Raw genomic sequence first — 72,089 nt, 5'->3', positions numbered from 1 at the left:
TGTGGTTCATAGCAAACAGGGCCTCTGCCTGTTTACTAGTAGTATTAAAATATGTTTTATGATACATGTCACTGAAGTCCAAGACTTATAATAAAAAGGATCAGAAACATTTGAAGATCCGGGAAATAATGTGAGTGGAACTAGAGAAACATGAACTAATATATCCAGGGAAAAGAAGTATTCAAGTATTAATGCTGGAAAATTGCTAGCTGCTACAGTGGGGATGAAAATATAGGAAAGTGATGGCATTTTCTCAAAGAACAGGAGGTAATAGTCTCTTTCCTTGTTGAGAATACTGCTGGAAAACACAGAACGCCATTTCAATTAGATATGGTATTCCTCTTCAGCTCTCAGACTGTTGGCTAGATTTTCTATTATATAGCATCTGTCTCTATCTATCCTTTATTTTTCATTCCTTGTCTATCTCCATAGTGTCTACATGCCTAAGCAGACATAGATAAATGCTTGTGTATCTGGTAGTTTATACACCGATGCTCAAGTATTTTTGAAACTTGATTAACTTTTGTTGGTTGTCTATGTTTTAGTTTAGTACTGAAGAGCAGACTAGAGATAAATGCTGGGTTGGGAATATAGGGCAGATTTTCTCTCTTAAAAGGAGATAATAATACTCATAAACTTAAGAACACAGAATTTTTATCACTGTTAATAATAGTGTTATTGTTATATACTGAAATCTTAAAAATATCAGTAGCAGTGAGGCCAATGATGCAAAGAGCTGTGGTCGTAATTAAGGTGATGGGGGCAGGCTTATGAAGAAAGATGAAGAGAAGCACCAAATGCACAGCTTGGCTAAGTGGTGATAATGATGATGGGGGATGCGATGACCATCTAAAACATATCTGACATCTGTAAATGTGGAATAGGGAATAGTTGTGTTCAGTTGGTCATAGCATTACAATTAGAGTTAATGAGGAAAACTGAGCAAAAGAAAACACAGAACATTTTTTTGCTGTTCAGCCCAATGGTAGATCACATTAAATGCTAGAATGGTATCTTCAAAGGATCCCCTGTTGCACCAGCAGAAGTCCAATTGCTTAAATAATGTGAAAATAAATTGAGCAAGATGCTCAGGAGTGTTCAGAGGGAAACATTTTGAAACTGGAAAAGGACTGGGCAACATGACCTCTTCAGCTTCTAATTTCCAATACTCTATTAGAAAGAGTTGGCAGAGATGCCCTATTTCTAGTTTGCAGACATTTCTCGAGTTTTTATTTGTAACGTGAGCCCAGTTTTTACTCAACATTATCCAAAACTTTCAAGATTGGAAATTCAGGTAGCTGAACTGAGGGTTCAGAGCATTAGGGTAGTTTCTCTGGTGGGGCTCACCTGGAGCTGCACACCCCACAGGATGGCAGTTAAATCTGAGCTATCTGAAGCAAAACATTTGAGGTTTAATAAAATGGTGGTTTTCCAACTGGCTCAAAAGCAGACAAAGCTGGACATGCATCAGGACAAGACTAAGAAGAATGGTGGGAAGGAGAACCATTTGTATGCAGTGCTGCAATTAGCATGGCATCTGCAGCACATTTAACTAGCTGCTTTTCCTTAGGAAGTTGCAGTACAAACATAAGGACGCATGTATATATCTCTTCTTTTTTTGCATGGTTGCCTTGAAATATGTTATTTGGTTTATTTAGGAATAGAAGTTTACTTTTTTAATGTAAAATGGCTCCTTTATGATCATAAGAGACAGTTTAAGTAATTTCCAATTCCTTTCTCTGTCTGGACTGCAGCTTTCAGGGTAATTTCCCCTTTTTTATGAAGATATGAGTATCTCATAAGGTTTCTTGGCTGTAGTACTATATAAGAAAGAAACTGTAAATAATTAGCTAAAAGTAATTCAGTTATATGAATTATAACCCGCCCTGAGACACAGGGATTTTATCTTGAATTGAAATTTATTGATGTGTGCCAATGAAACATCAGTGTTTTTCACCAAAAAGGTTTTAGCTAAAAAAAAAAAGAAAAAAGTGTTTAAAAAGCAATGTTCAATTAAGAAAACTGATTCCAAATTCTCAGAGATAGTATTTGGATGAATACTGATCATTACCAAGGTAAACAAGAGAGAGAAAAATAGATGCATTTTCTGCATGGCCTCTTTGGTTCAGCTAACTGCAGAGCTCCAAGCACACTGCTACTGTTTAGCTAATAAAAAATAAATTAATATGAATTTCAAGGCAATGCTGTAATGTATCACACATTGCTTTCAAAGCAGGAAATTATTTGCTCACTAGACTTCATGTATTTCCACTCAAGTATGCAGCCCTTTTTATTCACATTGTAAGGGAACAGAGTGAACTGAATTGCACATGTATTCAAAGAAGCAGTACAAATCTGAACAGGAGCCAGATGATCAATTATTAGGAGGTAGTACTGCATTGTGTTGTTCACCAGGAGCTTCAAGAGAGACGAGAAAGAAATTGTCAAAGAGAGAAACATTCAATGCAGATACAAAAAAAGGTAAAAAAGAGAGAGAGAGAGGGGAACCAGAATAAATCATTAGAATTGTGTGCTGAGAGCTGGAGCAGAAAGAGCAAATCAAGGTGACAAGAAATAAAACATTGTTCATCAGCAGAAACAGGGAGGAGAGAGACATCAAAACATGGAGACTCATGCTAAAAAAAAAGGCAGCTCAGAATAGTGACTATGGGAAAATGTAAGGGAAAAGAGGTCTCGGGAATGTTTAAAGTCATTTGGAAAAGGAGAAAATCAGGCAGACTTGCTTTGTTTGAGATGAATGCCAACAAAACAACACAAAAAGAATAAAATAAAAGGAACCAAAAGTTAATGAAATAAAATATTGGCATTCTCTTCTCACTTAAAATTTTGGTGAGGATGAGGCAACCACCCTTCCACTAAGGCTTCCCATAGGAGTGGCCACAACGAAGAGTTAAATTTTGAGAATGGTAAGGTCTGAATCTCACGTCATCCTCTGCTTCCCTCCCTCTTACTCAGATGTAGTTCGATCCTGGCCAGTAGAAAAACAGCTTAATCATGCTTAGGTCTGGATGAAATAGATTATTTTGAGACAGAATTTTTTTAACTCGTTTAACCACAGTGTAGTAGTCTGAAAATTAAAATATTGCTGTTCACATATCCAGTCTGTAACATTTACTGGAGTGTTTGACTGTGCTTGAAGCTAAATAAGATTCAGTAATGAGTGTGCTATAAATTCCTTAGGCTGGAGACTACCAGGTTCTTCTGCTACAGATAATATATGCGGTGTGAAACGCTTTCCATGCAAAAATAGCTGATTACTTCTGTTCCTTCAGTCCCATCCTCTGTTGTTCTATACTATTGTACAGTCAGTTCCTGGCATAGGTATCATTTCCTACTCAAGTGTAAGACCAGCTGCTGGTAGTCATGGTGTGAATGACTCTAGGAATATATGGGGTGGGATAATGTGTGCACTTGTCCACTGAAAAATGAGGAATGTTTGCTTGACATTGCATAGCTGCAGCAGAGTATACAATTTACTGCTGCTGCTCGTGACACAGCACCTGTACGGTGACATTTTCATTACATATGCTGTAACTCATAGTCCTTTGTTTTCCTTTTTGTGGATTTTATAACACGTGGTCAACCCCATTTATGAAAATGTTACTGCCTCTATAGCAAGACAATTCATCTGTAATAGGTCCCATTCAAAACATCTTCACTTTGATCCCACCCTAACATCTCAGTTTTATACATTGGCCAAATTTCTTTAGTCCCGTTCCTCCTTGTTATTTTATTTATTGCCATTCTTTGGAAGATTAATGCAGCTTCTGCACTGGGTATAATTCTCTATATCAGTCTGTCTATAGTATCTTCCAGCTCTTCATCACTGTACATTCTTTATGGATCACATTACTTTCACCACCCCTTATCTAACTACTTCATAAAAACCACCTCACACATTTATAAAGCATGACAAGAGCATTACCATAAACTGTGTTACTCTGCTCAGTAAACACATCATAGACTCTCCATAGGCTAATCACCTTAGTGGATAAAATTATCTGGGGATGAATTTATCTGCACCAATCGTATCAACAGACAAACTGTACAGATCAGCATTGGTCTGCTTTTCCATGAGAGTTTGATCCCTGCATCATTTAGTCTTGACTGAAAGCCTGTCTGAATTTTAAAGGTGGTTATTGCTGATCTTCTTTGTAATTGGTAGGTTTATTTATGAATATTTAACAGAAATTCTAAAAGTGTGAGGTTTTCCTGTATCTTATGAAACAATAAAGGATGTGTTATGAGTGTAATAAGCAATTTTGGGTCTCTTTTGAGGTTGATGAGAAAAGTCATATAGTTTCCCAATTTGGAGAGTAGGCTGAAGATAAAGGCATTTAATAAAAGGATTAGGCAGTTTTAGAGATCTGGAAACACCAAGGTGCTTGGGGAAACCCTGTTGGGAGAGAGCAAGACTCTGGCAGGACAAACAGTGCTCGCATGGTTGACATAGAATAATTTCTAAATCCTTTCTTAGCGTCTCATCAGAAGCTGTGCCTGAATAACATATTTATTATCAGCCTAATTATTCCATCTGAAAAGAAAGTTATCCTATCTTTTTTTTTTGTTGTGTGCCTTTTCTAGGACTCATTTAACTTAACATCCATTCTTTGGATGCCTTTTGCTGGCAGCAGTTAGAAGAACATCATTTTGAGGCTCCAAGAACAATATCTGTGGTTCACCCAAATTTTGTTGTTAGGATATTCCACTTTGGATTTTCACGGTGCTCTGGCATTAAACTGGAAATGCCAATATTGGAAATGTTGATTTCTGTTCAGCAGCAACAGCAATGTTCATTTCTCCACATCTTTGTTATCTAGAATATTTGTTCTGGGGAAGAACTGTGCAGCTGCAGAACAATGATCAGAATAGCATAGTAGGTCTTTTTAATCTCCAGTTTTATACTGCTGCCTGCAGTTTAAGTTATAGGAGGAGCACTGCTTCAGTGCAGACATATTACATCTATTTTGTCCAAACTTTTTTGTTTGATTTTTTGGGGTTTTTTTTAATCTTCTCTGAGAAATCAAGTATTAAATTTTCCAAACCACCCAACTGACTAAGGGCAAGATTTTTTTGAAAGATACTTGCAGATTTTATGCTCAGCCTTACTAGACCTGCATCATTTAGACCAAGAAATCCCATTTACAGATGATATAGACCTTTTGGAGTGTCATATCTCACTGAAAGTCAATGAAATTTAGAGTCATAATGCCTATTACTTTTTGATATGGAACTTAAGTTATTTCTTAAAAATAATGTTCTTCTCTTTCTGAATTTTCAAAGTCCTGCCTCTTCATATACATCTCTTAATGGCATTCCAGAGCCATAAATCCCACCAAAGCTTCTATTTTCTAACCTCCATTTCTCAAAGTTGCTGTAAGTTAATCTCCCTTTGAGGTAAAAAAAAATCTCATTAAAAGATTGAAGATCCCCACTAAGAGAACATTGGATTCTTGGCTGCCTCGTGAGTTACATATCTACTTTTTGTAGTTCATCAATACAAGAATGCTAACAATACCTGTTGCAATTCACTTTCAATACTCTCTGTGACAAAAAAGCAATCAAGCAGATGAGGTGTGTAAGTGGTCCTCTGCAGACAGCTCTGCCCAGTTGCTTTCACTCTGCTGTCTATCAGGGACAGCACACATACACAAAATAGGTGGGATTTTCTCAGAAACTCTGTCATTTTTGTGTATGTGTATACAAAATGCATGCAAAATCATAATTCAAACTACCCATAACTCTGTTTCAATAACAGCTAGAAGCAAATTGCTCATCAGCATTCCTCTGCAGCCACTCTTGCCCTGTTGTCCTCTTGAATACTTCAGATGACGCTGGCTATTGCGTTGCCATTTGAGATGCAACGTGCCAGAGGCAGTAGCTGCTAGAAGACTCTTGTTTTTCTGGATACCATTTTTCCTTTGATTCATCTTTAAGAGATTTCTTTTTTTAAATATGCATAAGAATAAGGTCCTGTGCAAATTTCTCAGGAGATCAATTTGCAAGGCTCTTTAGTAGAAAGACCTATTCTCTAGTGTGTATATTAGTTTGATATGGAAATCCATAAGCCTGCCCTAGATCCACCCACATCTCATACACTGGTGTGCTCTGAGGTTTTTTTGTGAATTCAAGAGTAGAATCCATACCATTTCTCCTTTACAAAAAATACTTATTTTTAATTTCTGTGAATAAACTACTTCTTGAGAATCAGTCTGTTCTGAGTGTAAGCACAAGAATCTGTAAATCTCTTAGATAAAAAGCCTCCTGTGGCTGATGGCAGAAAGCATTAGTAGAAAATTGTAAAAGACTACAAATCCATGTGCTAATTAGAGCTTTGTATATCCCTACTTCCCCTATTACACTGAGTGGGAAATAAAATACAAATGAATAAAAAAAAAGAGTTAGTGTTGAAATGAAATATTAACATTCTGCTGAACAAAATATTTTAAAGATATGATCTTCCTCTAGAAATTCTTTCGTTATGGATTTTTGTGACAAAATTTGATTTCATGGAAATGGCCTTTTCTGTCGAAACCGCTCTTAGAAAATTAGCTCATAGCACTGTCAATAACCAGAGATGCTTGTTCTGAATGCACATTGCCCCTCATAGCTTTTGAATTCTGATGCCAGAATCCATCAAAACTTTGGCTTAGTATAAAACTAATTTCCATGTGTAGCTGACCTGCTTTGTCCAGCAGTTCTTCTCCAGACTTAAACCATCTGTGTAATGAGTCAACATGAACCAAGACAATACATTTCTGGTCTTATTAGAAACAAGGTGGTTGTATCAAGGACACAGAAATTGGGGCCTGAACTGAACAGGAACATTGCACCACCCACCAAGAGAGAGGCCTATGGGCTCCTGTCTGTGACCTCTTTTAAGTGACCTAGACATTGGAAGAAGCTCAACAGAAGTTTGAAATGAACCACAAGGTGCAAATCTACAGGAAACTGAATTTTGCTAGCCACACTCCTCATGGAACTACTTGTTCTGGTCTTTTGTAAACAAATAGTGTTTTCTTTAGAGGAGGTATCCTGTGTCTCCAGAACCCTTTCATAGCAACAACAGTCGAGAAAATAATACCTCAACCTAAAACTTAATGACCCACAGCGGGAATCGCTTATGTTGCTGCAGTTGCACAGAGCCTTTCCAAACTGAAAATAATATATATCCCACATAATGAACAATGAAAATACTGAATATTAATGAAAATATAAACATAAATTTCAGCAACATACCACTGCATTCTGTCCTGATCTACTGGGCAAAAAAAAAATCCAGTATATAACCAGGATGCTTGCGGAGCATGTGCGGTGCATTACAAATTCCCATGGTTACTCTAACTCCATTATATAATGACTAGCCCATGAATCTATTTGTATCAGTTATCATAATGGGAAAGAATTAAATATGGCTTAATGCTAAATTTTTATGCTTGCTTCCATTTTTTGATGGTACCTTTGTGCTACTTAAAGTTCACGGGCCAAATTCAACTGTTTTGTAACTTCACGGGAACTGATGGCACGCTGGCAGCTGAGGTGCAGTTAGCCTCAACCTTATAAAAATGAGTAAAAATCCTGAGCCCTGTCTGATTGCTCTGCAGCCATTGCCACTCTCCACATGCAGAAATGCATCCTGCAAGCTTGATCCTATTCCTTCTGGAGCAGATACAGAGTGTCAGTGGATTCTGTGTAAAACAAAAATTGGAGTGTAATTGCACTGTGGCTATGAGGAGTCTTTTATTTGTTCACTTATGAAGTGGCTCATGGAGTAGCATGGGACTTTGTTTTTCCATCTATTACATATTCTCATCAGAAGCAAAAACATTATTTTTTAAGTAACGTAGTAGTGGCTTATTATTTCTTAAAGTAAAGTAGTATTTTCCCCTAAGCACAGTGTAGTGTGTAGTTCTGGCACATTACTTGGCATAAACATTTTGATTAAAGCTTATGAATGTATTAATTACACCTGGGAAGTTTCCAAAGCTTATTCAAGCTGCAAACTCTTCAAACTGTAGCCCCCAAATCTGAATTCTTTTTAGCAAATGTAAAAATGACTATCACAGGGTTGCCATTTCTCTCTAGGATGTTTGTATAATGACATGAGGTGGCAGGGGTGCAAGTTTTTTTACCTGTCAGTTTCTGTAGGCACTTTTTCAGAAAGTCTTCAAGTGTCTGAAGAATTTTTACTGTCATGTTAAATATTTGCTTGAAGCCTAAAGATTCAACTCTGTTTAAAGTTTTCTCTGATCTCTTAGGTCTAGCAACATGTGCATATACTTAAGCATTTAGCAGAATAACATGACTGAGTATATGACCCCAAACAGGATGACAACACTGGAACATATACAGAATCACAGAATTGCCTCAATTGGAAAAGACCTTTAAGATCATCAATTCCAATCATTAACCCAACACTGACAAGTCCCCGACTAACCCATGTCCCTCAGCACTATGTCTACATGACTCTTCGACCCCTCCAGGGATGGGGACTCCACCACTCCCCTGGGCAACCCCTTCCAGTGCCTGAGAACACTTTCAGCAAAGAAATTCTTCCTCACATCCAATCTCAACTGCCCTTGGTGAAACTTGAGGCCATTTCCTCTTGTCCTGTCACTTGTTCCTTGGTTGAACAGACCCACCCCCACCTCTCTCCACCCTCCTTTCAGGGAGTTGTAGAAAGTGGGAAGATCTCCCCTCAGCCTCCTTTTCTCCAGGCTACAACTAGACTGTCTAGCTGAGGCTGTACGAATAAACAGAGCTAGGAAAACCAGTAATAGTTCTAACAAACTGTCTGGAAATGTTGAGAGAATTTGTCTATATTATTTCCTTTGCTTGTATTCCCATGGTGGGTTGCTTATGGTGGAACAGAGGGCAGACTCTGACCAGCAAAGCCTGTAAAGTTGTTTGGCTATCACTGTATTTTTGAGAGTAAACACGAACAAGTCCTTACATAACCTTCAACAGCATCAGGTTGCCTGGTGCATTGGCGATGAGATAGAAGCAAATGTAACAGAGGATCTGAATTCTAAAATCACTGGGTGTATGACCCCAAAAAGAAAGGCATATCTTATCTATCAACCGTCTGTGCCTCCGCCAAACAACCCAAGAATTCTCACCTAAGCGCTGCTTTGCTCATGCATTCATGCACACATGCATTCATTATGACTGACCTGCCCTAGGAAGGTCCATTAAGTGGAACTCATTTCAAGCACAGATGGTCCCGAATAGCTTAATGGCTGCCTGGTGGCCAGAATAAGTGAATTTTTGATGGCCTTAGACTTCTGATCACATACATGCAGCCAAGGAGGAAATGAAAACATGTTTATCATTTTGATAAACAACCTCTCTCATTGCTGCAGGATGCTCCATGTAACTCAGCGGAGTCAAATACTATTAAATTGTCATCACTGTCAAAGAGAGAACATATAAGTTGTGCTACCTGAGTCATAGTTAATGACTTCCACAATGTATAACACAAATCAGTACTGCTGTTTGCCTTTTTTATGTTTGTTTACTGATAAGTTCAGGCTTGGCTGGAATACAGAGACGAGTTATAATTTTGAAGTGCAAAATATGCTTTTATTATTACCTCTCAACTAGAGGTATAAAAAACAGAGATGACTAGAGAATGGCTTTTTGGCTTCTGCCAGGCATGCACTCAGACCCTATAGATGATTAGATATTTTAAATCATAGCCACCCACAATAGGTTTTTACTTATGATAAAATATTTCACTCTGCAGTATGTAAACTCAAGGTGGCTTTATATTAGAAAAAAAACCCGAATGTGTTTTCAGGAATTTAGTGTCCTCCAATTAGAATTAAACTATGTACAAGATAAAAAAGTTTTCTCTGTTTTACAGTAAGAATGATGGATAATTTCTACCGTTTCATATTTTACTGTGCAGAACAGTGACTTTTGAAAAGCTAGAAAATATGAGCAGAGTCGTAATGCCACAGATAGTTGCCATCTTCAACAGCCCAGAATCCTTCCCTGCAGCCAGTTCTATCCCTCTTCTTTTGGTAGGCATCTCGTTTCTTTCATGCAAAGTTTGGGGTATTCTGTGAACTGAGCACTCAGAAAGGATCAGCTGTTCTTACTATGAAGTCCTGTTAATGTTTGATGTGAAGAGGATATAAGACATGTTAGGACTTTTGCTTTCATGTTTGAAGCTTCTTGAAGAAAGAGCAAAGATATTCCTGATTTGCAAGTTCCATTTCTAATCTTTTTCTGATTTTCTTGGGGCAGGAGGGAATTAAAAAGCCATGAGCTATTTTTCTTGCCAGGTTGCTAAAGCAGCCACTTCATGAAATGTAACTGTCAACAAAATATTCAGCAGACACTTACTTAGAGGATTTTAGGGCCCTTTCCTCTCCTTTTAATATCAATGACAAATCCTCTGTTGACTTGAATGAGTTGGATGAGGCTATTATTGTGGAAACAAAGCCAGAAGCTACCTTAGCTCAATAGACCATAAAATTCCCAAAAAAATCCTTGTGTCAAGGATTTAAACTTCTGCTGCACTCCCAGACTATCAGGTCAGTAATTCACATTTTTTCAGAGCTCCCATTGCTTTAACATCTCACCAGTTCTTCACATGATCTAGAAGAACCACTGATATAAAATCACTCTTGGGAGCAGAAGTCCTCAGTATTACAGCATTTCTTGGTGCTCTGCCCCACCCCCCCAAAAAAAAGTTGGAAATAAAAATTAAAAATCACAGAATAAAAAGGTACTTCACATATACATCTGAACATGTTAATTTTTTTTCAGTGGAAACTGAAGACTGATTCATATTTCTCTCCCTGCTCTAACTTGTTTCCTCATTTGTACAGCTGAAATAGCAATTTAAGTTGAACCTCTCCACACAATATATTTGTGGCATATATTTTTTTTGTAAATAATATAATCAAGAGTGTGCTTTTTCAGTGAGGTTTATTTTCCTAGTCTCATTGTGTCCATTTGTATTTGTCTGGGTGCTTCTATCTATTCCTTTTTTCTATATGGCTTTTAAAAAGTCTAACATGTATATGCATGGTTGGTAAAATATATACGAGTAAAAGACATTGCATGCAGTGCTATCCAGTAGTAATTCATAGGCTAAACGTGCTTTAAGGGAAAAATCTGATCCCATATAACAAATTTTCTGGGAAAACCTGTAGCATGCAGAACTTTCTCCATGTGAGATGGATTTTTTCTCCTTTGTCAGCACTGGAAAAGGCCTTTATATTATTGTTATTATTATTATTTGCATTACAGTTATAGTCCATGCCGATAAAAGTTCCGATTAATGTACTTAACTGTCTAGTGGTAAAAAAAGTTATTTTTCATTGCTTTTATAGTTTCGTTATATTTTGGCACTCCTAAACAGCTATACACTTTGAGTTAAATTCTTTATTGCTGCAGCAACTTGAGCTTCCACAGAACAATTAAAGGTGTTATAAAGCTCATCCACCACAACGCATTATTTTTAATAGAAAACCAAATAAGGAAGACTAGCTCATGTGGTTATTAGGACTCATACAGCACATTAATAGAGAAAATTAAGCATTTAGCTTATTCACAAATATTTACCACACAGTCTATGTAGTCTAAAATTAGAAATGCTTATTACTGCATACATTATCTTTATTGTTGGGCTTGCAATCAATAAAATCACAAATCTTTCTTCTCTTAGGGCATGACTACAAGATGAATTAAACCGATGAGAATCTTTTCATTGCTTTTAATGTGATTTGGATGGGGGAACAGGGAGCTTATCTGAAGAATTACTTCATAGAAAAATACAAGCATTTGGGACTGAGTTGATTGTCACAATTCCTCTTACTCGTAAGAGACACTTAAAAGACTGTTTGTCAGATCATGGCTTTCTGAATTGTTGGGAATCTCTCTTCTGGGGCATCTATTGCCTTTCAAAAAGCTTGTGTCAGCAGGCCAAACGCACCTAATAACTAATACATGAAGCAGCATTTCTCTCCAGATGAGTTAAATATTTACTGCAGAGTTAGTCGTGTCTCATGCTTGCAAACTCATCAGTGCTTAACCCCATGACCACGCAACCTAAGCTCGTTTACCCTAACGATCTTCCACAGGCTTTCATCTACTGACTTACCCTGGAAGGCCAGTGGTTTGAAAATTTAATATTATAAAACATTTCAACAGTTTATGGAATCCCTGTTCATTGGTAGTTGTTGTACCACTTAATACTGTGGGTATACCTTATGGCACACCACCATATGATCTTAACAACATATAGTCAAGAGATAATTTTTCCCTTCCCACCTACCCCAGTGCTTCACTACTGAAATGTCACATTTGTAGAATCATCAGGACTCGCTCCTGAGCAGAAAGATGCCACCAGTCTCCCAAACCTCTTCAAAATCCCTTGTTCACAGCCAGATATGGATCAGCATCTCCACACTGCTTATTCTCCTACCTGGCTGCAGGGTTGCTATAGAGTTCAAAAGCTCTCAAAGTTGTTTTGAAAAGAGTCAAAACCAAAGACAGGAATAATGCTTTTTATGCTATAGTGAAAGCAGTGTGCAGTTAGCATTTCACGGTAGCATCAAGAAATAATGTTTTTTCTAGAAAACCTTCATACACATCCTGCTCTTGAGTAGGCTGTGCATGATGTTTTGTACTAAGTTTAAACAAATCCTGCCAAATTTATGCCACAGTTTCATAAAGTAGCCAAATATCTGTGGGGAACAGACTGACTCTATTAAATACTGGGTGATTATGAGCTAAATACAATCCAAACTGAGAAATTACTTGGGCAGTGCGTTCGCCCACTGTGGTGTCTCGTCTCCTTGCACCGCACTGCTAAGGTGAACGGGAATAATACACTTCACACTTCATTTCTGTGCGTAGCATATGCCACAGACACCAAGTATTCATAAACCCTAAGCCACTGTCTATCCGTCTGTCACTCCTTTGTGTTCTCCACCTGATCAAATTATTGCAAATGTTCATAAAGAACAATTAGGCAGAAGACAAATTAAACCTGGTGATCTTGCACACAATGGGAATGTTTTCTGCCTTAAAACTGTCAATTTAGTGAGAGGGGGAGCAAAGGGAAGGGCTGTTGGACCATCTTGTAATGTGGAGAGGCTGATTGTCATTCCTTAAGGGCTGACTACTGGCATAGAATCAAATGTTTGGATAAAAAAGCTTATTTCTAGATGAATTCCCTTAGCCCCTGTCCTTGTACGAGAGAATATTTGGGGAAAGAGGCCTCCAATATTACAAGCATAAAATTAGCCAACAGTTGTTGCACATTTACTGTAGTGTGTTACTTTCACCCCCAGAGCTTGCCACAGTCATTTTTAGGATAAAAATTCTGCTGATGTTAGAGAAGCTAATATAAGGCAAGCTATATCTACCATAGAGGGATATTCATTTACATTTCCTATTAAAACTGAAGTATACCAGCACCTGGCTTGTTCAGGAGCACGCACAATGGGAGAAATAACGTTGTAATCCCACCTGTATAGAAGCTGTGCAGACACACAGACAGGAGCACACCTGGGTGCTTTGATTATCCACTGCTGCTCTTTCTAATCAGAGTGTCAATATTCTCTTTTTCTTTTTTTTTCTTTTTTTGTTTTTTCCCTTTTTTTTTTCTTTTCTTTTTTTTTTTTTTTTGCCAGAAGGAGGAACGTGTGAAGTTATAGCAGCACACAGATGCTGTAATAAGAATCGAATTGAGGAAAGATCACAAACAGTAAAATGCTCCTGTCTACCTGGGAAAGTGGCCGGGACTACAAGAAACAGACCTTCCTGTGTTGATGGCAAGTAGCTCCTCCTGCATATACATGTCTCTGTTTGTATACCATCCAGTAAATAGTTTTAAGTCTATAGATTATGCATAGGAACTTTCTTGTGTTCTCTATTTAATGAAACAGAAAAGTCTATAAGTATAATCATGCATTTACACCACCTTGCCTGCTGCTTTAGCGTATGGTTCTGTGCATACGTGTCACATTAAGATTTACTCACAAAACCAAGAGTATAGCATTCAATACAGGTACTTAGAGAAGTATAACAGATTCTGTGGCAGGATCAAGCCTTTAATAAATAAATGGACAAAATTATCCCTTGTGTCACTTCACAGGGCCCTCCTGCTGCCACATTAGTTTTGTTTCATAAGTATTTTGAAGGATAACAGCCGTTCGTTTTGATTTAATTAGCCATTTGAAAAGTCAGTCACACAAAAAAAGATAAATAAATGAATCCTGTGGTCTCACCCTGTAATAAACACTACAGAAAGCTGGGAAAAAAAAAATCTTTGTCTTTTGAAATCACTGGTGTTCTTTCTAGTCATGGGGATTTTTTTGCTGAAGGAAAAACACCATGCTATTTGTGTCTGGATTTCATATCAGGTCTAGCTCCACAGGATGTATTCCTCTCTGAGGCTCCCCTGCCACCGCTGCAGGGTGAAACCGTGCAACAATTGGGAAGAGAGCCGTGGCTTGGAAGTGCTTAACAAAATATAAATCGCATAAGAAGACGGGGAGTAAGTGGTACTAATCCCATTAGTTACCCTTCCCAAACAAACCGCTCTGTGCTGCAGAATCCCTCTGTGCAGCAGCTTTGTGAAATAGAATATCTCGTAAAAATTCCTTGCTGTTCTTTCTGGTAAATATCTGGTGCCATTGTTTATACCACCACACAGCCTAAAGGTGCTCCAGGGGAGGTACAGATTGGATGTCAAAAAGTACTTCACTGAAAGGGTTCTCAGGCACTGGAATTGGCTGCATAGGGAGGTGGTTGAGTCACCATCCCTGGAGGTGCTTAAAAGATGGAGAGATGGGGTGCTCAGGGAGATGGTTTAGTAGTGGACAGGTACGGTTGGACTCAATGATCTCAGAGGTCTTTTCCAACTAGGAGATTCTATGATTCTATGCTTCAAAGAGCAAGGAGTTGTTTCAGTTAGAGTTGAGGTGGGCTTTGTCCTGGGATCTCCTCATGCTTCCCATGTCCAGACTTCCAGGACTGGTGGTGTAGCTGGAGGTTTTGGAAGCACCCCACATTTTCTCTTTGGATCTATCGTTTGGCACACAGCTCCTCAAGTGAGTGACAGAGAGGAGCTGTACAAGCAAACGGTGAGAACGTTGGTTTCTTCTGGGTACCTTTGCTCAATCACATGCTGCAGAGGCACTAGTAAGGAGCAGGGGCTGAGCCAGTTGTAACCCAAAGTTAGTCTGGAGTATTGGTGGGTGTTGTGAACAGGAAGATTGTATAGACAAAGCTCTGAAGCTTGCACATTCAATACCAAAAAACGAGAGATTGGGAGTACCTGGGAGGGGTGAGAACCTCATGTTTTTCTCAGGCAGTATTTGTGGTGTATATGTATCCAGCTTATAAAGTAAAGATAGAAAGAAAATGTTTTATTATTTCAAAAACATTTTCAAATTATTAAATTATGAGGCAGTGGTTCATAGCTTGTAACACTGGGAATGTGATTCAGCTTCTGAACTCATGACTAAAAACACACTATGAATGCACCTGTGAATGATTATGCTTTAATCCACATTCTGACATTCTGTTATTGCCTAATTACCCTGATAAAAAGAAGCTTTTCCTTTTCTGTTAAGCACAGCCATAAAACTGTAGGTGAAACCTACAGCTGGTCTTAACCAAAGATCAGCTGTACAAGCCTTGAAGAATTTCATGTTCTTCAGCAGGTCATGAAAAACAGAGGCACTGGATAGAGCAGTGAGACACCATTAATTCAGATCTCATAATTCTGTTCAGAGAAAAGTAGCTCAAAGAACACTGTGTTAAGAAAAAAAGCTGGGTGCAGGTGTGGACTGGAGCCTAATTGCTCTGTCAGGATTTCAATAAAAAGAACTGTTATTGTCTGGAATTTTGAAAGGAATAAGGATAAAACAATGGCTAATATAAAAGTGCAAAGCTAGTCCCATTGAAGTCACTGGTAAGACTCTCAGTGACTTCAAAGCCAGCAAACGTGAACTACAAAGGAACGTCTTCCCCTTTCAAGTTTGGTTGTTGTAGTCAGCCCATAGCTTCTTTTGTAGATGGCTGGTGAACGGTTCAAAAGCCCAATATGCTGCTCATAAAAATTAATAGAAGGGGCATTTTCTTTGGCCTTTGTTTTATCCCAGACTTTGCTCTGTCACTTTTGACATAGTGACCTGTTTTAAGTCAAAACTTTGACCTATTTAGTGGTTCTGTTCTTGCTAAGGCTAACTCCTAGAACTTCCCATGGGAGTCCCATTGACATTAGTACTTCAACTCACACAAAGATTTGGGATTTGCTCTTTCTTTTGTACATGGGGACATTTCAAAAGGTCATCTACAACTTTTTACCTTCTTTACCTACCATACTGAAAGGATTGAGACCATTTAATCTCACTCTGAGTTTTACACTGTATACAACTTCAAACCATAATCTGTCGGTAAGAAAGGTTGCTTGGGTCCATTAATTAAAAATCCATGGGTGTTGAGGTACAGTAGCATCCTGATACCTGAACAGACTGGTCATCTTTGAGAAGTGACAAGGACTGGGACATCCCATGTTAGCAGTTTGACTCCCATCTGTGGTTGGTCATTGCCTCAAACCATCTCCACCTGATGGCTATTTAGCAGTGTTTATAAAACAAGCTGAACCTCAGTCTTGGCCTGTTTATACCATTGGCCAAACTGTGACTTAATGGGATCAGAATCAGGCTTTTGGTGTTTATTGGTCCAATTTAATCTGAAAACACCTCATCAAGGCTGATGCTTTGACAGTTTGAGTTCATGTTACAGAGGAGAAATCACATTGTCTTCCTCTTACCAGCCATTGCTCCAGGACCTGACTGAGCTGCGTGGGTGGGACTGTGTGGAGAGCTAGCTTTGTTTTCTGTTTAGGAGAGAATGCAATTATACGTAGGAGTCAACTTAACCTTTTTAATAAGTATCAGGGGTGATGAATGGTCCTTTTGTCCTCTTGCTGTGAGATCATGAGTAGCACACCATCATAATACATAGAACCCATGTATGCAGTCCATCTCTTGACAGAGCTGAAATTCAGGCTGAGTACATGTTGTTTGTACTATGAAGGACAGGAAGGTGCTGTGTATTCCCAAGCATCGCTTCCTGCCAAGTCCAGTGAACTTTTTCTTTGGGGCCTCATCTTAAAAAAGTATAGTGAGGCCAGGCTGTGGCAGCCTCAGAAGTTATAAATTATTTCTTGCCACTCATTCAGTAGACACTGTCCTAAAACCTGCCTCAGTCACCGATGAATTATGTAGTAGCGACAGTGAGAGCAAAACAAAAGCCAAATCTTGTCATGAAACAGTGATGCCTGTTCCTGTTTCTTTGCCTCTTCTGTTGCATACTTACTTTCATGATTCCCTTCACTGCTTCAAGTCCTTTATTTTTATTTTTTTTTTAAGGATGGTTTTGAATGCTCCCTTCCCTCCCTACAATTTATCTTGTATGCCACTTGACAATAGCACACACCATGGGCGTCTGTTCAGCTCTCTGTCATGGCTGTTATTATTTCGTCTATTTGCCCAAATACCTCTCAAGAGCAAGTCCCAAATAAATTCACTTAATTTGTGTTACAGCAGCTTGAGAAGGTCCCTTTTTCTGGGGAAAGCATGTCCAGGGGGTCCCCAGTCCTCTGCCTCCAGAGCACAGGGGACCTGTGCAGCTGAGAATGTTACTAACCTACTTCGCAGTGATGCTGTTGGACACAGTGTGTCCACTGGATGTCTGAAGGTACCAGAGAAACTTCTGATCTACTGTCCTGCCCACACACTTCAGAGATGGCCAGGGCCAGCAAATGGCTTGAGTTTGCAGCTCAGACTAGTGTGCAGACCCCTCTAGCTTCACACTTTGATGGACGCTCTCTCTCATTTTACTGTTACTGCAGGCACCTTTTCTATACTCTAGATGTAGGTATGTGAAAATTCTCCTATTTGGAAGTTTTTCATTCCCTGTAAGGGTACACACTTTTGCTTTCCACTGCACTTTGCAGCAGCTACCCACATTCTTTCCAGGATATCATTAAACAGGACTGGTCACAAAGAGCCAGTGTGAAGGAGGTGGGAACAGAGGCCAAGTGAGCCCATGAGGTTACTGAGTAAATATTAACGGAAAAGCTCTGATAATATTCTCTCAGTTCTAATACTTCATATGGTTGCTATAAAAATGTAATAGGAATATAAGATATTTGTAATTTTAATACTGTCACTTTTATACTGTGAATAATGTGCTTTGTACCTTATAATTTCCAGTGGCATTGATCCATTCTGTACAGTCAGTAGGTGGTTATGTCTGTGTGTTCTTCAAGGACTTTGAATAATATATAATTTGTTCATCTATACTGAAGTTTACTGTGTTACAGTCAATGATGCTCTCAGACATACATTTTCTTAATGCTTGAATTTTTGTTCCCTTTTCTTCAATCTTCTTGCAGTCTTTTTTAAACTCTTTCAAGAGGCAACCTCAATATTCCTTGCACAATTATCTGTGAAATTTGTTGGACCACAGAGTTTGGATTAACAGAAAAGCACCTGCACTAGCTTTTGAAATCAGCCACAAAGGGACATTCATGCAGGTTGTACATGTTGCCAGTGCTTTTAGGAAATGAGGTGGTTTTATACTGGTCAAAAACAATGAGGAAAAAGGAAGGTCCTACTAAAATGCTGTGCAGTATCTCTCCCTCTAAATTATTCCTGTAAGAAAGGTCTCTGCAGAGATCTGAGATGATCCGATTCTATGTTGTCTGCAACACAGGATTTGAAGCATAAGCTCTCAGGTGGCAGGACTAGTCTTTTAACCCTCCGTAGTCTGCTGTTGTCCTATTTTATACCAGTCATGCATCAGGGGAAAGGGAAATCACTCACTGATACAGAACAATAAAATGGAATTAATCCAGTATTTCCCTTTCTCCCAGATTGGCTTTGGATCACATCAATTTTCAAATCATTCAGTAATATGTGAAATATTAACATGAGCCTACATACTTCAGATTTCCATTAGTTTGAGGATTATCCATCACTAACCAGCATGTGGCCCTGTGAATTTACATCAGACTTGGTCAGGACAGTATTAACAAACCACACACAAGTCTTTGGGAACACTGTGACTTTTAATGCCTCTCTGGGCCAGCACCTCCCAACTCTCCAGTCATGCTACTGGATGGTTGGTACTACACATCCTCATTTTTCCATGTGCAATAGTGGGAACAGAGAGAGGACAACATTCATCAGCACATAGAATCATAGAATGTTGTGAGTTGGAAGGGACCCATAAGGATTATCAAGTCCACCTCCTGTCCCTGCACAGGACAATCCCAACATTCAGCCCATGTCCCTGAGGGCCTTGGCCAAGTGCTTCTGGAATCTTGTCAGGCTTGGTGCCATGAGCACCTCCCTGGGGAGCCAGTTCCAGTGCTCCACCACCCTCTGAATGAAGAATCTTTTCCTAATGCCCAACCTAAACTTGCCCTGGCACATCTTTCCAACATTTCCCCTCGTCCTATTGTTGGTCACCAGTGAGAAGAGATCAGCGCCTTCCCCTCCTCTTCCCCTGGTGAGGAAGTTCTAGACTGTGATGAAATCTCATCTTTTTAGGGCTGAATAAACCAAGCGACTTCAGCCTCTCCTCATACATCTTCCCCTCTAAACCCTTCACAAGTTTTGTGCCCTCCTCTGGACACTCTCTAGTAGCTTTAAAATCCTTTTTATACTGTGATGCCCAAAACTGCACACGGTCCCTTTGCTGGTGTTTGTTCTCATTTCTCTCACCCAGGACCTGCAAATGAAAAGGTGATACCTGGTATGTCACTCCTTGGGCAGACAGTAAGTGCAGCCACGCTGTTGACATGAGCTAATTTATTTTATTTTTTAAATTATGAGTAAGATACCTACTGTAGAGTGAGCATTCACAATTCAAGAGCGCTGTGTTCCTGCAGTGCAGAGGTGTAGCATATCTCCTCGTGGGTCCCTGAGCTGGTGCTCAGCCCATGCATCCTCCCACAGCACCCGTGTTCACATCGGCTGAGAGATGGGCATGGAAAATATAGAAAATTTCTGTCTCTCCCTGAAGTGAGTGCAGGATTTGAGCCCTGTAGAGTCAAATGAAACACTCCTATTGACTTCAGGTCAGGTCCTTAGTAAATGCTTTGTTAGATGTAATCCTGTATCTATCAGCACTTACATCAAGTGAAAACGGTCCACAGTCACAAAGCCAATAGTTTTCTATTTATCTAATGTGTACTTTAGGTGGTATCACCAGAAAGCCTTTTTTTTTTTTTTTCTTTCACTCTGTGAAAATACTTTCAATCAATTCTTATTTCTTGAAGAAAGGGGGAAAAAATGCTTTTTGAAATCTAAGGAGTCAGCTTCTCATCCCTCTAGCTGTGCTTCGGCCTAGATAAGAAGAGATCTCAGGGTCCCATATTATTAATGCACTGTCTATATGAATAACGAGCAGGCTTGGTGAATTATTCCACACTCCTGGGAAAATCTATAGCCCTGTCCTTCCGCAGCACCACTGGAATTGAGCAGGAGACTCACATTTTTTTTGATTTGGTGAATTCAGATGACTTCATTTGTAAAGAGGAAAAAGAAATGTATCTGTCCATTTAGTAAGCTAAAAAAAAAAATAAAATAAATCACAGCATATCACGTGCACTATTAAAAAAGGAGAGAGAGAAAGAGAGAAGCCTAGCTGGAATATTTTGACTTTGCTTTTGTCCAGAAACACGTCTTCTTGAGATGTCCTTGCAGCCACTCTGAAATTGCAGCCAGATCCAGAGAGGTGCTGACTTCAGGAGGAGCAAAAGCAAAACTGTCAGTGACAACACAGAGTAATTAGTTCATTTACTAAGGCACAGCAGCTCTCATTACCAGTTTGCCTTCTAATCTGCAGGGCAGAGGCTGGACGCAGCAGAGGGGAGGTATGTGCCTGACCCCGCTGATGGTGGGTGAGGTTTTGTGTCAGAGCACAGCTCCTGAACCCAGAGCATCAGTGAGCAACCTGGGGAGAGCAGAGAGGCCACACTCCTCACTGAACAAGTATATGTACAAACATATATATGTGTGTATATGCATATATATATATATATGAATATCTGTGCACATACTGCAGAGTCACCCTGCCCTGGGTAGCACACCAAAGCACCCAGTGCTGTCCAGACTCGTACGTATGATTCTGGAGATTAAGTTACACAGGGGAAGGATATTCAAGGGTCCAATTTGTGGCCATCCTGGGCCAAAGCCTGCAGTGAGGGCATCTGAGAGAGGTGCTTCCCCGTCTCTGGGTGAGGGCTGCATTGTTTGTGCCGCATGCAAACATCTGCCAGGCATTAGGGAGAAGGAGACAGATGATGATGTCTTTCTGGTGTGAAGATGGTGCAGCTAATGAGATCGTCTGACTGTGGGTTTATGTGAGTACATCTCCATCTCAGCTATAATTTATCTCCCTACCTATGTCTTATATTTCTTTCTTTTCCTATTGACATTGCGGTTTCCTGCGTAGCAAAGCAAGCAACATTTTTAATATCAAGCCCATAGAACAGCTGACTAATCCACCTCTGATGGAGTGCAGAGAGCTCACTTAAATCCCAATTTCTGCAGGAAAAACATTATAATTTTTTTTTCTACATTTTAAGAGGCAAAAAAGCCATAAGTCATGGTCCTATCTCCATCTGTGTGAGGGGTGGTCATTTTTCCCAGCTCCAGCTGACAGGTTTCAGTGCCAGCACAGAGGGAGCAGAGCCCTCGCAGCCAAGCAAGGGGCACAAGCAGCAGCCTTAAGGTGAAATTAGAGAACGGCACAGCAACATAGCAGTGTGAAGACACACAGGAACATATAATTACTTCACCTCCACACAGAGGAAAGTCACCTTTCTATAAAATACTTGCAATAAGCCCGCTAGAGGCTAAATGGAAAAACAGTAGGAGTTTTCTCCTCTTATAGGTAACATTAAGTGTTAATCACAGCACTGCACAGAGCCTGGTAAGGGGTTTTGGAGGCAGGGAATGCAGGAACGTAGGGCAGACTGTGCCAGGCACTGCAGGGAAAAAGAAACACAAGGTGAGTGGGAAAAGAGAGCCCAAATTAGAGAAAATTCCCTCACAGGGGTGAAGCTATGGGTAGGACTGTGCAGGCAAGCCCCTTGAGTTCAGGTAGCATAAGGATGAGCCATGCTACTGGGCCAAGCATGGAGAACAAACAAGAGAAGGGGGTTTTGCAGCTTTTGCATATACAGATCTATGTGGATCAGCCTGGATTAGACCCGAAAATGGGCAGCAGCCCCCTGTGACCTATCTGCAAATCTACAGATGGCAGATGTAGGGGAAAAAAAAGCTTCAGTGTTGCTAAGGGAGGCTTCTCTCACAAGAAGCAGGCATCCAGCAATGCTGAGGGAGAGATTTCCAAATGTCAGGAACTAGATGGAAAAAGCCCATCCAAGAAGAGATCACAAGGCTGGGGTGAGCAGCAGTGTGTCAGAGCAAAACAAACTTTGCTTGGGGGAGTAACACAGAAGTAGCTCAGAAGAGTAGGATCTGGATATTTAAGAGGGACTCGTGTAAGACCCTCGATGCATTTGTATCCATCACAGCCACCACAAGGTATGGAATCTTGTCTGTAGCTGCCCTGGATGGCAGCAGCAGGGCAGCAAGAGAAAGAGCTTCACTGTGGAGGGATTTTTAAAAACAGTATCACAGAATGGTTGGGGTTGGAATGGACCTCAGGAGATCATCCAGTCCAACCCCCCTGCCAAAGCAGGTTCCCTACAGCAGGTTGCAGGATGTTGTCAGCTGATACAGGATGTGTGGTGTCTCAGGAGTAAAAAGGTTTAAACCTTTACCCCATGCCTTTAAACAAACACTGGGTTTATCTGTGTCTTGTGTGACAGAGCACACATGTGAAGTCCAAGCTTAATATTCAGAATGCATTCAAAAAGCGGTTTGACACCCAGAGAGAGGTTTTCAGCTGGTGTAAACTGGGTCTTGAAATCCAGACAGACCTGCTAGTTGTACCAAATGAGGACATGGTTTGTTGAGTCTAGGAGAATGAACAGAATGGCAACTGGCTATTAATCCTGACTCACAGTCTTTAAGGTATACATGGGACCAGCATTGAGCTAATCGGGAGCCAAGAGGAGCTTGAAGGAACATTAAGGTCAGATTAGCATCTGTGCTGTATCCCCTTACACCAAATCTTTGCAGTAATTCAGATGATAATCTATCTCTGCCAGGGAAGACCATATTACTAGACAGCTAATTCTACATAAACTCACGTCATACATCTTTTCTGCATCAGATACTGTATTTTCAGAGCACCAGGGCTGTGAAATGCTGCTTATCTACAGGTGTCTTTAGTACAATATAGAAAATACGTGATCAGAGTATTGCAGAGCGCTAAGTCTTCTTTTCTTTCAAAGCTGCCTTCTATCTATAAACACGGAGCTAGTTCACAAGGCTTGAATGTGGTTTGTAGGATTAGGATTTGAACACAAAAGCAGTGGATGATTAAGTAAAAATGGAAAATGCTGTTACAGAGTGTGCTCCCTTTAAATTAAGAGATGAGAACCTGAAGTTATTACACACTGAAATTTTAAAGAGATGACAACCAAATCTTTGTAAGAATACACATCTTTAGTCCTTTTACGGCTGCAGTGAGTTCAAATAAGAGTCACTAATTTAGTACTGACATTGTCCATTGTGTTGAGCAACATGAATTAATCTGGCAGCCTCAACTAAAGGCAGGCAAGTCAACAAGTGTTTAATTTATTTCAGAGAATTGATTATCCATAAAATTGATCACAGACACATTTCCAGTTCCTCCTCTCAGAATACAGCCAGGTAGCTGTAGGACCCAAATTCAAGCACTTTTTCAGCCCATAGTCTGTTCTGGGTAATTTTCATGCATTAATACTGAAGAATTGCCTTACATTTAGGAATCAAATAAGTACATTGCAAGCAAAGGATTTATTTCAAATCTTAGACTTTGTGCCAGGGAAGTGTGCTATTCAGCACATACTTAGCCTGCAGATTTTGGAACAGGTCTCTATACGTAGGTGTCAGAAAGCAGTTTACTAATCCAGTATCTCAAAGAAAGCATTATTTCTTTTGGGGAGTTAAGTGTTTCCATAGACTATTCAGTTTACTACAATAACTGCTCAAGGTTAAGCAAGCACAAGTGCTGATGTAGTATGGCAAAATTCAATAATATTTTTAAAGTGCTGCCTTTCCCTTTTGAAACTATCATACAAAAGACAGTGGTGTGGAAAGGAGCTGTGCTCTACAATTTAAGCATTCTGCCCTGTGTTATTAGTACATAAAATCTATTCTGCAGGCAGATGGATTGTTTTTAATATGTAGTCTTGTGTAATCATTTCCTTTCAATTACAATTCCTAGGCAGTGAGCATCCAGCAGACTTTTCAAGATGCATGTGCATGGTCAGTACATTTTTTAAAATATTTTTTTTTTAATCTTCCTAATGTGCCCAGAACTCACAAACAGCAAGGTGAAACATCAGCACAAACCATCACTCAGGAATGAAATTGAGAAGCAAATGACACTGTCCTAACTGAGCACAATGGCAAATCTCCCATTAACTTAAATGAGAGTAGAAAATATATCTCTCTATTGGTTTTATTATTATGAAATGCCCTCTTCTTTTTCTTCAGACCCCTCCACAAAATACCATCAAATGCAGTTGTATGTAAAGTAGTTATGCAAATATTAAATGAACTCTATTTCCTTTGGATATTTCCCTTCCTCCTCTTGAAAATTGCTAACTGCATGAACACATTTTAAAACAAGAGCACCTGTAGTCTGTTAAATAAAAAAAACCAAAGCCCATTAGTGTAATGAACACCTGTATCGTATTGGTAAGATTGTTATCCAGGGGCACAGATACTTCTTGCTCTGAGGAGGATGAGGAAAAGGAGGGTGACCACTGCTTTGACCCACAGAGCACAGGAATGAAGCAGTAAAGGAGAAAATTGCTATAGTTTTTTACAGGTTGTGTTTCCTCTGCGATTCAGCTCAGTAGCAAAGACTTGGTCTCATTATTGCACTGGTGCTATTAATTTCTCTTTTTTGTCTGGGCATTGTGATGAATTTGGTTCATGCAAATGTCAGGCAGGGAATCAGATGAGGAATTTGGGGCAGAGCTGGAGAAGTGCAATGCTTCTCTGTAGCACAGTGACAGGTCCTTTCCTGGGATGGATGTGCAGTTCTGGCCACTCAGCTTCAAAAAAATTAGGTGAGTTAACTTGGGGGTCCAGGTGGGGAGAAAGGCTTTCGCTGCTCAAGAGAATGGGTCACCTCTATTGAGAGAAAAGAGTTGTAGGGCAGCAATTAAAGGATGAAGGAATATGAATCTGGTGTCAGATCAGTGTGAGCACCAGGAATGGAGAAACGCTAAGAAAACAGCAGAGGATTTAATAGATATAAATTCTCCATCATTAAATGTAGGTTGGAATTTAGAAGAACAGTCCTAAATCTTAGAGGAGGTTGGCAACAGCTTCCCAGTAGGGATGCCAACTAGTTTTGCAGACTTCCAATGTCTTTTGCCATACCCACAAAAGGCAAAGAAATTGGTATTATTTGACATAATAACACTGTAGTATACTGGTGAACAATGGAGGTACTGCAGACTGATGTAAGTCAATAAAAAGAGCTGTAGAACAGACTTATAAGAATTTGTGTGTTAGAGACACAACCAACTGCCTATATTCTTTGTCTTTAATATAGCAAGAATTGATTCAACCTGGCAAAAAAAAATCTTATCACAAACAAATCACATTAGTTTTCAGGCAGCTCCATTTCACATCAACAAAAGAGTGAAGTCTTGGGGGGGGGGGGGTTGTGTGATGGTTTTTGAAATGCAATTTTTGAAAACAAAAATCTTTTGTCAGTATTGTGAATTTATTAATAAAAGAAGGAGGGGAAAAATTGCCAAGCAGATATATGGAAAAGTTTCATTCCATTTTGAAATCTTTAGTTACAGTTTGACTTTATTTGATACAGTGATTTTTTATTATTTAGTTGGTCAACATTGATATCTTTTTTTTTTTTTTTAATCTGTTTATTTACAATAACATGCTGATAAATCAGTTTTAGCAGTGGAACCAATAATTCTCCACTGTAAGTATTGACTTCGATTTTTTTTTTAATCTATTCTATTTGTTGGAGATGGCAATGCTGGACTTCCCTAAATGAGCAATAATGAGGGAGTATCGTAGAATCTATTTCTACTACTCCTCTGAAACAGTGCTTGTAAGTTCTGTGTGGTCATTGCAAAGAAAATCCCAAACAACCCAGCATTTGCAAACACAAATTAGGTAAATTATAGCCTTGCTACCTGGCTTGCATTCTTCAAATGACCCCTGATGCCCACAAGTGGGGATTGGAGCAAAACCTGTCAATTCAAGTTTGCAGATTTCCCAGCTGAGTTTGCTCATTAACACATGGCAGGATGGAAATGATGATCAGAAATGACCTGTGATTACAATGGACGTGGGATAAATGTATTGTGTGTAGTCAGGTTTGGTAAATAGAATGAATGGGGAGGTTTTGAAATTCCTAAAATTTAAATGTAATTACATACCACCCAGATCGATGTGTTACCGTTTACTGGCACCGAAAACCTTTTGAAAGCTGATACAATTTCCTAATAAAAGGAAAAAAAAATTACAAACCAGGTTAGAAGCTTACACTGCAAATGTAGCAACACTTATGCAAAGGCCTTTAGTGAAAACTCCTGCAAGTGTGCACTGTATTGAAAGAGTATATTCCCGAAATAATCAGGGACACTCATCTGTAACAAGCTTTGGGTTAGAGCCTTTCCATGTGAACCACTTTCATTTAAAACTCATTATTTATGGTAAGCATAGCCACACTCTTCATGCATTCTGCATATTCAGTTTTCAAGGCAAAATATAGGAGCTGCACTAGCTTCAGTGCTCTCAGCAGGTAATCTGCCTCCTGCAATATCAAACCTTATGTCACCACCAGTAATAGGCTGAAATAGTCAGAGCCTCATAAGGACTGTGCCTGCCCAGTTCCTATTAAAATTAATAGGGACTGGGCATCCATTCCCTCTAGGCAGCTTTGAAAATATCAGCCAAAATGTAGTTGTAAGTATTAACCTTTAGGAAGTTAGTGTTGGCAGCCTCCCACTGCTCTGTACTAGTTTCCAAAATCAGTCGCTCTTGATGAGGCGTGAGAGCCTCCAGCTCTGGTTAGATGGGACCACGTCCTTGGAGGCTGCTGCTAGTGGGGAGCAGCTGTGGGCGATTCACACCTTCAGGCTGTTTTGGCTGAGAAGATCCTGGGGATTCAGAAGGCAAATTGTGAGGCTGCTCTGCTGTTTGTACCAGGAGCAGCCTGAACTGAACATGATTTTTTTCTTTCCCCCTGATCTTCAGAGGTGAGGAAGCCAGTCCCATAAAGGTCAGTAGAGGCAGTGTGAAAAGGCTGCCCTGACTCTGGATATGATGCAATATGGGAGTCTGGGGCAGAAACACCAAAAATAATACAGAATCACAGAATCGTAGTGGTTGAAATAAGACCACCGAGTCCAACCATAAACCCAACACTACCAATTCCACCTCTAAACCATGTCCCTAAGCACCTCGTCTACCCATTTTTTAAATACCACCAGGGAAGGTGATTCCACCACCTCCCTGGGCAGCCTGTTTCAACGCTTGAATTACAGCCTAAAATATAAATAAAAATATTCATTATAGAAAAAAAACCTGCCGGTGAATGCTTTTATATATTAAACCCTGTAAGGAACTTCTGCCCTGCTGATTTAACCTTCTTTAATTAGGGTTTTTTTCCCCTTTCCTGTCTGTATTTGTAAGGAAAAATAGTCTGGCATTTGAAAAAAAAAAAAGAAAGGGAATTAGAATAATTTATTATTGGATTACTATTAAACCAGTAGAAATAGCAATAGAAATTCATGTTTTTAAACAACCTCCAGGTCTCAGGTCTGTTCCATACAGATGATGACCTGTGAGGAAGTAGTGTTAGAGGAATAAATTGGCTGTGGTTTAGAGTGAAGGATTTCAACCCAGCTAATAAACTCTCCGTAGTGCATGCCTGAAATGTTAGAACAGTAGCTGGAGAGCAAACTGTCCCCTTTTTAAATGTTTTCACCAAATAGTTCTAAAATAACTAAAGTGTAATCAGCGAGCAGGTTGTTCATAGGCACAAAATGCATTCCTAAATCAGATGAAGTGCTAACTGTGAAGCGTTTCCTGGTCTCTGCTTTACATAGGATGAGATAAGAAGCAAATATAACACACTGGTCTCTATTGCTGACCGCTACTAAAAATGCAAGGTGAGAAATTTGCTCTTTTAATTTCAACAGTGCATTATTAGTAGAAATCCTATAAGGACCAACTGGATCTTAATGACTTAATCTCTGCCACCGTCTTGACTGCCAGCTCTGGATTTTGGTGAATACCTATGCCACTTTAGGAAGTACTAATTGTATTTTGCTGAATTTTGCTGCTTTATTCTGATGCTCATACTTTTTTACTTTCCCTTCCTAAATATGACTGTCTAATAGTCATGGACCTGGAGAAATGCATAGCCAGGAACTTTATGAGCCAGCAGTGTGCCTAGGTAACCAAGAAGGCCAATGACAACCTGGCTTGTATCAGAAATAGTTTGGCCAGCAGGATCAGGGAAGTCATCCTTCCCCTGTACTCAGCTTTGGTGAGGCCGCACCTTGAATAATGTGTCCAGTGTTGGGCCCCTCATTACAAGAAGGACATGGAGGTGCTGGAATGTGTCCAGAGAAGCTGGTGAAGGAGCTGGAGAACAAGCCTTATGAGGGAACTCGGGTTGTTTAGTCTGGAGAAGAGGAGGCTGAGGGGAGACCTTATCACTGTCTACAACTACTTGAAAGGAGGATGTAGCGAGGCAGGTGTGTGTCCTTTCTCCCAGGTAACTACTAATAGAACAAGAGGCAATGGCCTTAAGTTGCATCAGGGGAGGTACAGATTGGATGTCAAGAAGTAATTCTTCACTGATAGGGTTCTCAGGCACTGGAATGGGCTGCTGAGGGAGGTGGTTGAGTCACCATCCCTGGAGGTGTTTAAAAGACAGGTAGATGGGTTGCTCAGAGATACAGTTTAGTAGTGGACAGGTACGGTTGGACTCGATGATCTCAAAGGTGTTTCCCAACCAGGCAATTCTATGATTAGCAGAGCTGGCAGATCTCAGAAGCAGCAAAAGGGCCAGCCAGGGCCCTTCTTGGCTCTGCTGAGTCCACAGGTTTTGGGCAGAATTATGGGCAAGGCTTACTGCAGTATCCCTGTGCTCAGGGTATGGATCGTGTGCTTGTCCTGCTAGCTTTTTCTGAAATACTAGGTCTTGCTAAATGTAGCTTTCTGTAGAATATAAATCAGCTGCATTAGTGTAGTGTCCTGCTTGTACAAGCTATTTTGGTTATGTCTACCCTTGTATTTGCTCATTTCATGGTATATACTACAATATGTCAAAGAATGTAGGTGCTGCTGCTCTCTACCACATTTTTCAGCTAAAAATGACATATGCCTGGGATTATTACAGTATTATTTTTGTTGGGTTTTTTTTCACTAAGAAAACAACACCGTAGATGTTGAGAGGTTCTTGCCAAGAGTTTTGCAGAGACCAGGGGGCTATACTTGCACTCCAAAGCCTAACAAGGAACTGCAATCTACTAGTTTATGCTGCAAAACAAGGTAGGAAGCCAGGGAGGGCAAGAGCAGAGGATTCGTGTAGAGAAAAAAAGAAAAATTGGGCTGTGGGCAAGAAGGGAGTAAAGAGAGATTACACTGCAGAGTGGGAGCAGACTTGCTGTGTGAGGTAATACTGGATACAGTAAATACCCTCAAACATTTGGAATTTTTTTTAATTTCTTAGAAACCTGAAAGACTACACAGTAACTAAATAGATGAAAGTTGTACACTGTTCAGATCACTGTTACTGTACCTGTGAAGGATGAGATAAAAGCATATAGCATTGGGGGCAGACCCCCAGGGACCTGTTCTATACTCAGTCTGAGGAAACCCTAAAGTAAAAGGAGATATTCCTATAGTCTGCTTTCCATTCCCATCCAAAACCACTCTTCCTTCCAATTTCTCTTTGATGTCAAAATAATTGAAAATGTTTCATAGTGATTAATGGTGTGCTGGCTACACAGTGAACGCTGGTAGCGATACAGTCGATCAGTGAAGAGGATATTTTCAGGAAACCTCATCATATTTTGTTTTGACTTTATGCTGACATGTTGAATTTTGGCAAAAAAGTGATGAAATTCAGCCAGTTACATAGGCATGCATGTGTGCACATAGACACATACAGGGAGAGAGAGTCACTTGAGGATTCTGCTCCTTGAAGGAGATACCTCACTGGAGAAATGCTCCATAGCTTGACACATGCTGGACTGCTGGTCACTATTTGCACCTGGATTGTTTTCTTCAAGGATGGGAGATGGAGGCTTACCTGTCCCTCACCCTACTTCTGTTCACCTCCTCATGTGTCACTTTTGAGAATAAAAGGAGGTGACAATTGCCACCCTCTCCCTGTCTTCTTTAGGAAAATGGCTTAGTCATTTTAAAAGTGCTTACAAGGTTTTGGAGAGAAGTCCGAAAAAACCTACGTCCTAATGCAAATCGACGGTGAACTTCTTACAGGTTTTGAAAGAGCTCGTTATACATAAAGTCTCTACTGTATTTATTCACCTAGAGACGTTAACTGTTATAAACAAAAAAGAACAACTGCAGCACAATATTGTTTCTTTCACTACCATTGATCTTTGGTTTCACACTTCAATTTTGCCCTCTAGATTAAGGGTAGGTTTTTTGTACTGCTGTGTATGTGAGATGTTTAAAACTTGCTTGAGATTTCGATTTCTAGAGGGTTCTATGAAGCTGAGGTTGCAGCTTATCTAATGTTTTGACAAAGTGCAAGCTCTGTGTTGTAAAAGTCAATTTAGTTTTAAGCTATTGTTTTCACCACTACAGTGAATAATCCAATTTTTAATTATTTTACACATTATTTTATTATTTTATGTATTTTTTGCTTAAAATTAAGTTGCTTGTCATTAGTACAATTTTAGTGGAAGGGACACTGGAGGAACCAAGCCTTGCTAGAATAGATTGTTATCCAGTGTAATGTATTGATCAGGTCAGGCAGTAAATTAACAGGAGCAGAACACCATTAAATTTTGAACTTAATTGCCTTCTACTCTTAATTTCTATTGGATATAATCAATAGGTGCCAGAGGAAAGTTAAAGAGTTATTTAGCAAGCTGCTATTTCCTGCAGCATGATGGAAAACTACTGTTTCATCCTCTAGTTGATGCAAATAATTTGCAGTTCAAGTGTGGCCACTTAAGCATTTTATCAAAGACTTACTTTTAGTTCTGTCTTGATTAATCTTCATCCCTTCCAGAAAGAAATGTGATTTAGTGATGCAATCTGTTTTGGTTGAGCTGCTCATTTGGTCTTTGCACTTACACTAGTGTTGCAGCAATGCTGTTTCCTTCCAAGATCTCTCTAGCTTGTGTTCTTGTCTCTAGCCATGCACACACAGAGTGTCTTCAAGGTGGTAGTCTCAGGCCAGTATATTTTAATATAATTTCATTTTCCAAGGAAATGCAATGTTACAGCCAGTGGAAATGAAGACCATGGCTTTGGTCTTGACTTTTCTTCTTGGTTCTTCTACTAGCTTGCTTGGGCAAGTTGCTCATCTCTCTTTTTTCCCCCCGCCTTCAAAACACTAACATAATCAATTGTCTTCACTGAGATCTAGTGTCAAGCTGGTGTGTTGTAATCTCTTCTAAGACTCCATGTGCTGATGACAAACCCTGTTCCATTCTCCAGCCTACTGTTCAGTTTGTTACTTCTGGTGTCTCACATTTCCTTCTGTAGTAATATTTTAGATTTTTTTTTTTTTTTACTTGCTCTTGAATTGAAGTATTGCTTATCCTGCTGTAATCTAAAACCAGTTCCTTATAAATCAATATTTCAGTGCTATTACTATTTTTACACCTTTTTGAACACTCTTTTTTTTTTTTTCCATTACCTAGTCTTTTGCTAATAAAATGCTGCAAAGGAAACACCGTGTTTCAGGTGGACCTCTGCCAAAGCTATATGCCCAGTATCACTACCTGGTGGAATCACTGGGACATTAAAAAGCCATTGAATGGAGGATAGACATCTGATGCAAATTAGGGGATTATTGCAAACTTTGGTGGGCCTTGGAAGCTGTATTACTGAAGCAGCACACAGAATAAAACAGGCCAAGGTAATCATACCTCATATTTTACAATAGCGTCAGTTCTGTGCCAGTGGTGCTATTCCATATTTATAACTTTATATTGGTATAAGGCAATTCACATTCAAGCTAATGGGAGTTTTCCAGGCGTGTTGATTCAGGTTCTTGATGAGAAATGAGTATAGCCCCTTTTGCACATCTTTACAGCAGAAATAGCAGTTAGAGAAGAGTCTCCTTGAGATTTTATGAAGTGGTTCATCATGGACAAACTTTCACAGAAGTCTTATTTTCTAAGGGGGCTGACCTGTACACCCTCTGAAAAACCAAGTATCTTCAGGGAGTGACAAGTTACCCACCTCAAAATAAATCAACACATTCAGCAAGCCTTGCTCTGAAATCTTGACCTGCATCTGTCCACAATTCTTCTTTTCATTATGAAATGTGGATAACGGGTATTTTACTGTGAGCATATTTGATCTTATTCAAGTCCAGTATATTTGAAAAAACATTGCTTGCTGTCCATGCAAATTCCAAAACTGCCAAATCATCAAAAGGGCTGACAACTATTCCTTGTCATATTATTTTGGTTAACAGGGAATTCATTACAGAGGAGAAGAAAAAATAGAGCCTCTTGACAGTTACAAGGAATTAACCGTGCTTACAATAATATATTTGCCAAGGGAAGGCTAGAGGGCAGAGTGCCACAGTGCTGAAGCTGTACCAGGTACAGTAATATCCTGTGACCATCATTGGCCTGGACTTAAACTTTAGCGGGAAGACTTGTTGGTCTGTGTTGCTGTGCAAGACTCACAGTCCCAGCTCCCAGGAGAGGCTGAAATTCTCCTGTTCTGGTCATTCCACTGGTGCCCACAGCATCACTGGTGCTCAAATTATTAGCAGGCAGACAGAAGAGGTGGTGTTGTGCCTGTGGTATATTTAGGGAACTGAATCACAAAGCCCAGGTGCACACAGAAGCCTGTGGCCAAGAAGGGAATTGGACATGGAGCTAATTGAGTATCTCAGGCCAGAATGATGTCAGCAATTATAATAGTATTTCCCATGGAGAAGAGCTTCTCCTTGTGTTTCACCCTTCTGCCAAGAAAAAGATAAATAGAGATTTTTTCTTTGTGTTACTGAGGAGAATCCCCTTTTCATCTAAATGAATTATGCTGTCTCCAAGGCGCCAGATTAATCTGTCTATGAAATCCCTTGTGTATTGTTTCTAGACTTAACACATATCTGTGTTTCCTCTTACATGATCAAGTGGTACAAATGAAAGCCAACTCACACGGTAGTCTTTCGCTGCTACCCACTGCCCTGAAAAACTCTACAGGAGTGATTCAGCCCTGCTGAAGAAGAGAGGTACAAATACACACCTCGCTAAGTGAGCAGTGGGGTAAAGTTTCACTCTTGAGTTGCCTTGTAAGAAGCCTCTGGAGGAGATGCTTTAAGCATCTGATGTGGTTCCCTGGAGGAGCAGGAAAGAGAGGCAGCTGAGATGATATTTTGATGCTGTGCCTGATCCTCTCTTGAAATTCCCCTGGCTTCTCCTGAGCCTCTTGAAAGGGAAGTAGCTTCCTGTGCCACATAGCAGCCTGTCCAAACTTCTACATGAGACAGACATTTTGGAACTATTTTGGAATGACATGTGGATAATAAGACAACATTTACGTAAGGTTGGTAATGAGTACAGTTTGGCTCAGTTGAAGCTCCTTCTCTGGCTTGCCTTCACCATGAAAACCTTGTAAACTGTAGATTATTGAATTATAGGTATACATACCAGAAAAGGCAGAAAAGGTAGGAAGTCTCAGAGACACACATGAATTAGGATTAAATGGAGCAAACTAATTCTCAATCGGATCTAGTCACCACTAAACCGAAGAAGATAGAAAGAGACAGGATCAAAATTAACGAGATAACAGATTGCATTTCTGGTTAGGAAGAAGTCCTGCGTTATGAAATCCTCGTGGATTTAATGTTCAATTCTACCCTTATTTGTCATGCACATTGTAAAGCATATTTGCAGTCATCACCTTCTAGTTGAATCAGGGCAGTGAGTTTTTGTTTTTCTTAAGAGTGCTTTGTTTTATAGCTCAGAGCTTTGGCAGAAGTCCACCTATGGTAATATATGATTCACATCATTGTTAGGCTGGGGACTGCAATTGTTGCTGTTCTGTCTGTACACTGCTGTGTTTGTGGAAGGATAAGGATTGGAGCTGTTAGCTTTCTCTCATGATCCCTAAATCCAGAAGTGTATTTGCACCATTTTTATCCCTAGAAAATTATCCACTGCTTACCACTTGCTTTCCTGAGCAATAGTCAGACAAGACATATTGGAAAGCAGGCTTATTTTGTGTATGCTAGTATATAAGAAATTGTATCAGACAGTAATTCTAGTTATGACCCCAAAAAAACACCACACACCACCACCAACATCAACAACAAAATCCCCCCCAAGACCCCAAAGAAACAAACAAAAAGAAGACACCATCTACCCCCTCCAAAACCCAGCTCTTTTGGGGGCTTTGCAAGACAGTTCTGGGAATTTCAGGTAGAGATAATATATTCTTTGTGTAACTGTTCAAATTGAGTGTGTTGACTCTCTACATAAATTGTTTTCAACCCCGTCTTGTCATTCAGTCTAAAGAGAGTTTCAGTGGCACTTCGGTGCAGTTTCTCAAAACATTGGTACTGGCAGATACAAGATGGCTTGCTTCAGCTGGAGGGAACCTGAAGGGAAGCTTCAGCTTCTGGGGAAAACTGCCATTAATTTCACAACCAGCATAACTAACAAATTATGGCTGCAAGAAAACTGTATAGCATGCTGGAAGTGGAAAGTTCTTTATACTGCATCACTGAAAATAAAATAATAGTGTGGAATCTTGCCACTTATATGCGGAAAGTTCTTTATACTGCATCACTGAAAATAAGTGTGGAATCTTGCCACTTATATGCACACGTCTTCCAAGAGTTGCAGCAAAATATTTCCAGGTCTTTGTGCTGAATGATAAGCAAGTGCATTTTATAAAGATATGCTCAACTTCCCTATAAATAACAATTTCTCTTTTTGCCTTTGCAAGCCATCATCAGAAGGTGAATACTCCTTCCATTCCTCATTTCTGTCTTTTGTCAGCACACGTAGCCATAACAGCATGCATGCAAAAATGCATTAAAATTTCAGCCTTGCAACTTAAATGTCAAGTCTTCAGTCTTAATCCAGTAAATTTACACCCTCTTCTGCATACAGTATGGCTGACTTCTTACAAATCTAGCTTTTAAAAAATGACAGAAGATGCATCTGTGTCCCTTTCTGATAGTCCCATTTGTTATTCTACCCTTGCAGAACAAAAACATAATGCAGCGTGCTATGCTGAGAGACCGGTCACAGATAATTCCTTAGGGAAATTAAATAGATAATTATATTGTCTTTCTGGAGCTGATTTGACTCTGCTTCACTAAAGTTTAGCAAGGTTTAACTGAAATGCTGCTGGGATTTATCTTCACAGTGATATAATAACCAGGCATAGCATGGGGAGATGATGTTGCAAAGGTGTGTCCCTATTGCCTAAATCTTCCAGTGTCCTGAAAAACAGAAAAGACTGCACAGAAATATATATGTATATAGACATGTATTCCATTTCACAGATATCTGGTAATCTAGATTTTTTTTTTTTTTCTCCCATCCTGTATATTTTCCTCAGGTATATATCAAGAGAAGCTCTTTGCAGTCATGCTGAGTGATCATTTGGGGTGGGTGTTGCAGACTGCTGAAGAAAGACCCAGAACACACAACACCCTAAGCTGCACTAATGAAGTTGCAGACATCGCCTGATCCTCTCTCTCTCTCTCTTTAGCACAAACAGTATTTAGGATCTCACTTTAAAAAGACTGAGGTCTTCCAGCGAGTCATCTAAATTCCACATGTAGTCACCTAAATGACTCGCCTCAGTGATTTTCTAAATTAAAAATTACAATTTAAAACAAAAAGCACTAACAAGTGTACAATTTGTTTTCTCAGACTCATTCCATTTGAAAGTAATAGCAAATACAATGACTTTAAAAAAAAGTTTACATGACTCATTAGCTGTTGAAGAATTTCCTTCCAAACAGTAATAATAAATGTACATGTGTACATTGAGAGCTCTCTCTTGGGTCAGTTTTTTTTGTTTGTTTTTTTTTTTTTAGTATTAGAAAAACTTAATTTTTTATAGCTATATAAAATGTTATGGCCATTCCTAAAGAATTCTTGAGTACCTTTTTACTCGACTCCCCACAGAAAGTGGAAGGGAACTTGCCACTAATCTCTCTCCAGCAAAGAGGACACAAATATAACCCAGTATTTCCACTGAAGGACAGTGGGTATTTTTACCCTTTCTGCCCACATCCTTCAGAGCAGATTCTACAATCCACAGTGATCCAAGGACAGGAATATACTTTCCCTTCCACTTTGGCAAGGCTTGGAAACTGCTTTGAGATCCTTGCAGTGGAGGTGCTGAAAGGACATGGGAAGCTGCTGTGGTGTGATGATGCACCAGCCTTGCATGGTCCCTGTTACTACAAAAGCCTTTGGAGGTCAGAAGCTGTCCTAGTTTGACCATTTCCATCTGCTTTTCAATGAACAAATGCTGACACTGTTTGAATAATTCATTTATATTAACATACACAATCTTCAGCCACTAAAGACACTTCTTTGCAGAAGACATTCTGCATTTCCCTGGCCAGGACTGGTGCTCCCTACGAGGCAGAGCTGGAAGGGCTCCCCAGGAGCTCCCAACACAGAATTGAAGTCTTGAATGCTCCCTGGCCATGCATTGAGCACCTGAATGCAGTGACTGAATATTCATTTTGTCCATTCTTCAAAAAAAATACTTACAATTTAAAGTACAAGAATAGCTCCATTCATAAGCCACTATGTGAGACAAGCCTCTGTCACCGGTGCCATATCTACATTTCTTAATAAGAAGTGAACAAAGCCAATATATTACCGTGTATAAAAATAATGAAAAAAGATATCCAGAAGAGAGAAATTACCTTTCTGTCATAAAGTGATGTGGGTTGATTATAAGCATATGTATTATTCCTCTTTGTTGTTCACTTCATTGTGCAGTCTGGGAGAAGAAGGAAGCCATGTGCACCTGCTGTACGGCTGGATGGGATTAGGGCTTCAACATTTGGAACAGTAGATACTTAGGGTAGAACTTTCCCCTGATTTGAGCTGCACTATTCATCATACACGTAGCTGTCATTAATCTTGCATGCAGAGCCAGGCTTCTCATATTTCAAAATCTTTGGAGAGGCAGCTTTTTAATCTATATTTGGTTCTTCTTTTTTCCCCCTCTGAGATTGATTTCTCTTTGCATATAATGCTGTAGTAGTTTCAATTTAAACAGAACCCTGAAATAAAATAGTTGAATATGAAACCTTAGCAGACAGAAATGAAACAATTATCTTGAATTTTTTTTTTTTTTTTTGAGGTAAAAAACTTCAATGACAGTACCACTGACCGACAAAATCGACATGTATTTTAACTTCTCTTTCAAGGAATGGATTATCTTAATCACAACAAGAGGGCATATACTGCTGGATGGGGCCATAAATTCAATTAATCTCAGTAGTAGTTCTCAAAGCAATTCATTTTAATATAATGGAGCACCTTGAAGTATCTAAATTACAGCAGCTGAAGCTGGTTTAAGATGAGAGGTGGATGTAGAAGCTGCCCAGCAGCTCCTGGTGACCAGCTCTAACCTCCTTCTATCTCCTCTCTGTCACACCAGCTCTGGCAAAAGGCAGATCTGCTGGAGCTGGCCCTCTGAGCCTGAACAGGAAAATGAAGGAAAAGGACAAGGAAAGGAAAAGAAAATGTCAGGGAAAACAAGAAAAAAGAGGGAACAGATGTGAGGGCAGCAAATGGCAGGGGGGTAAGGTCTGAGCTTATTCTCAAAAATATATGAACTATGACGGCCGCAGGTTATAAAGTATCGCTATCAAAAGTTTATGGTGACCAAAAGCAAAATTTTTAAGTGGTTTGCATATCTCTGTGGGCTCTTGAGATAATAATATAGCTGTTACTTTCTTATTTTGTAGGTCATTTATACAGCTCATATTCTAAAACCTTCTCTCAGCTAATACTCAAAAAAGATATTACTGGAATCCCAAACTCCTTGCTATTTTGCAGGGCTGAATCTGGACACATAACATTATACATTCAGCGATGTGTGTCACTGTGGGAACTGTTTCTCCTGACAGGCAGTGTTGGGAATGAACTGGGAACTGGCTTTTTAGTCACCTCTGTGTTTTTGTGTGCATGTGTCTGCCAGGCACATACATACATAAACAATGAAATGCAGATATATAAATTTTACCATTAAGTGTTTGCATTTCTTTGCTTCACTGTTTCTTCTTATTTTGCTTCATTTAGCATAGATTATCTCTGCTAGTCTGTCAACTAGTCAATTACTGAATTCCTTTTCAAAGGAAGGAGAAAGGAAGATTATAAAAGTCATCAAAATAACATAAATTATCATATCTTCCCCACCTGAGGATCTGACCCTCTAATGGTAGTTTCTTTCTTCTTTTTAAAGGTAATTATTAAAATTAATAGTAAAATGTATACTGCTGTGACTGAATTACATGGGACAAGCATGAAATACTCTGATCTGTTCTGCTACAAATTAGTAATTATAGTGTGCCCAGTGAAATTTGCATACTTTCCTCTCCTCCCCTGCTCTCCACCTTGGTTTAGTTGCTAAAGCTCTCTCCAGGGTTGGAGCTGGGGATTGCCAGTGGTTTACACCAGCATATCAAAGAGGAAGTGTTTGCAGAACACAATCCTCCTGAGTTTCAAGATAGCAGAAGCTGGTACAAGGTAAGCATGGATTGGTTTGGTATTTGAAATATATGTAATCACTTTTCTAAATGTGGTGGAGGTTTTTTGTGCTTACATTGATGAGGTGAGGGGGGAAAAATAAAGAAAAAAAACCTCTGTCTCCTCTCCACCTGCTCTTTCTCTATGAAAAGTCTGGCTTCATGATATGACTTTGTGTTCACACTGCCTGGAGCAGTGAAAGTAGTTGGCGTCTCAAAGGGACAGCACTCAGAAAAAGGGAGACCTGGTACTCAAACACAGGAGCTCATGGACCTGCAACAGCTTCTGTCTTGGAAAGATCTGCATGCACCTGCTTGCACTTAGGTGGTTTATGGAAAGTTTAAAGTTAACCTTGAAGAATTAAATGATACCAGGGTGAAAGTCAACCTTTCCCACACACATGTTGAGAGATGTGCCTCAAGCCAGCAATAGCAATTACTTATTAACTAGAGGATGGCAGGAAACAATTTTTTTTTTCTGTGCTATATGGATGTAGGGCAGAAGTCAAGTATCAGGTCCAGGCTGGTTTCTGAGGATAAGAGAGAGCCAGTCCAACACTATGACGGAAGGTTTGCCCTGCAGCCTGTGCAGTCCTGCGATGCGATGCTCAGCAAGGTGGGCTCTTCACCTCAGCATGAGCTAAATACCCCCACACCTGATAGAAAGGGACATATGGGAGAAAACTGAGAGAGAGCTACTCTCTGGGACACAAAATTGGTGAATGTTTTAGAGGGGAAACCATATGAAGAGAAGATGAATTTGCTTGGTTTGTTCAGCCTGGAGAAGAGGAGACTGAGGAGATCTCATCATGGTCTATAAAATCTTCACAAGGTGAAGAGGAAGGGCAGGCCCTGATCTCTCCTGTCTGGTGACCAACAATAGGACAAGGGGAAATGACATGAAGATGTGCCAGGGGAGGTTGAGGTTGACCATGAGGAAAAGAATCTTCAGGTAGAGGGTGGTGGAGCACTGGAACAGGCTCCCCAGGGAGGTGCTCATGGCACCAAGCCTGACAAGATTCCAGAAGCATTTGGCCAAGGCCCTCAGGGACATGGTCTGAATCTTGGAATTGTCCTGTGCAGGGACAGGAGTTGGACTCAATGATCCTTGTGGGTCCTTTCCAACTCACAACTTTCTACAATTCTATGATTCTACTCCCCTGTGAGCCATGGCAGCATTAATTCAACGTCCTTGTAGGTGTCCTGCAAGAGCCATGTGCTCAGCTTGGCTTCAGAGGCAGAAGGCAGTGTGGGAAAGCCCTAGCTGGCTGGATTCCTGTGAGGTAATTGCCTTTGTTAATAGGATTTTATTGTTATTAACCGTATTAGGCTGGTCTCAAGCTGGTTTAGATAGCTTATGTTTGATTAAATAATGACTGCTGTAGTCATAAATGCAAATTTGTCCCAATGAATGAAAAACTGTTTTCACTTTCCTGAGAATAGTATGTAGCCACAATTGCTCAAAAAACCCCAAAACCAAACAAAAAACCAAAAACAACAACAAAAAAAACCCAACCTAACAAAAAAACCTTATGTTTACATAATTCATATAATGTATTTTGTTTCTTTGGGTAAACCTTGATCTTGACAATCCCCAAGCTAACAGAAGATTGTTCTTTTTTCTCTCCTAAAATAGTCTGTGCAGTGCATAGCTTAACCAGCCCAATAGAAGCTCAATTTTTTCACCCCAAGAAAGCAACCTTAGACTACTCATAAAAAGATCATATGAACTTTAGATGTAAGCCATTATTTTTAATTCATGGGGTCTATCTCTGTTTCCTAGCACCTGAACAGTCCTTCCTGCAAATTAAATTCTTTTTGTGAATATAAACAGTTTATTAAAACTCCTGTATTAATTATTTAAATGAGTTTATAAATATTTGAGGAAGCACATGCAAAAGGCACTCATAATAAATTATTATATGCTACCTTCATTGAAAGTTAAATTACAAAACTCTGAAGATTGCCTTCTGCAACAAAGACATCTCTGCTGCCTGTCATCACAAGGTCCAGGGTAGGAGAATTATCTCTAGATAACATCAAAAATTAAAAATCAGCACCTAGCATTTAAAGGAAAATAACATTTTGGTCTTAGAGTGGCAGTACTAAGTGTGACATATGATCATGTATGTGACCATTTAATTACCCATGCTCAATGTCTTATGGGAGGTCAAGGTTTCCAGCCTTGACTTTGAGATCACAGGTGTGGAGACTGAATTAATGAGCAGAAGAAGAGATACAGGTACTGAGGAGAAGCCTGGAGCAAGTGAAACAAGAAATCACTCACACAGATCAATTGATTGAATGAGAAGTCAGATACTGTAAGTGGTAGTGGAAAGAATATCAATTCTACAACTATATGGCAGATAAACCTGAACAGTGCAAGGGGATTTCTTATCTGAAAGGGCAGGTGAAAAATAAAATTAAATAAAAAATGGCAGCAGCAGGATAGCAAAAACTTATCTGGATAAGATATTGAACTTCTTTTCTAGATGGGAAGAAGCTTCAGAGTCCTTAGTTTTGCCAGTTCAGATTAGCTCCACGTATCACCTGCTTCCCTTCTCCGTCCATCTTCTCATCTGTTGGTGACCAGTGCTAAAGCAGAAAATCAGGGATCTTAGTAGCCTGAGGACTGCAACATAATGCCCAGAATTAGGGGATTCACTAGCCAATTATGTTCCTATTTGATCTACTTTTAACTTTAAATTATTTGTAGAGGTGACTGTTTAGAAGGAAAAGTCAGCTATTGTGCTGTTTTAGAGTGCTTTAAAATAGATGAACAAAGAGTATTATAAAATTTCATCTAGACCAACTTCCTGTTCGGTTTGCTAGTAACTACAGCAATTCTCAGTATCTTTGTTTAGCTATTCATCTTTGGAGACCTCCTGCTTGCATACATTTTGCAACTGGCAGAGCTGAACATATTCTGCAAAGCATTTTAGGCTAATTCATGCTCAGATTTGTAAAAGAATTTGCGCTGGGCAAGCTCAGGCTCTATTTACATTCATTTTGTATGAGCATTAATGAGATCAAGAAGAACAAGGACAGATGTTTGTGAAAAACAAAATGTTAAACTCCTATTTGTAGTTATGAGAATAGAGTTTACGGCTTCATAGCTAAGAATCATCTGACCAGAGCGTGCATGAGACTCCTGGAGTATCTCAAGTCTAAGACTCACAGCTCCTTCCATCTGGTTATTTCTACAAAAGCACTTCTTATGCATTTCAAACATAGGAAATCATGATCCTTGTACATACTCAGGATTTTTCACTCTAAGGACAACTGCTTAAGGTCATCATATAAATTATTTGTAGCAAAGACTTACCTAGAAGTGCAATCCAGGGACACTCCCGAGGTGGTTTGGTTTGTTGTTTGGTTTTGTTCTTTTTTTTTTTAAAAAAAAAAAAAAAGGAAAAAAACACTGTAAATGGTAGTGAATTTTCATCTTTTAAAATAATACAGCTCTGAGTTAAATTGAATGGAGACAAAAAGACATGAGCTGTGCCAATACCAACATGGCCATGAAATTTCAAGTGCCCATTAACAGACTTCTCAGCTCTGTAAAATGTTTCAGAGTAAATAAGCATTATGAGCACTGAAGGAAAACATAATTTCAAAGAAAAGCTTGTCAGTTGAGGTCAGTTTAATATCCACTCATGAATTTCAGTGTTTTTAAGTCTTGCTGATAAGCTTTTATAATTGAGTTACTTCTCTTATTCCATGCATATTGAAACGGTAATTAAGCTATGATACGAGATACAAAGTATGGTGTGCTCAATTCATCAATTTTTGTTCAGTCTCACAGTTCTTGTCCTGATTGCACTGGCATTGTTGCACTGAAATATCTCCAAATCTATCGTGTTGAGATTATGCATGATGTAATTTGTAATAGTAGCTAGGGATTTGTTTACAAAAAAACAAATGTTCCTTTAATCTTTAAAACAAAATTAGACTTGTCTTACATCACAGAACAAAGAGATTTAAATGAACACAACACTTGTAATAAATCAGTAATTACCTTGTGGAGTGGCAGTTGGCTTATTTAACATAAGCTTTGAAAACAGCTTCCTCCACATAGAATTTAAACTGTACCCTTCTGAGATAAATTTTGAGAGCTGGTCTGCGGAGATTTAAGTGCTCTATAGGTGTATTATTGGTACCACAGCAATCCTCACTTCATGAAAGAGAATTTGGACCATATCGTGTCTTCACTGCAGAGATAATTGCAAGTTAACTACCTCCTAAAGAAATTTGCAAGCTCTGCCTTTTGGTACCATTGTGCATGAAGTGGCACACCACGTGCAAGTTCCATCGTTAAAACAATAAAATGTCCCTTAGTTTATCATTTTAAACTGAATCATCCCTACAAGGAGAGCACAGGGCACCTGACCGTAGTTTGCAGTGTGAGCTTGTTGGTTGTTGAAGGTTTAAATAACATTCCATCAGCTGTAAAGCAGTCTGTCATAAACACGTTTCTGGAGTTGATGTGGTCTGAAAATAGCTGGTGGGTACAGACAATAGCAAAGGGCTGCTCCCATCCTTTCCCAGAGCACCCTGGGTCATCCATGGTTTCACTCACCAAGGCTTCAATCCACATCACTTTACTCTGAAAACAGCCACATGCCAATGGGAAATTAACGAAGGCTGTGATTCTTCTGCATATGTGTCCATTGGGTAATAGTTTTGTGCGTATGTTATTAGGCTGCAGGACACAACAGGCAGAACATTTTGGGGGAATAAGAAGGTACCAAGAGTGTTTTATGAGACATTAGGTCAAGCACAGATGAACTTCAACTACTTGAGAAATCTTTTAATCACCAGTTAGGCAGCTTTACTGCTACTAAGCAGGACAAAGACACATGATGGTGGGTGTTTTGGGCATAAGGATGAATGTATCAGCAGATGCTTGCACTGATGGGACTTAGGAGGACAAGAAAGTTCCTCTAGAGCCACATCCTGCCACCATGATAAAGCCAGCAAGCAGCTGCTCCAACTCCAACCCCATCTTCACATGGTGGAATCTGCCTGTCCAATAGGATGATACCTCAAACACGAGATCTCCTGTAAAATTGCAAATCCAACTCACTAAAGTGATGGCTGAAATCTGTATTTAATCATACACCTCAATGTACTGCTGGATCTGCCAATACCACTCAACCCAGCAAGAGGCTCAGACCAGTGATGACATTCAGACCCTTTTAACACATTAGATTATTATAATGAGCTCAAAATTACAGAGGGTTTGGATTCAGGAATTTTCCAGCTCCAATTATTGTCCTCTTCTCCTTTTTAAGGGAAGAATAGCAGATGGCTTTGTGTACTTCACACCTCTTAGCATTCTCTTTTTCCAAAAATTTCTTGATATTCAGATGTTGGGAGAAACATCACCCTTTTACATATAGAAACCTTAAAAAAGTGTATTTCATTGGTCAACAACACATAATCATATTAAGTGTTATTAATTTCTAAATATTCCGTGGAAGATTTTTCCTTATTTATTTGTTTACAGGAAACTTCTTTCTCTATGGACTGAAAACAACAAGAGACAAATACTACACAATTTATACCCAAGCAGCACACCAGATCTTAATTTCATAAGTGATAACTCTCCAATATTTTATGCATGCTTTGTTATGCCTTATAAATGCATTACAGTTCTATAATTTATTCATTTTCAGTGTTCTTTCATAGAGTGCTTTGCTGCTAAGCTATGTTTCTGGCACCTTATTCAGTCAAAATTTCACAATAGGCTTTCACCCTTCAGAACCCATCTTGCAGCTTTTCCCTTCCACCTCGCTAAGCCCAGCCTCCTGAAACGCAGGGGATTCACGTTTGAGCAAACAGCAACTTTTACAGACACCAGATTTGGTCCAAAGCCTGCAAAAACTAAGGAGGAATTTTTTCTTGTTTCTTCAGTAACTGCTGGATCAGGCCCTAAACACGGATCATTGGTTTCTGATACAAAACCAGGTGATAATTGTTCCTCTTGGGTGCTCATTTCCACCATCACGAGAGACAAAGTCATAGTAATTCTGTCTTTGGTTCAACACAGTCATTTCCTGGCAAAACTGGTTGTGTGAGCAAATGTCTGTACAGCAGCAACAGGACCACAGGACCTCACCAGAGGTGTGTGACTTGGGGTCCCTGCAGCCACCAGAGGAACAGCATTCAAAGGCCACCACAAACCTCTGTGTACCCCCTCATCCTCATCTCACAGCCTGGCTCTTCTCCCTCTGCATTCAACTCATCCATTTACTTTATTAAAGAATTATTACTAATGAAAAATTAACATTGCGTTGAGGCATTTTTCTTCTTTGTTGGCGCACCATGGGCTGAAACACGTGTGAATATTTATAAGCAGCTTCCTATTGTCTTTCCAAAAATGTATAATTATGCTGCAGTTTGTTGGCATTTCATTAAATGTATAACAATAAGATTAAGCTTTCACGAGGCTATCTAGAAGCAGTTCAAATAGGATGTAAATAACGCTGCTGTACTGCACAAATATTTTATCAGCCTGCTTTCAGCTTTGTTGTGCAGCGAGGGATGGATTCACTTCCAAACTTCAGTAATAAATAGCAGCAATGGGTCTCCCTCACCTACAAAAGATCAATTTGCCCCATGGAGTTTGAGAGGGGATCCTCAGTCACCTGCATTCATTTCAGCTCCCTGCATGTGAACGTTTCATGTTTTCATTAGTTTCATTAGCACTCATTAGTGTCAGCAGGTTGCTCTCAAATGACCCACTGTCTTTGCAGCGAGGTTATGTCAAACACCAATAAACTCACATGCATAAAATTATAAATAAAGGTGGGTGGCTCAGCACTTGCCTCAGATGCATGTCACTGTGCATGAATTCAAGAATTTTGATGAAAAAAAAAATATAAGGGTCTCCCCTAGCACTCTGGAAGGTCATAGAATACACTGTGTGCTTTTGGGAAAGCAAGTTTATCATACAAGGTCTCCTTTATCATTTCATGTCCTTTCTCTCTGCCACAGATATCTGCAAAAACCCGTTTTGCTGAGGCTTGCTCTGCTTTTCATTGTAGAAATCAAGTTCCCAGATAGATCCTATAGTGAAGGTCCGGTTATAATATCAGCTATGGTCCATAAATGTCAGAGAAAAAATGTCAAGCACTGGTTGTGTCTGAGCTCAGTGGAATTTTGAATTAAAGAAGCCAATGACACCTTTTGAGTATGCTATTAGCAAATGAGACCCATACAGGGGTTGAAACCCAGCTGCCAAGCACAATTTGACTGACCTGGGACCTGCTGACATCTCTGGGGAGGAGTGCCACAAACCAATGGCCTCCAAGCCAGCTTCTGGTGGCTTCATTTTTTTATTACCTTAAAGTCTGAGACTTTTAAAAGATCTCACAAGTTGATCTATAGGGCCCAATAAAAATTTTTATTGCTTTTCATTGGCTTGTACTCGGTGCTGCTGAGATCTCAAAGATCTAACCAACTCAGAAGATAATTATGCAAATTCTACTATTCTCCTTAAAATCTGTATGTTTTTATCTGTGTACCTAGCTAACAAAACAGAATTTATTACCTCCGAACAGCTGTGTACACTTTATAAGTACTCAGAGGACTTAAGTATTGTCATTTTTAATGCACTTATGGTAGTGAAGATGCACGTTCACTCACCATGAAGGTGCCACTCAAGAGAAATCATGGTCCAACTTCAGTTATGGATACCCCTCAGCCATATGTCTAAGCAACATTTGCTTCCAAAGGTGCAAAGAGAGGGAAAGACATGGAAAATTACAAAGCTGCAGTGTATGACCCCTAGAGGCTGAACATCATTGAGGATTAGAAATTCCTTTGCAAGACCTAAGGTATTTTATATGAAATCAGCTCTTTAACAGACCATCTCTATTCAGCTGAAAGTCAGGCATCTGCTTAAAAACCTTCTGACTTCATATAATTTTAATTTTATTTATTATCATAGTACCTAGGAAACTCAGTCTCAGTCCAGGACACCATTCTGCTAGTTATACAAATGCAAAAAAATGTCAGTCCCAAGCTGACACAATACAGCGTTAAAGCTCAACAGGTCAGTAAAGACAGAGGGGAAAGTACAAGGAAAGGAGGCAAAAATAACTCATCCTCTTAAGTAAATAAAATTACAAATGGAAAATTGGTGCAGCAAGAAGATGCTTTACCTGTAGTAACAAAGAAAGTCAGAAGCAGAGCTGGGATTTAACAAACCTGGGGAGTTTCTGATTCTCAGGCCATTAGCCAACAGCATCTCCGTTAGTCATATTGTTATGAGGGAGGTATACAACATGCTGATGTCATTTATTCCAATTTACCTAACATATGCCAACTGTTAGAAAATGGCAATGTAAGTAGTTTTTCACTAGTGAGTCTTCTCATGCTGTTGAATTAGCACCCTCTTTGCTGGTTTATGCAGATCTTAAAAGGAAATTGTTCATTGATTCTTTGTGCCTAATCTGCCCTTTTATATTTTATGGGTATATTTTAGTGCAGCCCACAGGGTTGTTCAGACACATATTACACTCTTAAAAATATCCTACTCTGGCTGCTGAATATATTGCAATGAAAAATCAAGAATTCTGGATGGAAAAAAAATATTAAAACCTTAAATTCTTTCTAAAGTTTGTGCCAGTGAATTAGTAAAACGTTCAAAAATCTGGAGAATATTGCAAAGATCAGAAAGTTCTAAAATTAAAAAAAAAATAATATGATGATCTCTTTTTAATGTTTACCGCAATTAAAAAATATTAAATTAACTCAGCAAGACTGGATCTGAGGCAATTAGGAGATATGAGACATCACTTACCAGACTGATTGAACTGTGCTTGTATATTAAACTGCAGAAATGTCAGATTTCCCACAGTTATGAGATCTGTTATCAAAGTCTGCAAAGTATTACACTGCATGAGCATTAGATTGATGCTTCTAAAATGGAGTAAGATTGAATTAAAGCAGATAGTTCGATGGACTCCCTGTAGGAAACATCCTGTACTTCTCCTAGACAACATTATTCAACCTGAAATCTTTTGTTTCAGATTTGTATTCTTTAACTTATCAGACTACTGCTTTACAACTCCCAGAGTAAATGGTATCTCAGTCTGTTTATGAAATACATAACCCTTGATATGACACTTCCTTTCACTCTGGTTTTCTCATCCTCCTAATGAGTGTGCTCTCACCTCTGTAATTCATTCCACACCCCAAGACATCCCAATAAAGGAAGAGAAACTACATGTCTCTTTCAATTCTCTGAGATTTTGTTTTATAGGGAATAGGTGAGCACAGGGTTACATATTCTCCTACTCTAGTTTATATCAGGGTTTTTTGGGTTTTTGTTGGGTGTTTTTAAAATAAAACAACTTGAAGGATTTTACCTACCTCTGTGCTATTCCCATTGCCAAAGACTCCATCAGTGCAAGAGTCTCTCCTGGAGAGTTTGAACTTTCCTTTAATCTAATCCATTTAGAAAATGACTCAAAATTTATTGAATAAAGTGCAGAAAATTGATATCTTTTCATTAAGCTGACAAAGTCTTTTCACTGCTGGCATCTGTGAAATGTGCTCTCTATTTAAATTTTATTTATATCAATCTTCTCTGGTGGAAACTAGATTAAAATAGAATGTTTTATACTTACAGCAAAAACTTCCCCATCCTACGATGAGTGTCATACTGGTTTTGAAAATGAACTGTTTCTTATTCCTTGGAGTAACATGATGCCTATGACCAGGAGGAAGTGCAATCTCATATCTCTATTCCTTTGTATTCTATTTCTATATAAACAAAACCTGTACACTTTATCACAGGCAAAAAGAGAAAGCTGCTGTGGCTTTATAATGGCAAATGCAAAAACAATCTTGGAACATTTTGATACGTACCGTGTTCCCTTTAAACTGTTGAAAAATGCATTATGATACTTTGCTCTTTTTTCATATTTCAGGATCTTCCATAAACATAGAATCATAGAAACATAGAATGGTTTGGGTTAGAAGGGACCTTAAAGCTCATCCAATTCCAACCTCCCTGCCATGAGCAGGGACACCTTCCACTAGACCAGGTTGCTCAAAGCCTCATCCAACCTGGCCTTGAACACTTCCAGGGAGGGGGCAGCCACAACTTCTCTGATTGATGATGACATGACTTAACATTATATGTTACTCTGTGAGTATGGTCATATTGTTACACTGTTAAATGTAATGTCTTTATACCTATTGTCATATGTAGTTTGTCATATTGTTAAAGCAATTTCTTAAATACAAATGCAGGAAAGTTAAAGGAGAATTCTACCTGCAAAAAAAGTTTTGCATTTTTTTATACACACTGGATTAGCAAACATGACACAAGCAACTGTCTGTGAGTTTCTGGGCTGTGTGTGCAAATTTTCTCCCAGATCACCCTCTACCTGTTCATCACCTGTAAGAGGGCAGTTAATCGTCGCTTTAAATGACTGAGTAGCTGCAGTTTAATGCAAGAACGTGAAGACTGAGAAATGTGAAACTCAAACAGTTCAGGAGTTTCAACAACAAAGTTTTAATCAAATAGATTGTGTATTTTATTCCAAATAGTGCTCAATTCAAGAAGATGATGGAATTGTTTGATGGTTCGTGTTTCCATGTTGATTTGATCTCAGTTTAGGTGTAGATATTTGAAAATTCAGTGTATTTTTACTATCAACTCATAACAGAAAAATTTGTACTGAAATTCAAGGGGAAAATGCCTCCAGACAGCCCTCTTCATGCATCAAACCTTTGTGCTCCAGATGATGCACAAGAACAAGTCAAAAAGCAGTCACTACCCTTATGCAACCTACAAAGGTTCTTATGAACTTTGCAGGCTGAAGCCCACTGAATTCAATCTAAGCTACAAGTTGCCTCCAGCCACATAAGGGTCTGGATATTATGTTTGAAAACAAATTAATTTAAAAATGCAATAGAATTGTGTAAACACTAGCAAACATAAGCTATTCTCTCACTCTTTCTTTATATTCAATCTGATCATCCGATCTCTTCTCTCTAGTTTATTTCTCTGGTACACACAATTAGCAAATACCATTTCAACCAAATGCTTTTTTGTTTGTTAATTCATGCAGACTAAATGCATAAAAAAGGTCAATATTTTGATCAAAAATTTTCTATGGTTTTGCAAACAAATATTTTAAAAACTAGTGTGAATTGGACAAGGAAAAAAAAAATCTCAAGAATTTTCTGAAGGAGGTTGCTTTTCTCCCTGGCTCCTTTAGTTATACATTTAGAGTTTAATATTCTTGTAAAAGAGGCATTTTCTTGAAAAGAACTCAGATGTAAAAAACCTTTATTTACACTAGCAGGACCCAGGGAACAAAGAAGCCCAAACAAAGCACAAACAAAGGAGGAGTAGTCAAGCTTCTTTTATATCATATCCTTTTTCTTTCCCCATGGCTGAAGGTATCTGTCTCAGTCAAATCAGCCTTGCATGAAATACCTCCATGCTTCATATATTCCCTAGACAGTGAGAAGAGCACAATGAAAACCACTCCAAAACGTTACAGGCACCTACTTCATCATGATGTGAGCACTCACAGCCTGTGATGCCTGCTGACTAATGGGAGTCTGTAATTCTCATCCAGAATTAGCAGTTCGGGTCACTGAGAAGCTCAGGTTCCTCAGGATCTGGGAGATCTTGAAAGCAAACTGCCTTGAGAGAAAGCATCTTAACTTGAGCAATTCTCTGTCTCACATGACCACTTCAGCACATCTCAGAGCAACATAACCTAAACGTAAAGAAGCTCAATTGTATGCCCCAGGGAAGCTTTTTTCCCACCCTTCCCCATACAGGTGTACCTAATCTCAAATGAAGCAAACTGTGATTCATTTTAAAGCTTTTTCCTGCCTCTTTGAACAGAGCTGGAGGTGTAAAACTTTGAAATCAGGTAGACCTCAAAGGATCAGCTGTGCCCAAGAAGGACAACTGGTCCTAAAGATTAAAAGGCTCTTAATAGAAAAGAAAACCTGTAAACACAAGACTCAAAGGAAATAATTTTCATAGGACTCTGGACACCCCTGCCACAGCGTGGTGCTGAGGACTAGATCACAGCGAGCTTTGTAGTGCTTCAGACTTACAAAGGATTTTGCCCACTTACATATTAGAGACAAATAGGAGCTTTTCATCTGCAAATGGTCTTAGTTTCCCCCTTTATAAAAGGAGCCTTGTCTCCAGCCCAGCTATACTGGGTAGGGACAGGTGAAGGTCCTCACTGGTGGACCCTTGGGTGGGCTACCTTATGATCATAACTGCACTTTGATTACAAATTTGTATTTTCTTATATATATAAATATATACACACTAAAATCTGCACACTATTAGATGAACCAATTGACATTAGGGTTCAGCACTGACTTTGTATTTTATTATTTTTCAAGGTCAGTACCCAAGTACTTGGGCTGTATTTAACAGCATCAATAAGTAGTTAGAGCATGTTAATTGCTGTGAACAGCATTGCTTCTCCTTGCTGCCACTCAGTCTGTATTCATCTCATAACTCTGTTTTACCTTGTAAACTCCCTAGGCCAGCGTGTTCATTTTTGTGGTTTTTTTAGTACCTAGCACCATAGGATCCTTCTCCATGGTGTGCTGGTTTCACTTGGCTAGCCCTTGGCTAGCAGCCAAACAGAGCCACCTGCTCACTCCCCCCAGCCCCAGGGGATAGGGGAGAGAACTGGGGGGCAAGGGTAAGGAGACTCGTAGGGTGAGATAAGAACAATTTAATAATTCAAATAAAATAAAACTTGAAATAATAATGATATTAAAATAATAATAATAGTAATGAAATATGCAAATAAGTGATGCACAGTGCAATTGCTCACCACTCACCGACCAAGCCTGGCCCGTTCCCAGATAACAATCTGCGACAATCCTGAACCGAAACCGCAATCCCTGGAGAGCGAGAGCCCGAGCAAAAGCCAGAGAGAGCAAGAGAGGAAGAGCCCCTCATGGATCTCCTGTCCATGGGGGAGAGGAGATGGAATAGCCCCGTGGCAGAGACAAATGCCAGTTTAGCCAATTAACTTAAATATTCCTCACGCTCCCTAGATCTTGCGCTTGCAGAGTGACAAAACACAAAGTCCTTCACTTCCAGTGACAGAATGAAAACACTGGGTTGTTCTCAGCATTTCTCTCCTAACAAATCCCAGGCTGAAACCAAAACACAGCACTATTCTAGCTACCAAAAAGAAATCTAGCTCTGTATCAGCTAAAAACCAGGACACATGGTTATTTAATGCTACAACACTGCTACTAGTAAATAATTATGATCATCACTTTTGATTTCATATCACAGGATTCTCCTCATGTATTCTGAGGATGCTCTGTTCTGATGATTGCTGTGAAGGCCAGTATTTAGCAGGATATGGTTTTTCAGTTTGCCCACTGCACAATCTATTATTAGAGAGCAGATTCAGCCCTCATGTGTCTTTTCATGCGCAGCAAAGAGAGATATTTATTTTCTCCACTGTTAGCTGCATTAATGATACCCTTCTGAAAATGATGTGTGACTGACATCGTTAAACTGCCTTGCAAGTGCAGGTGTAAAGGAGGGGGGTTTTGTGTTGTACATATGGAGAAATTATATATTACATTATAAAGATGAGATATAAGCTGTGAGAAGAAATAGGAAAGACAAAACAGAGAGCTAGATGATTGTTGTAGGTCCCTTCCAACTCAACTCTTCCCTTCCCTTCCCTTCCCTTCTCTTCTCTTCTCTTCTCTCCAAACATCTCACCTTTCCAAAGGATGTCTTAATTGCACTTTAAAGGAAATAAAGGTGAAATTGAATGAATGTATACTTGACCTTCTTTACAGGATTTCCCACTGTATATTTGCCATTTTCATTTCCTAGAGTTTACTATCAGCTTTATATAAAAAACAGCTTCCTTTCTGGGTCCATGACATATTTTCATATTCATTTAATCAATCTGAATTATTTCTTTCTGTTGCATTCTTACCTAAATAATATGACATTTGGCTTAGTTTGGGTGTAGGCATGTGTACATAAGTCTCCCATTTGTAAATATACATTTATAGTATTACGCACGTACACACCTGCATCTGTGTGTGCTTTTTGTTAGTCTGCAGTAAAAGAAGCTGGATCAGAATGTCAGGGGAGCATTAAGGAGAGGGAGTTATGTGAGGCTGCCAGACAAAATGGCTGAGGGTTGACCCTGCTAGCAGTGGTTCATTTTTCATGGACCACAATGGAAAACAAAATGCTAAATTGGAACAGTCCTATGAAAAGTTAGTTTTCCTTTCAGACCTAAGATCAAAAGGGGAACCATTCCTAGTAAATCAGGATTGGAGCAACAAAGTCGGTGGCTTAGGTGGGATAACAGCAGGTCTGGTAAGAGATCTCTGTGTAGATAATGCTGATGATACATAACTGAAGATGTGGTCACCTAGTGCCCATCTCTCCTAACCCGAAACTAAGAGTGCAATTCAAGAGTTATTGAAAGTGCCGGGGTCCCTCTTTTGTGCCTGGCTGAGTCTCTTTCTTCTACCCTCTCCTGCTCTGTGTGCTACCCAGAGCCTTCCCTTGCATGGTACAATGGACTAGTGATACGCACCTTTTAGTCTAGCTGTATCTGTGGGTTTGGCACATTTATTTTTCAGTGTGGGCTGGTCGTATGTCAGAGATGAGAAAAAAGGGGACTTGTAGCTTCACCTGTGTATCTGTGAATTAAGGGAATGGACATTAGCAGAAGCTGCAGATATGTCATTGGGTGTTTCCCTGGGACTTTGTGAGTGTAAACAGATTACAGCTAGATAAATAAATCAATACTTTAATTATAAACTCTGAAATGTCCTTAAATCAGTGCATGCACAACAGGGCATTTTCCAGAGCTGGATGTTGTGATACAAGGCAGTCTGTTACTTCAAAGGTATTTTATGGGTTTGAAGCAGCTACGTGGGGAGATAGGAAAGGGTTAAGCATCTCTCTTGGAGTCAGTGTGCTAGAAGCTTTGACAGTTAGGCTTCATGAGTGCAACCATGAAATTAATTCTTGCCAGGGAAAACAAACTACAGACAGAGGCACTCGTGCACCAAATAGTCACAGTTTGCAAGGTTAGCTAAAGTTTATCAAAATCCCCAGACAAAAAATGTCATTAAGATACAGTTAAGGTTATAGATAGATAGCAATTCCCAGGCAAGAAACTTCATTAAGGTACACTCAAGGTTGTAAATATATGTGGCAATTAAATTCAAACAACACAAGATCCAAACACTGTCATTATTTACAGTGTTAAATATTTGGAAATTAAAAGTACTGCTGCAGATAATATGGTTTCTATAAAATTAATAATCATGATTCAACAAACTGAACTTCTGCTGCTGTTCAGTATTACCTTACCTTCTCTAGTTGTGACACTCCTTGCCATAGGATACTGTGAAAGCTAAAAGTCTACATGGGTTCAAAAAATTCTACACAAATGTGTGGAAGAAAAAGCCAGCTGTAGGTATTGATAGCAAAGCAGACATCATTTATTCTGGAGTAGCCTGAGCCATAAGTCCTCAAGACCTGGAGAATATTCTGGGGAAAATCTCTTTCCAGCTTGCCTTGAGGAGACTAGGTCTCGTGTGTAAGGAAGCTATGGCAAGCAGTGCACTGCCTTAAAGAATATGGCATGCAAAACAAGTAATTAAATGTGAAATCCTGGCAACTAAATTTCAATTGAAGGGTTTAGAAGGGACACTCTGCCTCTTAAATGCAGTGTTAGACCCTTGAGATATTATTTAATTAGATTTTTCATTATAACATAGCTGTGAACATTGTCTTTTCTCTTTTAGCTTCAATAGTGATTGGGAAATGGTGGTGTGAGATGGAGCCCTGCCTAGAAGGAGAGGAATGTAAGACATTGCCCGATAACTCTGGATGGATGTGTGCGACTGGCAATAAAATCAAGACCACCAGAGTAAGTTGACTTTCTGTCCATACCTAGCAGCTCTTAATAGGAAAGGCAGTCACTAATAATGGCTGACACATATCTTTTCCAGCATCACATCTGCTGTAAAAGTCTTAAAGATCACTGCATACCTCCTCAGCCAGCCAACGCTTCTGGCTATCATTTAGTGAACATTTGCATGGATTCAGGCTGGTCATGATTTCCTGGCTTCTTCCTTTTTCTACAGTCCTAACTCCAGTCATTTTTCAGATCTTACAGACTTTTTGTTGAACGAGGAGATTTTAGCCCAACCGATCCCCGTGTTTTCTGAATTATTTTCTTTCCCTCCATATGACTTGCCCCAGGATTAATGATTTATATTGCAACTCTAGTTTCTTGAACGGTGCCTTCTGGCATGACCAATCTCACCACCACTTTAAATTACCAGGATACATATTAACATAGATTTTCCTCGCAGAAGGCAGTAAGTGGCCCCACAAAACAGGGTGCATGTTACCTCTTTGCCATCTCCCAGAGCAAAGGAGAAAGCATGGAAGGAACTGTGATTCCTTGGCACAGTTTATTCCTGGAGTGTCTTAGTGTACGTGCCTTGCATTGCAATTAAAACAAACAAACAAACAAAAAAACCCCAAACCAAACCAAACCTGCTACATGTCCTTTTCAGTAAGGCAACATTTTCCTCATTGAATTAGAGATTTAAAATGGAATAAATTGATATTAAAGAAGTAACAAGCAACATGAAAAAGAATGTTATGCTTTTATTAAATTATAGTAATTCAATACTTCTACAGTCTGTCTGCAAATTATATAATTTAGGAATTGCATTTGCTTTTTTTTTTTTTTTAAATTGTCCTACTCTTAATTCCCCCAATCCTCATCATGTAAACTAGTTTTAGGCAATAGCCCACATCTAGAAGTGATTGCTAGAAATTTAGCAGCTTCATTAATATGCAGATGTATGGTCCAATCTATTCAGTATGCATTATTGTATTTCATTTAAATTAAATACTTACAGAGTGAGTGCTCATAACTGAAAAAATATTTCTTCATTTACCCACAGGAGTTATTTTAATTAGCTTGTGAAGGGAGTACCTTATGGTGCTGCTTCCAGTAGAATTTTGCTTTGTTGCTTTAAAATATCATTACAGAACCCAACTGACAAAGGCAACATGACATGATGTGCTTAGCAACTGTCCCTACTGCAAAAATTCTACTTCATAATCCCTGAAACTTTGCTTGAATCTGTACTACTGCATCAAGTCTAGCAACATAAATATAAAATAATAGAAGCAATGAGATCCTGAAACAGGCATTTTTTTTCTTTGTTTTGTCATTTCAGATGGCATCAGAGAAAGAGATTACACTATAATCTGTACTGACCCCAGTCCAGGCTGCAAGATTGGGCCATGTGTGTCTAATTTATATAGTTAAGGAAGTTAAGAAAGCAGAAGAAACAAGACAAATCAGTCAACTTCCTAGCTATATCTGTGGTGATTAGCCAAAAAGCTAGAGCAAGTCACCATAGGCTGTAAACTGTTTTAATGAAGGCTTTTCCTTACACTCAATACATTTATGTTAGGCAGCTGCTGTCCTGACAAGGAAAACATTCACATTTATGACTCACAGCATTAAAATACCCATTAGTGTATTCTTCAAGACCCACAGTAAATCACATATAAGCATGTGCACACACACACACACACACACATATATATATATGAATACATGTATATACACAATGTATGTAATTTTACAGTGTAGTGAATTACTTCATGGTTGGTTCTCAGATGTGATTAATACTGATTAGTGTCAGAAGCAGGTGGACAACAGATCCAGCAAAGGCTTTACCAGCACGTTCTCCTTTCCTTCCTTTTCATGCACGTATTCCTGTGTTTAGTTCTTTAACATAGCTCACTAATTAAGTTGTTAAAGCCAAAGATACAAAGCTCACAGCCTCTGTAAATCGATTTGTTTTCTATTGACGGTCAGAACAGGTGACAAACACTGGAAAGAAATCATTTTGTAATTCAATTTTTGGAGCAGTTTCAACACTTTTTTAAATCCCTATTCACTCTTTTTTTTTTTTTTTCTTAAGAAACTAAGTTTCAATGCTTGCCTTAAAAAATATGAGGTTCTTGGAGCTGTACTAGAACCTGGCTGGAGATCACACCACTACATTTCAGCAGAGCAGCTGGCACCGGGGGAAATGCAAGAGCATGGTCTCAGTCTGGATGCTGGGAGATGGTGCCCACAAGGTCACATAAATACCTGTAAGAACCAGAGCTGCTGAAAAACATGAAAACATGCATCCCATGTCTTGCTACTTCCCATCTGAGCAAGGCAGTCACTCACAAGCTCTTTACATTGGATTCTTATCTACACATGACTTTCTCCATCACTTTGCAGGGTCCTTGAGGAGCACAGTGCTCTTCCCCAGGACCTTCTGCCCAGGCTCATGCGGACACTGCTCTGCAAAATGCCCTTTTTATCTAATCCACACTAATAACACCTGCCATTCCTGTACTAGCCCTCTAAATACTTCAACAGGCTGTTTTTCTGCTGATAGTGTGGAAGACAGAAATTAAAGAGTTGAGCACTTGGGGACTGGCAGAGCAGCTCAGCTTTGGAGCATCTCCAGTTTCACAGTCTGCACCTTCCATTACAGCCCAGCCACCACCCAGTTTCCAGAATAACACTTGGTTTACCATATATTTTGCCATCAGAGAAATGCAGGCCATTTTATGGTGCCTTGAGGGACCTGAGCATCACATTTTTTTAGCAGCTGCTGCTCATCTCATGCTGCAGCAAACAGCACCTGAAGTGCCCACAGCCCCTTGGCACTGGGGTCCCTTGTCATCACTTGCTCCTACACCCACCACACAAATTCTTAAGGCAGTGTACAAACGAGAAAGGGATGTATTCATCCTTGAGAGAGAAAACCCAGCAGGGTCCCTTGTCAGTGGCAAATCAGGAGAGAAGAAAATGGGAACTGGGGAAAGGAAGGAAACGGTAAATGAACCCAGAGTTTTATTTCCTTTTTCTAAGCTGTCCAACTAGATTAATACGTTAGATGATTTCCAGATTAAGTTTTTCTTTAGAGCAGTGAAGAAACCCCTCTATTTTCCTGATAACAACCTCTGTAATTAAGAGGTCAGTTCAAAGCAGTAGAGTAGAAGATAGTACATATCTCTTGCTATAAGACTTCCTGCTGTATTTCATCATATCACCTAGTGCTTAGCTAATAACTTGTAGCTCTAATTTAATGCCCAAGCCTGCTTGTATTCAGGTCAATTTGAGTTTCATTGCTGATCTAGTCATCTAGCAAAGGGTTGGGCCCCGTGTGCCATTCGTCTGTGGGTATCAGTGCAGGAAAGACAGAAAAGCCTCTCCTCAAGAGAGCTATTTTTGCTTCTGGTTGGTTGTTCTTATTTCAGCATCCTAAAAAAAAAATCTCTAGGTGGTGGTGTTTCCTCTTCAAGCCATTAGTGCGCTCACTCAGATCAATTGTGGTGTTAGTCATAAAGAGCAATGGTTTTACGGTCTGTTGCAGGCCCTGTTATCTCACCCAAGGTGAGTAGATGAAGTCGGTCAGACTTTCCAGTCTATTATACAGCTAGTCACTCCTATCCTGCCTCTCTTAGGGTAAGTGGGTTGGTGGGTGTCCAAATTAACCTGAAAGATGGTTCCATCTACATGTCCTTGTCTATCAGAAGCAACAGTCACTCTGAGACGGGGAGGGTGGAAAGCTGGGGTGAGCATGGCCCCGTGCCCAAAGCTGTCCTGGCATCTCCTGAACCACCAGCCCAGGTGATCGATGCACATCCAGCATCTCCCAAGGCACAGACAGGAGCGCGCTCAAGAGTCTTAACACTTGCACTTCCTTAAATCCCTCCAGCCCCAAGAGAAAAGAACTCCTGCAAAATATTGCCATTTAAACTCAGCTGTATCATGAGTAGGCAAAGTGCCACAAAGTCTGGGTCTTTCTCTCCTCTCATATTTTCTATAACTGACTCCTTCACACTTTCTTACTGCAGATCCACCCGAGGACCTAACAGAGTGCCGTCTGCATGGAGACAGTGAAAGCCCTGCTGATTTATGAGGACAAAGTATTGAAAGTTTAAAACCATCTCAGCATTTACAAACCAAATGGATTTCTTATTTGCACTTCGACTGTTTACCAGATAACAACAGTGGCTTTACTGTGTGAAAGTATTCAGTGGAAATAATGCCCCTGGTTTTTGACAGCTGAAAATAAAAATGAAGAAAATGGTTCTTTTGGTAAAGTTTCCAAGATTGTGAAGTACAAACAACGGTATAAGTTTGGATCTACAATTTACTTTATACCAGTTAAAGTATATATATATATAAATATATATATATATTAATATATGATATTTTGAAATAAAAGCCTCACTCGTCAAGGAATTGAAAAGTACCACACTTTGCTGCAGCTGCTGTAATTCTTTTTTCCTTTTTGTAATGGTCTGGAAGATCCCTACCTGTCTCAGAGAGAAATGTGGCAGTGAAGAGGCAAAGCAAACCTGCTGCGGTACAAGGACGCCTAAGAGCTACACGAATCCTACCGATGTGACACCCAGAGCTTCCTGCTCCCTTCGACAGAATTTCGAGGGCATTTGTTGTTCCATTTTGTGTTCTGGAAGCTTTTTCCCTTGTGCAATACTAGCATGCTGGCTTTGCTTCATTAACCATACTTGATTGATATATAACAATGATAATTCTATCCTCTTCCAAGAAAATATTTTTAGAAGTGTTAGATATTCCATGAAGAAGAGATGGACAACTACTGAGTGAAGTACAGTATGTATTAAAAGTTTATTTGGCAGAGTTTGGTAGACTGTGAGCTCCCTTCTTATTAAAGATGTACTGTATATACAATGTCTTCAGACTTTGTATAGCTTGTAGAGACTACAGTAAAAACCCAGTAACCAACTCCAAAGCTTTGAGTTGTTGGCTCACTAATTCTTTGAAACAACGGCAAAGCTATTTCTCTCCAGACCAATATGTGAGAGGGTTTTTACATCCAGTTTGGTTTTGTACAAGTCCATCTGCAATTGGTGAACAAGCTTTTCAGCTTAAGCGAATGTCTCTGTGGACAGCTCAAATGTTCAGGCACACTCGCACGCAAGGGACTGCCTGTCTGTGTGCTCTTATCTCACAGCACAGGTGGGAGAACAATCTAAATTTAAGCTTCCCTCATTGCAGGGAAGTCACATTGAGAGCATTTGCCACCAGCTAAAAGCATACGTGCGGGCAATTCCATTGCACAGCAAATGCACAAGAGTTTGCGGTAAGCAAAGTGTGTCTGAGCCCTGTTTTCGTTTCAGGAATAGTTCCTTCAGTTTAATTTTAATCTGTTTCTTACTAAGGTGAATTCAGCTCAGATGAGATGCTCTTCAGCAAGGATACGTCCACAGAGACCTTGATTCAGTACGAGCAGTTTGAGGTCCCATTTCTAGCTAAGCTGTTGCTGTTCACCATGCAGCCTGGCCCTTACGTTGCTGAAGAAAGATCAAATCTGGGGACTGAAATGTGCAAGCCTAGTTCTCATTCCCAGGTAATTTCATGAGCAGTCCAATTAATTCCAGGGGGTTTATTCATGTGGAAAAGTATCTTCCTGTCATGCATAGGTCTGCACAATCTACCTTTCAGTACACCTAATGCTACCAAGTCAAAGAGGAATAGGGAATTGTAAAACTTGTTCTATCCAGCTTCATTTCTTTAATATTTCTTTAATATTTCCAGGTTCCTTTCAGCCTGCTTACCTGTCTCCCACAAGCCCCCCTTGGCCACGCTGATCACATTTAATCCAATGCAGAGGAAGTGCTGCACTTTCCAGACCAGAGCAGGTCAAAATTCTCCCACTAACTTTCTTTCTCCTTCAGGGCAACCACTTCAATCCCTGATGCTTCAGGAGGCAGAAATTTGACACTGTAATTGCACTGTGTATTAAAGTAGCTACATGACATGTCATGCCATCGTCCATGCGGGCTTTCCATGCTGGTCCCTGTCTGATGCTCACAGTGAAAATGGAAATGCTCTTCCTGAGCACTGCTATTATTTCCCCTTTAAAAACATATGAAAGTGAAAAGTGTCCAGGGAAGAAACTCGATTTCCTTCTGTGCACAGAAACACTAAATATGAGCATGAACCTCACCACCAGTTGTAGGTCCTAGCACATGAAGACCAGCCTTGTTGGTGGCCCAGCTGTCCAGACCATGTGTCTTCTGGCCATAGCCACCTGCCTAAACCACAGAAGATACCTGGGCCCTAGTCTGTGTTTTAGATATTGTCTGCATGGCCATGTGTCCCTAGTCCCATCACCTCAATTTGGAGAGGACCACTTCCTGCCTGCTTACCCACAGGTAGGTATGGTGTCAAAACAAGATCATCAGACCAGCTCTAGGCTCACCTGCCACAAATAAGGAGAAACTCCTCCAAAAATAAATCCTTAGCATTTATCAGTTTTCCTAGAACAGCACTTTAAAAACCCCAGGACCCTCTAGAGCTAGGAAGCCCTTGGTGCACTAAGAGATAGACCAGGAGGCAAGTTGGTTACAAGCCAGAATATGTTGTCATCCCTTAAACAGTGGGAACTGAGGCACACAAAGCTAAATGGCCACTCAACTTCACATTGTAGGGCTATGGAATCAAGCAGAAGTTGCACTTCAGTTTCCTTATTCCCAGTCTACTGATACTTTGTAAAATGACCCACACACAGCAAAGCAACCCATGGCCTCTTGTACCCTTTGCCAAAGCCCAAAGTATCACCATTGAGAGGTGTTTACTCCATAGCAGTGTATCTAACGTGGCTCAGACTGTGAGTAGATAACAAAGCTTATGACTGTGTCTATGAAATATGTCTGTTGAGATTGGGAAATATTAGACTTGCTAAAATATAAGAAGGAAATGTTGTCATTACCATAGCAAAGTTTTCTTAGAGATGTTTATGGATTTTTCTTTGCCAGTAGGCAGCCTCAAATATCACCACACCAAATTCAGTAAACATCTGTGTCTCTTTGAAGTTGCAGTGAAATCTGCTCATGAAGTGCAGCACAGAGAAATTGCTGTTTTAATTAAAATGTTTTAGAGGGGAATTAAGGCCTTTGCAAAAATAATGACTAATAAAACGTGAAGTCAAATTAAGAGCCGTATGCAGCTAACCTTCATTGTTTCAGTGAACCAAATTGAAAACAATAATAAAAAAATTCAACCAGCCTGGAGTCACAATGATCATGTATTTCAGTGATACACACAATACCACAGTGTGTAGTGGGAAGATGTCAGAGCTGCTTTTTCACCTTGGTTGATGGAAACCCAGTGCATTTCAGTGGTGAATGGATCCCACATCCTTATGGGAAAGTGAAAGTCATGCCATTCCCTGCACAATGTTAAAAGATTCTCATCAACAGAAGAGAAAGTTAAAGTTCCTGCTTTTTGGCAGAACTCTAGACAGCGTCATGTCATGGAAAAAAAAGAAAAAAATATTTGTAAATGCATCGAAGATAAACTTAGATTTATGCCAGTGTTTCTTCTTCGGATGTGTGAAACCAATTCTGTAAATCTAAAATGTACAAGTTGGAAAAAATATTGGGGAAAAAAAAAAAAAAAAAAAAGAAAAAAGTAGCTACCATCTGCCTATTGATTCAGAAAAATACAGATTATGTGCTTCTGTCCAAAAATCTCTGGTAATAAAAAGCTCAGTGTGGTATGACTTGATATTGCTTTGAATATACTATGCGCTACAGTTGAAGAAAAAAGACCCATGGAGAAAGTTCACTGCTATGACCTACAGTTATGAGCAGCATGATGTGCACCCAAACCTGGCATTACACAGAGAAAGGCCCATGAAAAATTACTGAAGGTGATAGAGTTTGTGATGAGTGATGCTTTTATTTGTTCTATTGATTGATCATTAACAGAGTTTACAGACACTTTCCGTGGTGTATTGCTTGTATATTCTCCTATTATAAAATTATTAGTTGGGTTCCTAACTCTCCTCATTTGCCACTTTTCTGTTTCACTGTATGGTCCAAATATAATTACAGATGATGAAGAATTTGTAGACATAAACATACCTTTACTTGGAAAGCACATCCACTTCATCTGAAGGTGGCAGTCCTTGTTTTCTCTTCAGTGGCAGGATGAATATTGTGGCCTAAAATGAGCTTCTATCAGTACCTCAGTCACATCCCAGTAAGCAGGGTTTAGAGCTTGCCTGACAAAGAAATGGGTCATGCTTCTTTGCGTGGTATTCTATTTTTTGTCAGAGAAAAAATAGAAATACATTCCACAAATAATCTTTCAGGTAGACAGAAGGAGATGTGTGTACAGGGCAGTTGGTTTAAGGCTGTCAACATTTTTTTCTAGTTCACTGGTTTGAATTCAGATCATAGACCTGACACATATTTATGGTTCCTTCTCTGAAATGCTCGCACAGTCAAAACACTTAACTCCCAAATATTTATACTTTATAAAACTGCTGCTCTGAGGAAAAGAAACTGAATCATCTGCTTCGCAGGTAGGAAACCAAGACTCATAAGATTTGAGACCTGTCCAAGATTATGCTAAAAATCTTCAACAGGACTGGAAATAGAACTGAGGACTCCTGGATTTTAGGTCATCATTGCAGATGGTTCATCTATGGTTCACATCAGTGACATTTCATTGACAGCAGACCCTGGCTTTTAGCTTGGGTCACAGGGAGCAGAATTAGGGTGCCTGCAGTCAAGTGTGGACAATCCCTCCCTTCAGCTGGGGTTTGCAAAGCACTGATACATGGAAGACTACCACTGGACCTACTCCAATATCTTCTGCTTCACCAGGACACAGTCCTGCCCTAGTTGGCTTTCATGGTTCCTGAGAAGGAGCTGCTTCAAGTCATTCAAATCAGAGCAGAGATAAGAAAAGGCACAGAAATGGCTGGGCTTAACCGTGATGGGCTGAGAAATAGATGTAGCCAACAGTCCTTCTTTTGGAGGTCACAATTTCTCAGAGTTGCCCATCTGATGTAAGATTTTCAGGTAAATGCTGACTTTGAGCAGAGAAAGCACACATTCTCTGACACCAGAAAGTGCCTGAACCAAAAAACAAGAAGCACAAATAACTTGTTCTCAACTGAAAAAAATGTGAGCACCACTGCCAGGGGAGTAACTAAGTCATAGGAAAAAAAAAATCACTTCAATTTTGGCAAATAGTCATCTGATCATAGAGTTACAGAATGTTGTGAGTTGGAAGGGACCCACAAGGATCATTGAATCCAACTCTTGATTCTTGACAAGTACTTCTAATTCCTGAGTGCAGCTCATAAATGTACAGAGGTCTTTCGCACATGACAGGCCTGGTCATGGCATCTTCTCATGCAACATTCATTGTTGGATTATTTTTGTTTTCCCATTGTGCAGCAATATGGTCAATTTTGTATGCTCAGAAACAATATACATGTTTGAGCATCAGGTTACTGACCTACTTCCCATTATTTCTCATCTGCTTTCTTTGTCAGATGGCTGTCCTTGATTCAGTTAAAAATGAGAGCTAGAGGCCCACCTAGATTTGAAGCAAACTACCCATAACCCAAAATATTGCTCAGGGGAATATGCAATTTCTTCCTCTCACCTGCCATTCCTCTTCATTTCCTATTTCATTTCATTTTCATTTCATCTCATCCCCTCTCTTTCGCACCACTTAATTATTTTCATCCATCTCTACTACTCCTTTATCACCATGACTGCCCCATAGACTAAAGAAAAGCAGCTGTGCTGTCAAGACCCAATTCAGGGAGCTGTTCCCCCCAACAGCAGTGATTTATGTGATCTTCTTTCTTTCTTTCCCTTTTTCCTGTGTACTTTGGAAGGTGACATCCTGACCTCGCTGCAGCTGCTATGCCAGCAGCTCCCTGTATTTGCACTGCCTACACCAGCAATCCCCAGCTCAGGGCCACAAGGTCCATCTCAGGTGTGCCCTGGTGTACAAAGCAGATGTTACTGGTACTCGATTTGCAGCAGAGGAGTTAATTGTCAGCTCGTCACCTTCACTGAACCTGTCCTGTTTGTTGCTTCTCCTACAGTCTCATATACCTTGACCAGACCTGAGAACTTGCCACACTGAGGGCTTGCCATTAGTTTATGCCTCTGCAAGAGGAAAATTTATCACTATTGATTTGATCAGACTTTTCCTGGACTTGAAACAGAGATTGAAGAACAGGCCAAGTTGCTGTTAAATACACAATGTGTGCACTTAACACTCCTTGTACTGCTTTCTCCTGAGCTGGCACAGGAGGAAGAGAACACTCAGAAAGGCAAGAGCAGGGGGGAATTCTGGTACCCAAAGTCCTAAAACTGTTACAAGCTGACAGTGGCCTTTTCTGCCCATCTGTGCGGAGCTGTGATTATTATAAGAAGCACCTGATTTCTGAATATTATTATAGCCTATCTCCTTTTCAGCCCATCATGACTTTGTCCTAGGCTGAGAAAATGATATTCTGCTCACACAAAAGCCTGTTCTTTTACTTGACATACAAAACAATACAGATGATAAGAGCCCGTTGGTCTTATTCAGCAAAGCTAATCTCATCACTTGCTTCACTGGGGGATTATAAAGAGTATTCCAAACTACCTCCATAACTGAAACACCTTTTTTATATACCACCTTTTTTTCTTTTTAATGTCAGACAACTTTGATGTGTTACAGATCTAGCTCCTATAACCCATTTCTAATTCTTTGATTTAAGCAGAATTGAATGGAGATTTCAAAACTGTGGGCCCAATCCTCCCATTTTTCCCTATAGATGTTGTGTTCATATAACCTGTGACTTCCACCTTGCATCTTTCCAGCAGCATTTTGTTAGAGTCAACACTGTCCCTGGGCAATAGAAACTGAAACATCCAACTCTGCATTCACATATTTTACAAATTAAAATATATGTTAGATGGTTCAATATTTAATGCTAATCTTTATCCTTTAGTCACTGATCCCTACAGAGGGTACAGCAAAATTCCACCAATGCTCAGCATAGTCAGGGGGAAGATAGGGACAGGAGCAAAATGGGAAAGTTACTTACGTATATAGATTTACCTGCTGCCTAGAAAGGTTCTCCAGATTGAAGTTACAAAATTTACCCCAGAGGACTGAATAGTAAGGGCTGACATGTTTCCTGACAAAATACATTGGTTTCCTCATGAGTAGATTTGACCCACAGTATTTGCTGGTTCATAATATTGCTTTGCAGTCCCACTGCTGAGTTAAAAATGTCTTTTTTTTCCCCAATAATTGTTCATATTGTTGCTTTTGGGACTGCTTGTTACATATGATCTATGAGACCTTGGAGTTAAAGATGGCCCTCAAAAGCTCTCAAATGTGCCACAGTGGCTTTTCTCAACAATAACATCTTGACTGTGCATCTAGCATCAACCTATTAAAAAATCATTTATGATGGGATCACAATACATCCCTTTCTCCACCACAGAATAATGCCACCAAAAAAAAAAAAAGAAAGAAAAAGAAAAAAGAAAAGCACAACAGGATTTCTTACAGTCATTGCTGTTCTAGATCTGAAGCCAAAATAAGGAAGAGCAGTTCAAAACTCTAAAAATAGTTTAGCACATAGTTGTCATTGATTTCTAGTGCGTACAGTCCTCACTTAATACTCGATACTTCTACCTGGACACTACAGTAATTCCACCTTGAAGCATCTCCTATAGCTATACCATTCAAAGCCTTGACACTTGCAAAGGAACCCCAAAAGCCAACCAGACCTGGTCAGTGTGGTGCTGTCTTCAGTTCCCCTTTCCACTGCTGCCCTTATGCTCCAAAAAGAACTTAACCAGAATAGCTATGGGAGAGTTGTTCTCCACAAATTTCTGTGAGACATGAAAGTCATCTTATGCCTGAATAATTGAGGGACTCATGTCTACCAGCAGTCTGTTGCTTTCTGTAGTCCTCATTAACCCACAGCAGCCCTATTTAAACTGATCTAATTAGTCCCTTGCAATCAAAGGCAGTGTTTTGGGCAAAAGAATTGAAAAATGGGAGTTCACAACAGGTAAAGTTCTTGATCAGGATTTTCGTTGGTTTTTTTTTCCAAAATCAAACCCAAAGTTTTCATAATGAGGATTTCTGGGAAGATATGGTCTATTACATAGGAAAATCAGTTGTTCATCACTAATTGACTCCATCCTTCTCAGACACTTTTCACAGACACCTAGAATCAGGATTTCTGAGCACATACAAGCCTAGCATTAAGTTAAATGAAAACTGAAGAACTGACCTGAAAGCAAAGATTACCAACCTTAACTTTAAATTTATCAGAACCTTGCCGTGATTTAAACACAGGCTGCTCTTCTGAAATACAGACTGTTTCTACCTGCAGCTCTCGATTTTTTCACTGCTCTACAATGCACAGGTTAAACTGAGTGTAAAACAGTACCCCTGCAAAATACCCTGCACACCTCAGTGGTAACTTTCCTCACCAGTTAGCATTAAGATGCCCTGAGACATAGTTGAGCCCATCAAACACAACCCAGCAGCCACCCATGTGAGCAATATCGGATATTCAGTTTTGAGTTTATGCAGTTCAGAGGCAAAACAGACTCATAACAGGAACAAATTGATATTAAAACCAGTGCCTGGACAGCAGAAGGTCTATGTCTCACAAACGACTTACATATAAAAAGAGTATATACAATGGCTATGCTGATTATTTCCTTAGGATTTAGAAAAATGAGCAACTTTAGCTTTACAGACTTCATGGTTGCTTGATCTCACTACAGTAAACAGCTCCATATTTTTCCTTTTCATGTTTTATCCTGAAGCAACAGAGCATTACATTAATTGACTTGTCGCATTAATTCAATAAGCTGCTTCCAAGATGAAATGCTTAGCTATGCTTGCTTGTTTTTGGCACTTTTTGGTTGTTGGAAGAAAAGCTTTAAGGCTAGAATTGCTCTGATGTTTTACACAGTTCACTGACTAATTTTATGCACTACTGAAGATTTGCCACATTTGGAATTACTGCAAACTGTTACTTTTTTCATCATATTATAATTTAATTCACACTTTTAGTATGGTAAGAAAACATTTAACAGTTTGCATATTAAAGAAGTGTATTTGTTCTGCCATAAAGTTGTGGTTAACAATTCATTATAGGTCACTCCCTTCCAGGATTTATAGTTTGGACATAAGATGCATTTAAAAGATTAAAGATGACATAGAAGCCATTCCATTCAAATGAATTCCATGCAAGAAAAATCAGGAAGAAAAAACTGACCTTACTGTAAACATATAGCAAAATATTTCACTGTGAACTTGAATAAGATTGAAAATTTTTTACTATTTCAGCAAGTTACTGGAGAGGAGGTGAACACGTTTTAAACTTTAAGAAATTTGAATCCTGACAAAGATTTCTAACTCTGCTTAAGGGGAAAATACTCATCGAAATATGTGGATTCTTAGATTTCAGCTTCTTTAGGAAATACAAACTCTGGATTTGCCTTGCAATTGATGAAAAAGTTGATTTTTTTTTTGTCTGTGAACTGGGTGAAAATGACATTTATTTTTTTCACTGAGCTTGTTCTTTTTCAAGAATGCTGTGTTCTTTTTCAATAATGTCAATGCTCTTACCTTCAAAAGCTCTCCTTCCAACCATTGCCTGACTCTAGGCTGTGCCCATACGGGCTGTTTTGAAGTGAGGTAGAGCACAATCATACCCACTCAGCGCATGACATGCACCTTGGATTGACACAAGCATCATTCAGCTTGCTAACATCACGCTTCAGTATCCATCATTGATGTCCTTCAACCTCTCCATGTCCCTTGGAGGGTCCTATCACACCGTGAGTTATTCTCCTAGAGCTAAAACTCTCTCTCCATGTCATTTCTTGGACTTGGAGTAGAAGCTCACAGTGAAGCCTCTACAGTGAAGTCTTTGCAGAGTAACTGTGAATACTCTCCCTCTACCTTCACGCTGTAAGGCCCCACCAGCCTCTCTGATGAGGAAAGGGGGTGAGTGAGCCCTCATCAGTGATTGCTCCTCAACCTGTGGGTAGTAAAACTCCCTAAATCCCTACCCCATTGCATGGCGCTCACCAGAGCCCCTTATAGAGCTCCTGGAGACAGCACTGTGTTTAGCTGCTCCAAAGGTGATGCCTGGCCCAGGCTGGGCTGCTACAGAGAGCAAGGACTGGACACAAAGAGAGTGAAAACCACCCTGCTACAAAAAGGAGTCAATCCCTGAAGAACCAGGTCAGCTGTTACTGCTCCTAGGGGTAGGAAGGCATGTCTACAAAAACTGTTCTTCACACCCTCCCTCATCTGCAGAAAGAAAAATTCAATAACCAGCAATAAACCCAGCATGTTTGTGCTCAGAGGTAATGCAGGTATTGAGGCCAGTGAATCCCACCAGCCCTGGTATAGGTTGGTGCAATGGATGACAAACGTTCCCACCTCAGAGTCAGTTACAAACACTGCTGCAGCAAAACTGACCTGATAATCACAAGGCTTTGAGTTAAAATAAAGACTTTGCCTGCAGTGAATTCTTATTTTTAAATGAAGGTTATTGATCAGGTTTCTGGCCTTAAGAAATCAAAACATAATTTATGCTCGGAGTGACCTGTAGGTGTTTGCACAACAATTAATACCCACAGTTATGTTAATGCAGCTGGACACATGGCAATAGATCTTTTCCTTGAAACATTTTACCCTTACAGCCACTAACTCTAACTTCATTATGTGTCCCCATACTCTTTGCATTGCAATATTCTCATACTGAGCAAAGCTCAATGCACTGTTTAAATGAGTAAAGAACATCTGGTAAGCTGAGACTGCTGGGACTCCACGGACAGATAAAGTTTTAGCACTTTTCCTCTGTATATGGAAATGCATTGCAAATTAAATCTATGAATTGTCTGGAAAGGCACAGGTCAGAAAGCAGGTGGAGAAATGGCATCATTTGTGCCAAGGTCAAATTCCATGCAGCTTAGCTTAAAGTCAGTGCGTTTTCATGCTTTCAGTCACAAAGCATTGTAGTGTTCACTGATTATTTTGTATTTTAATGCTTTTCTAAAGGTGCTTGTGACATCATATTTTGCCCTTCATAAAATATGTGCCAAATATACCATAAAAACTGACAAACCTTGTGAATATGAAAATATTTCTACCTCAACCCCCTTTTTTTCTATCATTTGCTTTAATGAAATGTGGGATAATACTGAAATCTCAACCTGGATCTGCCCAAGGCTGAACCACTGCCTGCTGATCTACCTCAGTTAAAAAAACCAAGTTGTACAGTAGGGCATCTGCCGTGAAACATAAATGTCTTGTAACAGCAATGAGCTGAGAGCCATGAACCACTTAGCCTGAGGGAGAAGATGTTTCAGCAGGGTAAGCAGCAAGGAAATCCTCAAAGAGACAGGTGATGCTCCCTTTCAGCTCCAGCTGTTGCAGTGTTGAAGGCCAGGTCTCAATGGCATGCTAAATTCCTGCACAGACCAATTGCTCCTGCTGTGTCACCTCTTCACCTTTGCTTTCATGCAGAGAGATTAAACTCTTGGGAAGATAAGAGTTACTTTTGTCAGTGTTACTCTGTGGTCAGATATCTTCCATGTCCCACTATGACAGGAGATGATGTTACCATACCTGGAGATTATCATCACCTCCCTGCCAAAGACAATCTTCCTCCCTGATGTGCTACTGTTCCTCTGGCACAATTTGTCTGACACAGATTAGGCAGTAGTCATATGTTGGTAGACCTGAGGTCCTTGCAGAAAGTGAGGTCTACAGGTCACACTACAAGCTGCTGGGACTATAATGTTTTGCAGAGCAGAGCTCCATCTAGAAGACAGTGATGCCATAGATGTGCCAGTCAGCACCAACACCCATCCTATTGCTGTTATCCCCATCACACATGAGGCCATGCATTTGCAGAACATTTATGCACATTTTGGCTTTGGTCTTTGCATAGAAAGGGGGCAAAAGGCAGCTGGGAGGGTGCATCCTAATTTGACCACCAATTCCTGCCAAAACCCCAAAACATCCTTTATTCCATGTACATCTGTACATCAGGAATTACTCTGGCACACATTACAAACACAGCCCAAATGTCAGATGGGATTAATATGACCCGGTAGGACATTTCAGACTGTTTACTCTGGAACAGAGCTAATAACAAAAGATAAGCAGCTTTCAAAACAAGGTAAGGTTATCTCAGCTCACACCACCAAAGCAGTGTCATTTTAACATCCCAAAGGGAAAATTTAAGAAAACATCTTCCAGAAAAATCCCTGCTCTTGTTACCATTTTCAATAACAAGCAGCAGGAACATGACACCTTTGTCTTGTTGATGTAACAATGGTACTAAGTATATAGGAAGGCTGAGTGTTAATTGTTTATTGGGTGATCAGTGATATTCCCAGATGGATACAAAGGAAGAGGTTGAAAGAGGATAAATGATCCCTTGGATTTCTCCTTTTAAGAAATCTTTTAAAGAGAAGCATGAACAAAAGGAGTGGCAGGACTGAATCTGCAGATGACTCCAGTGTCAGGGAACGTCTATGTGAAAGCCAATAAAAATGTGACAGTCTACTGTTTTCCCAGGCCTTTTAACTTCATCTTGATGACTGTTTTGAGACGAGAAAAAAACCAATGCAGAAGGACACACCTCCTTTTTAGCAGAGCAGTGGGCACCAGGAGAGCAGCTACCTGCCTACTGCTCCATCTTCTCCTCCACCCATCAGGCAGTTCCCCCAGGTAATAACACCCAGAGGTTCTGCTGCACCATCCATCCAACTGCTCCAGCCTCTTCCCCTCACTGTCCCCATTATCTGCATGTAGCTCATCAATTTGGCTGATCCCTTTCTGGACCTGCCAGTACCATCCACCTCCACAGCTCTCACATGGCATGTGCCAGCACCTCACTGCCCACTGCACAGAGAAATTCCCTTTAAAAATCAGTCTCCTGCTCATTCACTGGGTCCCTCTAGCCCTAATTTTGAAGGACATGATGAA

The 72,089-nt window shown here is 39.7% G+C and overlaps 1 protein-coding gene across 1 annotated transcript; it reads left to right on the top strand.

The window, feature by feature from the left end:
* Positions 1 to 13,673: 13,673 nt before the first annotated feature.
* Positions 13,674 to 59,966, top strand: TAFA1 (TAFA chemokine like family member 1; the record flags this gene model as incomplete). Its single annotated transcript, XM_010176908.2, has 3 exons — positions 13,674 to 13,814; positions 54,958 to 55,082; positions 59,108 to 59,966. Coding segments are annotated over 3 exons (284 nt in total), but the record flags the coding sequence as incomplete, so codon positions are not given.
* Between the last annotated feature and the right edge of the window lie 12,123 nt (positions 59,967 to 72,089).

The sequence above is a fragment of the Antrostomus carolinensis genome, unplaced genomic scaffold, assembly GCF_000700745.2.
Source record: "Antrostomus carolinensis isolate BGI_N321 unplaced genomic scaffold, ASM70074v2 scaffold15871, whole genome shotgun sequence".
Taxonomy (NCBI): domain Eukaryota; kingdom Metazoa; phylum Chordata; class Aves; order Caprimulgiformes; family Caprimulgidae; genus Antrostomus; species Antrostomus carolinensis.
The sequence above is the reverse complement of the archived record's forward strand: the minus strand, read 5'-3'. Positions and strand labels throughout refer to the sequence as shown.